The sequence below is a fragment of the Ovis aries genome, chromosome 23 (genome assembly GCF_016772045.2).
Source record: "Ovis aries strain OAR_USU_Benz2616 breed Rambouillet chromosome 23, ARS-UI_Ramb_v3.0, whole genome shotgun sequence".
In the NCBI taxonomy this organism is placed as follows: Eukaryota; Metazoa; Chordata; class Mammalia; order Artiodactyla; family Bovidae; genus Ovis; species Ovis aries.
The window spans coordinates 36821600-36893688 of NC_056076.1; positions in this window are offsets into that span (position 1 = coordinate 36821600).

Genomic DNA, 72089 nt, shown 5'->3' on the forward strand with positions numbered 1-72089 from the left:
AGTTCAATCCCTGAGGTGGGAGGATCCCTTGGAAAAGGAAATGGCAACCCTCTCCAGTATTCTTGCCTGGAGAAGTCCATGGACAGAGGAGCCTGGTGGGCTTTAGTCCATGGGGTCACAAAGAATCGGATGTGAATTAGCAACTAAACCACAACATTTTATACTTACCAGACAAGGAGTTCTTTTCCAAGAAGGAAGAGATATGTAATTCATTTTAATTTTTGTGTTCTTAGAATAGCAGCAGATAAATAAAATAAATGCTGAATAGATGATGTGAAGGTTAAGGCTTAAATCTTTAGTGAACTGAGTCCAGTCACATATACCATCCAGATGGTCTAAATTACATTTCTCTCTCAAGGAAGGCTATGTCCTTCCTTGGATATGGTTCCAGCTGTGGAAATAGTGGGCAGGGTGTACATTTCAAGGACAGAAGAGGTGGTGAGGACCTTTCCATTGTTAGGGTCCAGCTATGGATCAGCAGGTGGCTGTGGCCTCTTGATGACCTCCTCCAACAACAAACTTCCCTCTTAGAAACTTTCACTGCCATCTCATTGATTTTTGTATGCTGTGATTTCATTTTCTTTTGTTTCAAGATAATTTTTATTGTTCTTTTATATTTTCCTTGATCCATTGATTATTTCAGAGTGTGTTGTTTCATTTCCACTGATTTACAAAATTCCCAGCTTACTTCTTGTTATGTATTTCTCATTTCATACGTATCACTGTGGTTTGAAACACAGAGATATCACTTTGCTGACAAAGGTCCGTATAGTCAAAGCTATGGTTTTTCCAGTAGTTGTGTATGGATGTGAGAGTTGGACCATAAAAAAAAGGCTGAGTATCAAAGAATTGATGTTTCAAATTGTGGTGATAGAGAAGACTCTTGAGAGTCCCTTGGACTGCAAGGAGACCCAACCAGTCCATCCTAAAGGAGATCAGTCCTGAATAGTCATTGGAAGGACTGATGCTGAAGCCGAAGCTCCAATACTTTGGCCAGCTGATGTGAAGAGCTGACTCACTGGAAAAGACCCTGACGTTAGGAAATATGGAAATCAAAAGGAGAAGGGAGCAACAGAGGACAGGATGGTTAGATAGCGTCACTGACTCAATGGACCTGAATCTGAGCAAACACCAGGAGACTGTGAAGGAGAGGGAAGCCTGGTGTGCTACAGTCCTTGGAGTTGTAGAGTCGGACACAATTGAGCAAGAACAATGCCACTACCGTTGTGGTTAGAAAAGACACTTGATATAATTTTCCTTAAGATGTTAACCCGAATTAACTCTCTGGCCACCCCAGTACTATAAATAAGAGAGTAAATGATCCCCTCAGAACAATACTTAAGAGCCCCTTGTGCAATCCAGGAATCTATGCCCCTAGGAATATAACCGAGACAACTGGACATTATCCCATGGAAAAGCGCAAGTGTCACTGTCTACCCTGCCTAGGGAGTAGATCTCTATCACCATCTATGAAGAAATAGGCGTCTGAAGTCACTATTATTCTTAGTTGGAGAATATCCACTTTTATTCTTATTTTTGGTTGCTCCATCTTTTTGGCCCTCCAAACTGTTTTCCAAAAATACTTTAAAGAAAGCTAAGGTAGGCTTTTGGACTTTCCAGATTGGTGCTAGTGATAAAGAACCTGCCTGCCAATTCAGGAGACGTAAGAGATGGCAGTTTGATCCCTGGGTCAGGAAGATCCCCTGGAGGAGAGCATGGCAACCCATTCCAGTGTTCTTGCCTGGAGAATCCATGGACAGAAGAGCCTGGCAAGCTACAGTCCACGGGGTCGCAGAAAGTTGAACACAACTGAAGCAACTTAGCACAAAGGACAAGGTAGGCCTTAAAGATATTCTTTTCCTCTGAAAAAATTACAAAAAATGTCAATATTTTCTGTGAAATTATCATGAGCCCTGTAATGATATTTGGTATACTCATCACCAAAAGAATATCTTCAAAGCTTACCTTCAGCTTTTGAATAATTTCCTATAATTATTATCCTGAAGAGAAAACAGAGACCATTTACCAAGTGCCAAAAACACGTCAGCTTCTTTGAGATCAGATGTATTAGCCTTTGAAAGACGGAGAAGCCAAGGCTCAGTTTCATTTAATCACCCAAAATCCTACCCTCATAAGCAATGGAACAGGAATTTAAAACCAGATTGTTATTCCTGTCCTTGTTTAATTGCAAAGCCCATGCTCTTTCCAGTGTTTGAGGCTGCCTCAGTGAAATAAGTCCATTACTAGTTAAGAAATAGCTACAAAGGAAAACGAAGGGGGAGGGCCACCTAGAGTCAAGAGCCTATTGTTTTTAAATAGGTGCTGTCTAAGGGAATCAGCCATAGATCCTACCCCAGCTGTGTGAGCAGATGAACCGCCGGTCCAGCCACAGTAGCTCTAGGACTCCAGATGGTTGGGAGGAAGTCATCGGTCATTGTTTCCTCTTCGATCTCTACCTCCACAAAGTTCTGTCCCTAGAAGGAAATCGATTGGAACTCTTACATGCTATCTTCCAAAGACTTCTGGATGTTGAAAGAATATGATTAAAGTCACTCTGGCAGAGATGATTAATTGTTCACCAGTCATGCTTCACCTTCCAGAAGATGCCAAATGACAAACTGCTAAACAAAAAGCAACATGTCCTGATCCCACTTGTAACCCAAAGATGGCTGTATGGCTCGTTTTGCCTGAAATGGGACTAGGAGGAATAGGTTTCAGCTTAGAGTTTCTAAGAATTCATCAAGAGCATTTTTATTCTCCTGTCTTCCTCTAACAGGTTGGATGCAGATGGTTCTGGGGGCCTCAGCAGCTGACAGATAAACAAGTTGGCAGAAGCCTAAGACCCAAACTGCTTGCTGTTGTTGTTCAGTCACTAAGTTGTGTCCAATTCTTTGTGACCTCATGGGCTGCAGCATGCCAGGCTTCCCTGTTCTTCACTGTTTCCCTGAATTTGCTCAAATTCATGTCTATTGAGTCTGTGATGCTATGTATCCATCTCACTCTCTACCACCCGCTTCTCCTTTTCCAGCTTTAGTCTTTTCCAATGAGTCGGCTGTTTGCATCAGGAGGCCAGAGTACTGGAGCCTCAGCTTCAACATCAGTCCTTTCAATGAATATTCAGGGCTGAGTTACCGAATTGCTGCTGCTGCTGCTGCTAAGTCACTTCAGTCGTGTCCGACTCTGTGCTTCCCCATAGACAGCAGCCCACCAGGCTCTGCCATCCCTGGGATTCTCCAGGCAAGAACACTGGAGTGGGTTGCCATTTCCTTCTCCAATGCATGAAGGAGGAGGAAATCCATCTACAGACTAGGAACCTCCATATTCCCTTGTAAACTTGAACTAAACATAATCTTTTAAAAGTATTAATCACGGCAAGTTATGGCAGTTATGTTACCTTAACAGATACATAAAACTAACAGAAATAATTAAGACATTACCAATTATAAAAAAAAAAAAAGCAGACCTAGAAGAAGAAAATATCTGCTATACATGTGCCACTGAAAACTTGGTTGAGTCCCAGGAACCTGGGAGGGTGATGTAATTCCAGGTTGAATTGAGCTGATTTGCACAACTAAAGGGAAAAAAGCACTTGCTCAGTCTAATCCTAGCTCAATACAAACTGGATGTTAGGCTTTGGCTCAATGTTCGCTGACCTTCTAGATTGTCCAGCAATTGTCCTCTCTGTAGACAGGTCTGTGCTACCTGAGGGCATTCATCATGCGGAAGACCAATTCTCATCACACAGTAGGTTTTTTTACCTACTCTGTTCTAGGTAGCATGCTGGGAATACTATATAAAGAGAAAGCAGTTCAGCTTAAGATCTAATGACCCTGTAACCCATCTATAAAAATAGCAGCCTAATCAGAATGTCACTGTGCAGTATTCCATTCAATCCACTCACATTTTGAATGTTTCTCTCCAGAGTTGGCAGTCTGCAAATGAAGGCAAAGGTTAAGAGCAATTTCCAACCCACCATGACTTGATAGTTCCAGCTGTCAGTTGTCACATATTGATTTAGCTGGCAGAACTGGAATGCACTTTTTAAACTCAATTGTTCCCATGTAAGCTCTGAGCATCCAGTCTTTGCCCTGGAGGCATGTGATGATACACATCTGTCAGCTCCTGGCCAAGAAAGAACTATAATCCCATTTCAGGGACTGAAGCTTGCCATCTGCTAAGGGCTCAACTGTGCCTGTTTAGATGTTTCAGTAAACTAATAAAGAATGTCAAGACATTATCTCAAATTCTGGTGAGTTGCTGTGAAGTCATAAATTAAATTAAGCACAAGGCTGATGTTCTCACTATGAGACAGTAAGTTTCCTGTCTGGGTATTTGTTGGCTGAGCAATTCTTCTGGGAAAAGAGCGAAAATGATTTTATTGATGGGGCTCTCTGTTCATCACTTGTTGTATAAGACCAAGAACTTGGCATGAGTTTACATGTATTCATAAAATTTGATATTTAATATCAAGTGGGTGGTTTTATTATCCTCATTTTATAATTGTACGTTTCTTCCAGGTGCTCAATCCATCCCTGTCTGGTGAGTTTTAAAATTAAAAATTCTAGTGTGAAAGACAGCTATGGTTGTTAGAAAAAATTAAAACAACAAAAAGTAAAATTGAACAAAAATCACCCTTATCTTACTTTTAATAATTTTTTGTTTTTCCAGCGAGGCTTTTTCTATGTGTACGTGATTGTGAGCACACTCTTCACAAACATATGCTCTATTCTTTTCACTAAATTTTTAAAGCTAGTTTTTAATTTTGATTTATTATTATCAATTTTTTTCTGTTTTCTGTCTTCAAATGTATTAGACATGCAGGCAACTCAAGTGCAATGTCTTATGCCTGGAATATTCTTCCCCAGCTACAATTATGCCTTGCTCCTTCACTTCGCTTAGATTTTTGTTCAAATTTCACTTTCACAGTATGACATCCCTTCTTTAATTTTATCTGTTGTTTTTGTCACTATCCAACATATAATTTACTTTGCAAATTTATTTTCTTTATTATCTGTCTCCTCCCCTAGAATGGTGGCTCTATGAGTGAGTGGAATGTTTTCATTAATTTTAGGTACTGCTTTACACCCAATGCCTGGAATGGTGCTTAACTCACATTCAATACATGCAAGAAATATTTTTCAAAAAATGAATGAGTATATAGTGGATAAATAATATGTATCATTTTACCATATTTTTAATCCCTCCTGTATTTTTCCATTATATTGTTTCATACATTATTGTAAATTTTGTTGCAAATGTTTAGCCTAAACTGTGTATAGTGATAGGTTTTTAAAGTATGAAATCAATAGAAGAAGCCATAAAACTTACATATTTGATTAAATAAAAATGTAAAATTTTTATATGTCAAAAATATCAAAATCAGAAAAAATATAAATGAATAACTGTTGCAGAATGTGGCTACATTCATTTTGAATACAGAAAATGAAAATTTGAAAGTGTTATCCATCTTTCTTTCCTGGATTGCCCTATCAATTTTAAGCTCAGAATCTCCCTTCAAGAATTTAAAAATACTGTTTATTTTATTCTTACTTCTTATGATTTGATGTTTCACAATTAGTGTTGAACTGTGTCTATAAATTTAACTATTTGGTGTCTTGTGCCTGTCTTTAAATGACTAACTCTGGCAGACATCTGTGTTTCATATCTGTTCCAAGTCAGGTCTCTCTTCCCCTGTTAATGGCATCCTGATTTTCCTCTGGGGAACCATCCCTCTCTGGCTAGGAACATATAGGACTAGGTGTCTGCAAGTAACCTGAATTTGGGTGATGAGTATTCATGAATTTTTATTACTATTAATAAATGAATAAAATGCCTTGGAGTAGTCCAGTGAAAGGCAACCTGATGCCTTTGTTCAACCCAGGAGGGAATAGGTTGCAATTTCCCCTCTTTCTACTGTTAATGGATTATTCTCATCATATGGGAAAATGGTTATTGTTATAGTGTGGGGACACTTAATGTGAATATAAATATACAATGTCTAATCACTTCATTAAACTCTAGGGCACTTAACTCATTTCGAACTGCAGCAACATGGCAGTGGAAGAAGGCACCTGTCCATTCTGACCTCTTCTGATGTGAACGTTGCCTTTGTGTATTCTTTCTGCTCTTTTTTCATATTTGAGTGACCAAGTTTTCTATTGTTCAATATAAGTATGTGAACTAGAAAAAAAATTAAGCTTGTATGACTTTTTTGTTTTATTATTTTTGTGATTTCTTAAATTTATCACTGTTTCCTCCTTAAGAAGACAAGAATTATAATATTCACATATAGATTCAATATAATAAATGTGTATTTGCACTGAAAAGTATTACAAGAAATTTTTATCAGCTTTTATTTTATAATAACAAAAACTTGGAACAACCCAAATGCCCAATAAGAGTATGATTTTGAAAGATTTTAAATATACATACAACAAAATACTATATAGTATTTCATAAACTATTGCTATATTCAATAAAATAATAAGTACCATAGGCATACATCCAACTCTTTGCTACCTCATGGACTGTAGCCCACCAGGCTCCTCTGTCCATGAGATTTGCCAGGCAAGAATACTGGAGTGGATTGCCATTCCCTTCTCTAGGGGATCTTCCTGACTTAGGGATTGAACCCAGGTCTCCTGCATTGCAGGCTGATTCTTTGTCTGAGCCACCAGGGAAGCCTGTATAAATACAATCTAATAATAAAATATTAAATAGTACAAATTAATATTAATAAAGTACTATATTACATGCAATAAAATGAATCTGTCCACTGTAATTTTGAGCTACACCTGCCAGATACAAAAGAGTATGACTCTGCTTATCTGAAGTTCAAAAATAGCCAAAACCTATCTGTTGCCCTTTCTGGGGAAAGCAGACTGGGTCGGAGCAGGAGAGAGGTCTCCGGATGTCGGCAATGTTCCCTGTCTTGATGTTGATGCTTATAATACTCTCTCTCTGTCTCTTTCACTTCTTTAAGCAGTAGAAGAGGTAAACAGTTTTAATATTTATGTACACTGGAGTTCACAGGAAAGAAGTGAAACTCAAAGAAGTAATTGGACTGGGGAGCTTCTACACCATCTTTCTTAGTATAATTGCTTTACAATGTTGTGTTCGTTTCTGCTGTACAAAAATGTGAATCAGCTGTATGTATACATGGGCCTCTTGAAACTCCCTCCCATGCCCACCACCCCCATCCCACTGTTCTAGGTCAGCACAGAGCACTGGACTAAGCTCCTTGTGCTGTACAGCAGCTTCCCACAAGCTGTCTCTTTTACACACAATAGAGGTCAATGCTAGTCTCTCAGTTCGTCCCACCATTTCCTTCCCTTCCCACACTGTGTCCACATAAGGAAAGGAGGTTCGGGTTTCCAGCAATGATGAATCATGTGGAAGTTACTAAGAAATACAGGAGGAACTAAAGGACAATGTGCTGTGAGATAAGTCGCTTCAGTCTCATTGCAACCACGTGGACTGTAGCCTGCCAGGCTCCTCTCTCCTTGGGATTCTCCAGGCAAGAGTACTGGGGTGGGTTGTCACGCCCTTCTCCAGGGGATCTTCCCAACCCAGGGATTGAACCTGCAGCACCACCTGGGAAGCCTCGACTGTAAAGTCTTATTTTAATCAGATCTGTTTGTGCAAGCTCATTTTGGGGTCAATTCTTGGTCTCCAGAGCGTCCCTGGTGACTTAGTGGTAAAGAATCCACTGCCAATGCCAGAGATATGCGTTTGATCCCTGGTTTGGGAAGATCCCCTGGACAATGAAATGGCAACTCACTACAGTATTCTCACCTGGGAAATCCCATAGACACAGGAGCCTGGCGGGCTATAGTCCATGGGGTTGCAAAAGAGTCTGACATGACTTTGCGACTAAGCAACAAAAACGTCAATCTCTAGTGATGAGTAGTCTTTTTGTCCTGGGGATGGGAGCTGAAAGGAGGGTAGAGGGGGATGGACATCTTCACAAAGGGAAATTTATACCCTGTTTTCAGGTACATAAGGGGAAGGCAGAGAACCCTCCCTGCATGTGTTGATTCTCAATTACCTTCAGCTCAAAATAATCCTCATGTCAACGTGGCATACTTTGGTTTTGATCCTCTTCACCTTAGTAATATTCTCTCTCTTCAACTGGAAGGGGTTATATTCATAATCATTGCTGAGCTATACACTTATCTGTATGCTATAGCTCGGTTGGTAAAGAATCCTGGAATGCAGGAGACCCCAGTTTAATTCCTGGACTGGGAAGATCCACTGGAGAAGGGATAAGTTACCCACTCCAGGATTCTTGAGCTTCCCTTGTGGCTCAGCTGGTAAAGAATATGCCTGCAGTGTGGGAGATCTGGGTTTGATCCCTGGGTTGGGAAGATCCCCTGGAGAAGGGAAATGTTACCCAATCCAATATTCTGGCCTGAAGAATTCCATGAACTGTATATTCCATGGGGTTTCAAACAGTCAAACACAACTGAGCGATTTCCACTATTAATATGTGATAATTCCAAAAAAAGAATGAAACTTAAATCCAGCCTGCCTACTCACCACAGCATCAATCCACCCTTTTCCTTCATAGCCCACAGCCACTCATGTTCCTGTTATAAACAACTCACAATACATTCAGTGCTCTAAATGGGTTGCTTCTGGTTTGTTTTTTTTTTTATGATTTCTAGAATATATATTTACCTTTTTTTCTCTTTGTTTCTTCAGAATTGAATTTCGTGGAGGAAATCAACAGCTGGTGCTTGTTTATCATCACAAAATTAACCAACACTTTCCTAAAATAAGTCTGTTTACATTTTTTAAATGACCTTTGACATGCCAAAAAGCTTTCCAAAATTAACATATAAATGTACTTCTCCTCCTCTGCAATCAACACAGCAGTACTCTAGACTTAATGTACTATCACTAGTTTTTGGCATCATATTCTATTTTAAGGTGTATCTCATATATTATACCTCATTTTTGTTAACTCACATTCATTTAATTCTAGAAAAATCAGTCTGATGTGTGTTTATTATTTGCATTTTCTTGAGCCATTTTACTGTTCATGTTCTTTGTATGTACATTTATTAGCCTTGTGACGTTCTTCTGATTGGGCATAAACATTTCACGTTTTTCGGATATTCCATTTCTTACTTTGATAATCATAGGGGAAAAGATGAAAACATTGTGAAATGTTATGAACTCAAATATAAAATTTAAGAAGCCAGAACTTCTGTCTGTCAGAAAGCAGGGAGTGAGGGATGTGATATTATAATCACTGAAATCACAGATGCTTCTACATCAACAAAGTGCAAACATTATGTATGCTTTTTCAGTTCAGAACCTACTTTCCAAGTTCATGGTGTTTTTGTTCAGGAAAGAAGCTGGAACACTGGGAATTTCGACTTTCCTGTAGTCTCACTTTACTTGGTATGATGTTCGCACTGGAGCATCTGTCAAGTATAACAGATGTTGCAGGGAACGGAAGATTTTCTGTGACCAAGTTTCAATCTGCTATTTGCATATGCCATGGAGTGCATAGATTACAGTTTCATTTTAACAGAAGGGAGACAACTTATTTCACCTGCAAGCGTATTCCCTCTTCAGCTCCTAGAGAAAGGGCAATGATTTTCCTATTGCTATTCTAAGAAATAGAGAGAAAAAATTTCACAAGAAATTCATAGCTCCAAATGTATGCCTCTAAGATATGATATTAAAGTGGATTTTTAAAATAGAGATGACATTGTATACTGACTCTGTATACTGACTCACAAGAGTGGCTTCTTTGTTTGCATGGTGGGATGAGGTAAATGAAGTGCTTATTTTACTGAGCAGCTTCTTTTAGGGTTAAGGAGGCAGAATTGACTCATAACATGACTTCTTATTACATGATTTCTGGTGACTTCAAGTCAAATATTATAAATAAAAGCCTTATATCTTCAAATGAATGTGCTCCTTGGCACTGCCTTTATTGAGGAATTATATGGTGCTTTGAGAAGCCCATAGTACAAGATTTTTACTTCTGCAGAGAAGCCTAGAATTGTGGATGTTAGGAGTAAAAAATAATGAAATATGACATTTTTTAGTAAAATATAATTTATAGTAGAGTTCTTAATATTCTACTTTTTAGTAAATAAAGTCTGATCACCTCAGTGGTGAGAAACAAGATAAGTATTAGTCATCACAGCTGTGGTTGTTTCTTTTTTTGTTTTCATTTTTTACTGTGGTAAAAGGTATAACATAAAATTTGCCATCTTAATCATTTTAAGCGCACAATTTGGAGGCATTAGTTTACATTTCCAGTGTTGTGCAACCATCTCTAGCATCAATTTCCAAACTGCGTCATCACTCCAAAGAGAAAGCTTTCCATTCCCTCTCGCCGCATCCCCTGTTAGTCTCTTAACTACTTCCTGTCTCTATGAACTTGCCTACTGATTTTATATAACTGGAACCATATAACATTTGTATTTTTGTATCTGGTTTATTTCACTCAGCATAAAGTTTTTAAGGCTTGAATGTTGTAGTGCATGTGAGAACTTCACTCTTTTTAAAAGCTGAATAACATCATTGTGTGTATATACAATATTAGTTTATTCATCTGTTGATGGACATTTGGGTTGTATCCACCTTTGACTCTGAATTTAACTGTTGACTATTGTGAATGGCACTGTAACAAACACCTGAGTTCCTGTTTTCCTTCTTTTCAGAATGTACCCTTTGGATCTGTGTTAAACCTCAGTTAATTTGAATATTAGGAATCTAAAATTTATGCCTATTCAGATGAAACCAAGGCTGTATTTTTGTAATTGTCATTGTTCAATCACTAAATCATGTCTGACTCTTTGTGCCCCCATGAACTGCAGCATGCCAGGCTCCCCTGTCCTTCACTATCTCCCAGAATTTGCTCAAATTCATGTTCATTGCGTCAGCAATGCTTTCCAACCATCTCCTTGTCTCTCATCCTCATCTGCTCTTGCCATCAATCTTTCCCAGCATCAGGGTCTTTTCCAGTGAGTCATCTCTTCGTATCAGGTGTCCAAAGTATTAGAGCTTCAGCTTCAGCACCAGTCCTTCCAATGAACATTCAGAGTTGATTTCCTTTAGGATTGACTGGTTTGATCTCCTTACAATCCAAGGAACTCTCAAGAGTCCTCCAGAACCACAGTTCAAAAGCATCAGTTCTTCAGCACTCAGCTTTCTTTATGGTCCAACTCTCACATCCGTACATAACTACTGGTTATCTATATTATATATTTTTCAGTACTTAGTCAAGTCTATAGGTCTTCCTGGTGGCTCAGTGGTAAATAATCCGCCTGCAATGCAGGGGACCAGAGCTCAATTCCTGAGTCAGGAAGATCTCCTGGATGAAGAAATAGTAACCCACTCCAGTATTCTTGTCTGGAGAATCCCATGGACAGAGGAGCCTGCCAGACTGCAATCCTTGGGGTTGCAAAGGCTCAGACATGACTGTGCAACAGAGCATACCCACACATGGCTTGACTGCTTTGTAGAAGCCTATCCAGTTTAAAAAACCACAGCACACCTGTAAATGCCCATAGACACTTTGCTGATGAGTATAGACTGCTGGGCTCTTCCAAACAACTGGGCCATTAACTTGAACATGAACAACATGATATCAATAACCCTGATTCCCAAATAAGTATCCAAACACAAGTGTTCTTAGAAACCTCTGTCTCCTTTTCCAAAATCATCATAACATGGTCCCCAGAGGCAGAAAGTTTCCCACTGACCTTTAAATCTCATGGGTTCTTTGTATTGTTCACCCTGTTTATTACACTCAGTGGGAATGCAGTATTTGCATTGCTAAGCCCTTTTTTTTGACTGTATATTATTACAACATTTTAATTTTGAATGGCCAAATGCCCAGACATTCTATCCATTTTCATTAGAAGAAGCCTATTAGCTCCTCTAATATGTTTTTAGCCTGTGTGTCACTCAGTCATGTCTGATTCTTTGTGAGCCCAGGGACTGTAGGCCCTGGCTACAGTGCGTGGTACTTTATTACAGCAGCCTTAGGAAACTAATACAACTTTCTAGTATTTAACCAAAGTTGAATTATTGGTTTTTGAACACCACCCTTATGGCCGAAAGCAAAGAAGAACTAAATCTCCTCTGTCCATGGGATTTCCCAAGCAAGAATACTGGAGCGGGTTGCCATTTCCTCCTCTAGGGGATCTTCCTGATCCATGGATCAAACCACGGGCAAATTCTTTATCACTGAACCACCAGGGAAGCCCCAAATACACAGTACAGCATTGTTAACGATGGTCACCATTCACTGAGAGATGAGATGGAGATACACAAGGAGAATGCCCTGTGAGTACGGAGCATAGGAGGGATGTATCTAAAAGGCGAAGAATGTCGAGGAGTGCTGGCAAAACCCCAGAAGCCAGAAAGGGACAAGGAGGGGATCCCCTACAGGTTTCAGATGGAGCACGGTCCCAGCCATTCCTTGATCATAGATTTCCAGCCTCCAGAATTGAAGGACAATACATTTCTGTTGCTTTAAGTCCCCTGTGCGTGGTACTTTATTATAGCAGCCTTAGGAAACTAATACAACTTTCTAGTATTTAACCAAAGTTGAAGTATTTGTTTCTGAACACCACCCTATGGCAGAAAGCAAAGAACGAAAGAGCCTCTTAATGAAAGTGAAAGAGGAGAGTGAAAAAGTTGGCTTAAAACCCAACATTCAGAAAACTAAGATCATGGCATCTGGTCCCATTACTTCATGAAAAATAGATGAGGAAACAATGGAAACAGTGACATATTTATTTGGGGGGGCTCCAAAATCACCGCAGATGGTGACTTCAGCCATGAAATTAAAAGATGTTTGCTCCTTGGAAGAAAAGCTGTGACCAACCTAGTCAGCATATTAAAAAGCAGAGACATTACTTTACCAACAAAGGTCCATCTAGTCAAGGCTTTGATTTTTCCAGTAGTCATGTATGGATGTGAGAATTGGACTATAAAGAAAGCTGAGCACCGAAGAACTGATGCTTTTGAGCTGCAGTGTTGGAAAAGACTCTTGAGAGCCTCTTGGACTGCAAGGAGATCCAACCAGTCCATCCTAAAGGAAATCAGTCCTGAATATTCATTGGAAGGACTGATGCTGAAGCTGAAACTCCAATACTTTGGCCACCTGATGCGAAGAGCTGACTCATGGGAAAAGGCCCTGCTGCTGGGAAAGATTGAAAACAGAAGGAGAAGGGGACGAGAGAGGATGAGATGGTTGGATGGCATCACTGATGTGATGGACATGAGTTTGAGTAGGCTCTGGGAGTTGGTGATGGCCAGGGAAGCCTGGTGTGCTGCAGTCCATGGGGTCACCAATAGTCAGACACGACCGAGTGACTGAAATGAACTGAACTGAAGGGCAACTAAGCATTAATCTCATTTTACCTTTTACTTACATGAATAGTATTTTTCTTGAATTGCCCATCCTGCCCACTGATTTTATTTTTTAATTGGAGTATAATTGCTTTACAGGGCTTCCCAGGTGGTGTAAGCAGTAAAAGAACCTGCCTGCCAACACAGGAGACATAAGACAAGAGTTCAATCCCTGGGTCAGGAAGATCCCCTGGAGGAGGAGAATGGCAACCAACTCCAGTATTCTTGCCTGGAGAATTCCATGGACAGAGAAGCTTGACAGGCTACACCCCATCTAGTCATAAAGAGTCGAACATAACGGAAGCGACTTAGTGTGCACACATTTAGCTTGTTGAACTGCCCATCGTCCTCACTAAATTTTTTTTTAATTGGTATATAATTGCTTTAGAGTCTTCCCTTAGGGCTCAGTGGCAAGGAATCAACCTGCAATGCAGGGGACTCGGGTTTCATCCCTGTGTCAGGAAGATCTCCTGGAGAAGAAAATGGCAATCTACTCCAATATTCTTGCCTGGAGAATCCCATGGACAGAGAAGCCTGGTCGGCTATGATCCATTGCAGAAAAGAATCAGACATGACTGAGCGACTGAGCATGTGTAATTGCTTTACAGTGTTGTGTTAGTGTCTGCTGTTCAACAATGTGAATCAGGGATAAGCATACATAGATCCTCTCCCTTTGAGCCTCCCTCCCATCCACCCCACTATCCCACCCCTCTGAATCATCACTGAGCACCAAGCTGAGATGCCTGTGCTATACAGCAGCTTCCCACTAGCTGTTTATTTCTCACATGGTGGTGTATATATTGCCAGTGCTGTCTCTCAGTTCATCCCCCACCATTCTTTCTCTGCTGTTTCTACATGTCCATTCTCTATGCCTGCATCTCTATTCCTGCCCTGCAAATAGGTTCATCAGTACCATTTCTCTAGATTTCATATATATGTGTTAATATATGATATTTGTTTCTCTCTTTCTGATGTACTTCACTCTGTATGACAAACTCTAGGTTCATCCACATCACTACAACTAACTCAATTTCGTTCCTTTTTATGACTGACTAATATTCCATTGTGTATATGTACCACAACATTTTTATCCATCCATCTGTCTATGGATATCTAGGTTGCTTCCACTTCCTGGCTATTGTAAATAGCTATCCACTGATTTTTAATGCTCCCTTTGTCATATTCCAAGAGCTTATTTTGAGAATTTCTCTTTCTAGGTTATCAATTCTGTTCCATTGACACATGCTTCTCTTGCTGTATTAATACCAAAAGGAATGCTTAAATATAGAAAGACATGTCCTCTTTTATTCTTCACATTCTTCCTAATTTTCTTGCACTTTCATGACTGTTTATTTTTACACAACATTTTAACGTTCATCTTCAAGCTCCTCAAACATGGCGGGGAATTTTATTTCAAACACACTGAATTTGCCAATTAATTTTTGAGATTTGCACCTTTGTAAGAACAGGTTTTCCAGTATATGAGCACACTGAATCTACAGATCCTTATTTATATTCCACAGTAAGGTTTTATGCATATTCCTATACAGATCTTAATGCATTTTTAATTAGACTTATTACTAGACATTAACTTGGCTTTGTTCCTTTGTTAATGTTTTCTTTTAAAAATCATTTGTTCTATATAAATTGTCTAGTTATTTGCTGCTATTGGATTTTCATATTTTGGTTTTCTTTCTGGCATTTAACAGTAGTGCTAACTTATCTGTAGTTTCTCTTGGGTTTTCTAAGAAGGCAGTTAGATTGTCAATAAATAATACCCTTTTCTTCCTTTCCAATACTTTTATATGTCCTTGTCTTGTCACTTTGCACTTGAAAAGACTGACAGTATATGTTGATTAAAGTCTTACTAGTGAGTAATTTTTTCTTTTGAGAATTTGAGAGGAGTAATTTGGTTTGTTATGGTTTTATCTTTCTGTATTATAAATGTTTAAGTATGCTAAGTAGGTCTTTACTGGACATCGTTTGTCATATTAAATAAGGTCCCTTCTACTTTTAGCTAAGTTTTGATCATAAAAGGGTTTTATATTTTCCTCTGTATCTATTAATGACATAATAGAGATTCCAATGTTATATTGTTTGCTTTCCTGTGAAACACAAAATGTTTCAATACATTCTATGATTTCATACATTTCTTTAGTTGTTTGATACAGGTTTATGTATCTATATTAATTTTTAAAGTGACTTTGTTTTTACAGACTTCTTGATTTGAGTGCCAAAATTTCACTGGCCTAATAAAATGAATTTAAGGGATATTGCCAACTTTTCAGGTCTCTGAAAATTGTCTGTCCCTTGACTTTTAGTAAAAGGTTTTTAAATTTTTATGGGACTAGAACAGTATAGTGTGTTCTTGAGAGTGGTAGTTTTCTCAGTACAAATTCAATTTATTTAGTGGTCAGAGGCTTATGGTTTTAAAAAATTTATTCTTGAGCCAGTATTAATGTTATATTTTCATTAAAAGTATTGATTTTGAAATTATTGATTAAAATTTTATTTGTTGTTCAGTCACTAACTCATATCCAACTCTTTGCGACCCCATGGACTATAGTATACATGGCTTCCCTATCCTTCCTTTTTTTCTCACATGAATGGAAGGAATAAATGAAATGGCACATTATGTATTGGGATATAGCCAATTAACAAACAATGTTGTGATAGTTTCAGATGAACAGTGAAGAGATTCAGCCATACAGTCACATGTGTCCATTCTCCCCCAAACTCCCCTCCCATCCAGGTTGCCATGTAACACTGCTCAGAGCTCCATGCGCTATACAGTAGGTCCTGGTTGGTTATCCATGACATTATATTTTTTATTTAAACAGAGTTGTGTCTGACTCTGCAATCCCATGGACTGTAGCCTGCCAGGTTTCTCTGCCCATGAAATTCTCCAGGCAAGAATACCAGAGTGGATTGCTAATTCCTTCTCCAGGGCATCTTCCGGACCCAGGGATTGAACCTAGGTCTCCTGCATTGCAGGCAGATTCTTTACCACTTGAGCCACCAGGGAAGCCCCTGAGAATCTTAATCTAAACCAGAATCTTATCATCTATATGTTAAAAAAAATTACCTCCCACATAGGGCAGTTAGATAACATAGTGATAAATGGATAGAATGCATATATGATGCACCTGGGCCACAGCCAACTTGTGGTGGATGGTGTTTCATCTCTATCCCGATGCTTGCTTATTGATGTTCCTCTTGTGATTTCTGGGCAGTTTCTCTTTCCTGGTTCTCACTTTCTTTTCCAACAACTTATCTTTCATCAATATTTGTTGCTGTTGTTGTTGTTACTGTCTTTGTGTTGTGGGAACTTCTTTTCCTTCCCCTAAATTATACGTGTCTCCCAAAGGATGATTTTACATGCTTCATTTTCCCTGTCTCTCCTTTGGAAAGATAATAGTTTCAAAACTACAATTCAAAGCTATGTGGAGGAATGAATGACACCTCGGGCTCCCCCAGCAGTGTTGTGTATCATCTCACCTGCTATCATTTTGCATCTGACATCCCTGAGAGCCCATTTATTATGATGCTCCCAAAGAAACATTGTTTAAACATATAACTATTCAGCAATAAAAAACTAACTGACAAGATAGACTTTTACTGAAGTGGGTATTTTGTTCTTAAAACACAGAAACAGCAAACAGGAGTAAAGGACAATTCCTTTTTTTCTTTTTAGCTAAAGTGTAACTAGGTACAAATGTCCATCACCTTTATGATGAAAATTGCTTCTGGACTGAATTTGAGTAAGTAGGTGTTCTTTTGAAACTCTATGGACTTAGACACTTAAGAGAGGACCAAGGGCTTTATCTCTCTGGTGACTTAAAATGATTAACATGAAGCTAAAATGTATTATTTTCTATTTCTTAATTCTTTACATGGCTGGGAAAGTGAACTAAGTTTTTTGGGGTTTAAATGTATTCACCTTGTGGAGAGATTACCAATCCTCCCCCCCTCCATGATTTATTCATCAGTGCTTTATTACTGGCTCTGAAATTACAATCCATAAAATATTTTTAAAAAACCAATGTCATCAGTCATTACTAAAAATGACAAATAAAAGGTCAATAAATCAATAGTTGTATTATCAGAATGAGATATTAATTGCCAAAATCTAATTAATTCTAAAGCACATCTATTCTTAGGGTGAAATCATCTCGGAAGTATATTATATGCATATTTTGCTGTGTAAAAGACAAGATACTGAGGTGAGGGAGAAAGAACAAAATCATGCATAGAGTACATTGATTTTCCAGGTTCTTCTCTCTGCACATGGTCCTTAACATAATCATGGTGTTGAGTCCAGCAAAAATCTTTCTTCAAGCATGCACAATGATGATTTTAAGTAGAGATAATTTAACTTTACATAATTGGATGTTGATCACATTAATCTGTTGCTCACAGTTGGGATTCCACATTGAAGACACCTGGGGAATATGTTTTTCAACATATTTATAATAAGAATCCGTCCCTGAGTTTTTTACTTGATAGGCCACCTGTGGGTTTTAGTCAAGGGTATTTTGAAAAAGCTTCCCATATGTTTGACTATATACCAGAGATTAAAATCATGGATATAAAATTATTCTTTCAGAACATATATCACTGCTCTTCCCTTTTGGATAAAATGGTTTATTTCGAAAGGAAGCACTGAATATTGCATTGGATAACCTTGAGTGTGTTCAAGTTTCCTTCAAAGGCAGCATTAATACCCATCTATAGAACCTAAGCAAACTCTGGGAGATAGTGGAGGACAGAGAAGGCTGGCATGCTGCAGTCCATAGGGTCCCAATAAGTCAGACATGACTTAGGGCCTGAACAACAACAAAAGATGAACAGAGAAAAGAAAAAGAAAAACAAACTTGAGAGGATATTTACTATTTTATAAGTTTAAAATATCATGACATATTTTAGACATTCAACAGGCATAAAGAATAATATAAATCATTCATGTATATAAATATAAATATACATTATATTACTCAGATTAAGAAACAAAATTTTAAAAGTGACATGCTGCTGCTGCTGCTGCTAAGTCACTTCAGTCGTGTCCAACTCTGTGCAACCCCATAGACGGCTTCCTACCGGGCTCCTCTGTCCCTGGGATTCTCCAGGCAAGAACACTGGAGTAGGTTGCCATTTCCTTCTCCAATGCATGAAAGTGAAAAGTAAAAGTGAAGTCGCTCAGTCATGTCCAACTCTTAGTGACATGAGACCTCTTTAATTCACTTCTTCAACTAGATTTACCTTCCTCTTTCAAAAAGGAAAATACTGCCATAATTTGGAGTTTCTCACTTTTTTGTGTATTTATGAAATATGTATGAATTCATAATCAATATAAAATAATGCTTTACATGTCTTTAAGTTCACAAAATAGGACCCTGAATGCATCTTATTCCAATTTATATTTCTGTTCCAAATTATGTGTGTGAGATTTATCTTTGTTGATAGAAAGAACTCCAGGTCATTTATCATCACTGCTATCTGTTATTCATTAGATGAATAGAGTATAATGTATAATGTAGAAAAGAATGTATATATCTATCTTTCTTTTAATGGATAGTTAGGTGTCTCTTTTTCCAGTTTTTCTTATTATAAACAATGTTGCAGTAAACCTGTCTCTAGGGTATACATGTAGAATTGGATTTGTTGGATCATAAGAAACAGGTGACTACAGTTTATTATTAATAGATACTGGCAATCTGCTCTCTCCCAAGCATGGTGTATTAGTTACACTCTCATCAGTGTATAAGAATCCATATTGCTCTACACCTTCTCCATTACTTGAATTATCTGACTTTAAGTTTAAGTAAGAAATAGCATCTCATTTTGCTTTCAATGTCAAGGTACCTGACTGCTAGTGAGGTATGTTTTATGTTTAATGGTCATTTATATTTTCTAAATCTATTGGCTATTCCTATGGTTTTCTCTTTTTTTTACTTATTTACAGGAATTTTTGATATGTTTATATCTCTATTCATTACAAGGTTTGTTATTTTCTGGAAAGACTGACTTTTTTCAAGATTACTTTTACTTTAGAGAATTCATCGTAGCATTGAACTTTGTAGGTTCAGATTTTGTTATACCAGTGTGGATCCAATGGTCAGGGATGAAACCATATTAACCAAGCTCACAATAGTTATGGGGCTTCCCCAATGGCTCAGCAGGTAAAAAATCTGCCTGCAATACAGGAGGTGAAAGTTCAATTCCTGGGTTTTGAAGGTCCCCTTACATAGGAAATAGCCACCCACTCCAGTATTTTTGCCTGAAAAATCCTGTGGATAGAGGAACCTGGCAAGCTATATAGTTCACAGTGATGCAAAGAGTTGAACACGACTAAGTATGCACAATATTTACAAAGTGATGTATAAACACTGAATGTCAATGCATTTATTATTAATACTTCATGAGGCATGAGCTTTAGAGTTGGCAGAAATAGGTTCAAATCCTCATTTTACATCACATCAACTACAGGACTAGAAGGTCAGTTCCATGAGGACAAGAATTTTTGTCCCTTTTGCTAACTGCTCTATATATATAATGCTGAAAATGCCTGACACATAATAGACACTCAATAGTAGTAATTCTGTGTATGGATCTGCTCTGCAGTTACCTTCTCTGAATTGTTTCACTCATGGAGGCTCTTGTGCATGGATACACAGAAAATCTACATTTTAATAAAAACCATTACTTTCTCTTTCATGTGGATTATATTTTCCAATATCCTTTAAAAAACCTTTCTTAGATCAAGTTCATAAAGATACTGTTTTGCATTTTCTTCTACTAGTTTCACTTTTCTCACAATTAGCTCTTTCATCCATCTGGAATTAATTATTAATTTATGGCATTGTAGGTTTCCAGTTAGCCTTTTCCATATGCTAACCACTTGCTCCAGTATCCTATTTTGTATGGCTTATTCTTTTCCACCCTTATTAACCATATTGCTGGGATTTCTTCTGCTATAGTAAGACAAAGAGAATAAGTCAAAACTGTAAGGAATAGAAGCAAACCAGAAAAACAAAAAATCAAGAATGTCATTGTTTGCAAATAATGCAAACATTGTAGAGAATCTGCACATTCAGTTCAGTTCAGTTCAGTTCATTTCAGTCGCTCAGTCGTGTCCGACTCTTTGCAATCCCATGAATCGCAGCACACCAGGCCTCCCTGTCCATCACCATCTCCCGGAGTTCACTCAGACTCACGTCCATTGAGTCAGTGATGGCTACTTAAGAGAAATAAAATAGAGTTTCCTCAGGTTGATGGCTTAAAAATTCAGTATACTTAAATCACTGTATTTCTATATCTGATAAATATTTAAAGCTAGTTTGTTTAACAATAACATTTATTAAATAAACATGTCACAGAAAGAAAAGTGGCCCTTAACTAGTTGAAAAGATGCTCAACTTTACTCACAAATAAGAGAAATGCAAAAAAGTTTTGCAGATTATGTGTTTGAGAAAATTTTCAGAGTTGTTTAAACAAAGTGGTCAGTATCTATTCTATCTCTATAACAATTTATATGGATATTATAGTTTCTGAGTACTTTCAGTTAAAAATGAAAGAGAAAGCTGTTACACAATAATGAATATCTGTTCATTTATAGAAAACTATTTACCCTCAAGATGTTTTGATGTGATTCACTGACCTACTATGTGAGATTGACTTCACACAAAACCTTGGAAAATTATCTTATCAATCTTAGTTATCTAGGTTTAACCAAGGGAGACCTGGGTTCAATCCCTGGGTTGGGAAGATCCCCTGGAGAAGGAAATGGCAACCCACTCCAGTATTCTTGCCTGCAGAATCCCATGGATGGAGGAGCCTGTTGGGCTACAGTCCACGGGGTTGCAAAGAGTCGGACATGACTGAGCGACTTTAAACATAAACAAAAAAAAGTAGCATAGAAATCAGGATCAGTCTGATAGTCACTGCTTTTACCCAACAACTAAGTTGAACTAAAATCTGAAAAGTTATTTTCGGAAACATTTGATTCTAAACAGAGATGGACCCTCTTGTGACCTCAGATAAAACAAGATGCTGTAATAGATTTTATTATAATGGGGTTTCCCACAAACACTGTAGTACCTGACATTTTCTATGAGCAAGATCAGATTAAAGCAGACCTGTCGTCAGCTTTAGAAAGGGATGTGTATGGGAGTACAGAATGGGAGGGGGGCTTCTCAGGTAGGGCAGTGGGAAAGAATCTGCCTGTCAGTGCAAGAGATGCAGGAGATATGGGTTTGATCCCTGGGTCTGGGAGATCCCCTGGAGGAGGAAATGGCTACCAACTCCAGTTTTCTTGTCTGGAGAATCCCATGGAGAGAGGAGCCTGATGGGCTACAGTCCATGGGGCCACAAAGAGTTAAATATGACTGAGGGATGGAGCATGACAGCAGTCTGAGTGGGAAGAAGAGAAAAGGACTTTCTCTGCAAGTAATGCCTTTGGAAACTGTCAGCTACTTAAGGGCTGATTTTATGACTTTGAGCCTCAGACTTGTTGACTCTCATCTCTTGAGTCACCTCTCAGATATCTGGGTGCTATGGTGGTACAAATTCCTTAGTGCCTGTAACTTTGGCCATTTTCTATGATCTGCCATATCCTAAAAATAGTAATATTTCAGAGACTTTTCAGTTCAGTTCAGTCACTCAGTCATGTCCGATTCTTTGCGACCCCATGAATCGCAGCACACCAGGCCTCCCTGTCCATCACCAACTCCCAGAGTTCACCCAGACTCACATCCACCCCGTCCGTGATGCCATCCAGCCATCTCATCCTCTGTTGTCCCCTTCTCCTCCTGCCCCCAATCCCTCCCAGCATCACAGTCTTTTCCAATGAGTCAACTCTTCGCATGAGGTGGCCAAAGTACTGGAGTTTCAGCTTTAGCATCATTCCTTCCAAAGAAATCCCAGGGTTGATCTCCTTCAGAATGGATTGGTTGGATCTCCTTGCAGTCCAAGGGACTCTCAAGAGTCTTCTCCAACACCACAGTTCAGAGAATTCTAGGCACAGGTTATTTGTACCATTTGGGATTGCACCATGAGGATTCTATACACTGCTCACTTCAGTTGAGTGGCAAGCAAATTAGTTACTCCCCAGTTCTTATGTGACCAACACCCTATAGGCTCCCTCTAATTGGATTAGAAACTAAAGCTCATTTTCACAGCTTGGAACAAGGCAATTTGATTAAATTAAATTGTGCCTGGAAAAAATCAATAAAACTCATCAATTCAAATCAATCAGTTCTAATAAACAGACAATCTGGTTAAAGAAAAAAATAGGAAAGTAATTAAAACCATAGCAATTTTTAACCTCTCCTCTGCTGATTCATTCAAAGTTTCTAAGCCCAAAATACATAGAGGAAAACCCAAGGTAGTTTAATTGTGGTTCTTTCATAAGTAATGATGTCTAGCTTTGGTTCTGTAATTATTAAAAGAAAGTTACAGTCTTCCACCAGGAGCTATAACAAATGTGTGCAGGAATACATTTTGTGCAGGAACAGAATAACATAGAGAAATCTCAAATTGTAACTGTATAAGATATAGACGTTAATACATATTCTATATCATAGGTAAATATTATGTATTATTGATGTATATCTTTACTGGAAGCTCATAATCTGTCACTAAAGTAATTAATGTCGATCCACCTTGTAACACCAACTTTACTACTGAAGTGTAACTTTATTAATTAATTGTTTAAAAAGTACATCACATGGACAGAGATAGTGGGTATACACATTAAATCATGACCTGAACTCCACAGGTTACATATGTGTTCCATTCAAGCAGAGTAGTAACAGAATACCTTCACATGTACATGCTGTTGGAAATAGCTATTATTCTACACTTTTGAGTTTTCAGAAACTGACGAAGGATTTATGTCGAAGGTTTGGGAGTTGGTGGGTCAGCTTGGTGGGTTCTGAGGATGAACTGCATAGACTGAGGCAAGCAAAGTAGTGGCTTATGTTGAAACCAGTATCCATATAAGCCCATATTCCTCTGTTTGGCTACCCGAATAGATTTATCGTGGAGCCATCAATTATTCATTTCTAAAACTGATTGCTTATCCAAACTGATATATGTCAATTTTCAACTATGTCTGTCATTCCAAAAGTGTATGTGTGTATGTGTTAGTTCCTCAGTCATGTCCAACTCTTTGTGACTCCATGGACTGTAGCCTGCCAGGCTCCTCTGTGTCCATGGAATTCTCCAGGCAAGAATACTGGAGTGGGTAGCCATTCCCTTCTCCAGAGGATCTTCCTGATCCACGGGTCGAACCCAGGTCTCCTGCATTGCACGTGATTCTTTACTGTCAGAGCCACCAGGGAAGACCCCAAAGGTCCTACACTGGCACAAAAACTGACAAGAGAAAATGGATGCTGTGTCAAAGACCTGTGAAAGACACTTGGCAGAGATGGTGAGATTTCACTGCTGTCTGGCCACACCCAAGACATCAGGTGGGCAGAAGGCATTTTGCAGAAACCTGTCCTCAGCCTGCCTGCTTATGGCAGATAGCTTCCTAGCAATGCTCCAGGCACCACTCTGTTCAAATCCTCATTCTGACCAGCTCCCACTTGTCCTTTTCTGCTGCTGAGCTTCAAAGGCGGCTCAGTGGTAAAGAATCTGCCTGCCAATCAGGAGATGTGGTTTCAATTCCTGGGTCTGGAAGATTCCCTGGAGGAGGGCATGGCAACCCACTCCAGTATTCTTGCCTGGAAAATCTGATGGACAGAGGAGCCTGGAGGCCTACAGTCTATGGGGTTGCAAAGAGTTGGACATGACTGAGCGACTAAACAACAACAGCAATTCCTCCGGAGACACAGATCATTTCTCTACTAAGTGAAGCTGATTCCCTAAAGCCATATCTTTAAACCGTGTCTCAAAGGAAGCTTGATCTAGCTGCTTTTCCAAACAGCAATGCGGACATGAAACTCTGCGACTGAGAGAGGATTTTGCCCCGGGAGAAGCCTACCTCCACAACAGTTAGTGAGTGTGTCTGTTTTCTTATCATTTTCTTAGCTCCCAACTGTAAGAGACTTAAACCCCTCAAGTTGCTTTGAGATTAAAGAAAACAAACATGTGTCAAAGTCATGTCTTTCAAAGAGAAGGCAGAAAACAAAAATAAAATTTCTTGCACAGAAGAAAAAACAATCTGAAAATCAAAGTCAAAGTATTAAGGGTCAGAAGCAAAATGTGACTTGTCAAGTCATTCATTGTCCTGCTGTGAGTAGAGACTTTCCAGATAAAAGGAGGAGAATCCACATTTGTGGATGACTACTATGTAGTCCATTGTCTCTCTCCATGTGTTCATATTCAATGCTCTCCACCAGGTATTAATACCCCTCATATGATAGAAGATCACTAGTTTAGAGAGGTTAAGAGCTTTGCTCAAAATCATGCAACTGTAAGATATCAGTTCCATTAAAATGCATCTTTCATTTTACACAGTAAGCATAGAGCTTATTTATCTAATGCTGACTTACTGCTGTTAACAATTGCCGTTAACAATTTAATGCATGTAGGGCTTCCCAGGGGTCACTAGTGGTAAAGAATCCGCCTGCCAATGCAGGAGATACAAGAGACATGGGTTTGATCCTTGGGTGGAAAAGATCCCCTGGAGGAGGAAATGCAACCTGCTCCAGTATTCTTGCATGGAAAATTCCATGGACAGAAGAGCCTGGAGGGCTATAGTACATGGGATTGCAAAGAGTCAGACATGATTGAGCACACAATACTACAGAGCTCATATTATTTTCTGAGATGATTAACCATTAATACTACTTCACACTTATTCATCAGCTCTAAATGGAAATTGTCACAAAGTACTACAAATTAAAGGAAATAATATTCATTTCTAGGTATGCCTATAATAAGTTTGTTGTTTTAGTCACAAAGTCATGTCTGAATCTTTTGTGACTCCGTGAACTGTAACTTGTCATGCTCCTCTATCCAAGGGATGAGTGGCAGATAATAAAAATTATTTATAAAATGTGGAAGAACAAGGAATTTACTTTTAGTAGAACTGTAATATCCAATAGTCTATTTGCAGCATAATTTAACAAGACTTAGAGAATTCCTATGCATATATCTAAGATATATGAAAGACTTTATTTTCTTGGGCTCTAAAATCACTGCAGATGGTGACTGCAGCCATGAAATTAAAAGATGCTTGCTTCTTGGAAGAAAAGCTATGACAAACCTAGACAGCATATTTAAAAGAAGAGACATCACTTTGCCAACAAAGGTCTGTCAAGTCAAAGCTGTGGTTTTTCCAGTAGCCATGTATGGATGTGAGAGTTGGACCATGAAGAAAGTGAAAGTGAAGTCGTTCAGTTGTGTCCGACTCTTTGCTACCCCATGGACGGTAACACACCAGGCTCCTCTGTCCATGAGATTTTCCAGGCAAGAATACTGGAGTGGGTTGCCATTTCCTTCTCCAGGGGATCTTCCCAACCCAGGTCTCCCACATTGCAGGCAGATGCTTTAACCTCTGAACAACCAGGGAAGCCCATGAAGAAAGCCTGTGAAGAAAGCTGAGCACCAAAGAATTGATGCTTTTGAACTGTGGTGTTGGAGAAGACTCTTGAGAATCCCTTAGACTGCAAGGAGATCAAACCAGTCAATCCTAAAGGAAATCAGTCCTGAATATTCATTGGAAGGACTTATGCTGAAGCTGAACCTCCAATACTCTGGCACTTGATTCCAAGAACTGACTCTTTGGAAAACACCTTGATGCTGGGAAAGATTGAAGGCAAGAGGAGAAGGGGACAACAGAGGATGAGATGGTTGGATAGCATCACCAACTCGATAGATACGAGTTTAAACAAGCTCCAGGAGTTGGTGATGGACAGGGAGGCATGGCATGCTTCAGTCCATGGGGTAACAAAGAGTCGGACATGACTGAGTGACTGAACTGAACTGAACAGAAGATACGTGATACTAACCTGAAGCTCCAATACTTTGGCCACATGATGCAAAGAACTGACTCATTGGAATAGACCCTGATGCTGGGAAAGATTGAAGGCAAAAGAAGAAGGAGGCAGAGGATGAGATGGTTAGATAGCATCACCAACTCAATGGACATGAGTTTGAGCAAACTCCAGGAGACAGTGGAGGAGAGAGGAGCCTGACATGTTGCAGTTCATGGGGTTGCAAACAGCTGGATACAACTTAGCGACTAAAAAACAACAATCTGATGCCACTTAAAAGTCTTATTAGGCTAATATACTAATTCCTTTAAGATATTTAAACTTTATAGATAGTTGATGGAGATACTTTGAGATCACTGTGGTCTAGAAAAGTAATTTAATTTCTGTTCAGTTGCTCAGTCGTGTCCGACTCTTTATGACCCCATGAACTGCAGAACACCAGGCCTCCCTGTCCATCACCAGCCCCTGGAGCTTGTTCAAACTCATGTCCATCGAGTCGGTGATGCCATCCAACCATCTCATCCTCTGTCGTCCCCTTCTCCTCCTGCCTTCAATCTTGCCCAGCATCAGGGTCTTTTCCAATGAATCAGTTCTTCACATCAGGCGGCCAAAGTATTGGAGTTTCAACTTCAGCATCAGTCCTTCCAATGAATACTCAGGACTGATTTCCTTTAGGACTGATTGGTTTGATCTCCTTGCAGGCCAAGGGATTCTCAAAAGTCTTCTCCAGTTTGGGAAATGCTATTATATTGATAACCCTAGATCAGTAGATGGATGGTAGATATTTTGTCATTCTCTGTTAAACTGTCTTTTGTTCAGAAATACCCTAGCTGAGGTCGCATCTGTGTAAGAGCAGCAGTATTCTTCTTTATTTTCATTCCTTTTTCTGAAATTTATCATGGAACTTTTTAAAAGTATACTCTACAAAAGAAATAAGATGTTCTTTCTGGTCTGATGAATAAATTTCTAGAAACTTCTTCAATGACATATGATCAATAGAAAGGGTTTTAAAGAAGATTTTTTTCCCTGAAGTAGTAAGATCAAATAAGACTCAACTGTAAGATGACACATCTACCAAATTCTGTTGCTTTCAGTTTTAAAATATGCACCCCTGGTATCAAGCCAGGCCAGGATACACCAGGTGGCCATTCACGTAATTTCTGTTGTTTATTTCTATTGATATTCAGTCTACAAGGTACACTGGGAATTTCACATTGGGACTTAAAACCAGTTGTTTTATTTTCAAATCATTAGTTTTTTAGGATCCGTCAGAACTTAACAAATGGCCTCCATAAGTTGGTATGTGTGCTAAGTAGCTTCAATTGTGTCTGACTTTGCAATTGTGTGGACCATAGCCCGCCAGGCTCCTCTGTCCAGGGGATTCTCCAGGCATGAATATTGGAGTGGGTTGCCATTTCCTCCTCCAGAGATCTTCCTGACCCAGGAACCTAACCCATGTCTCTTATGTCTACTGCATTGGCAGGCGTGTTCTTTACCACTAGTGCCACCACAGACACCCATAAATTTATATAGGGATGTAACCAAAAAATACTTCAGTAAAAAGTCAGATAGCATTGACCTCCATAGCCATGAGTTGGGCTAACTTAACAGAAAAGAAATCTAGAAGCAGGAAAACAAATGCATGTTCAGCTACAGTTTGTGAATATTTTTGTGTGTGTTTGTTTATATAACAGTTTAAATGGAGCTGTCATCTGAATAAACAGGGGACAGCGGATGATTTGATAGAGTTGGAGCCATACTGAAACATTTTTGATGACTTAATTTTAGGGAAATGAGAGTGTTCCTTTACAGTGTAATAAAAGGAAATATCATGCTAAATTTAGACACCACATGCCAGTGTATGGAACTCCAGATTAACCCTTAAATGCTACAGGATGAATAGTGACAATTATGCGCAGTTAAAATGTACTCAGAACTCTGCTGAGGACATACATGGAACCTCATTTAATCCTCACCTGATTTTGAGTGTATTTATTTTACTATTGAAGAAACTGAGAACACAGAAGCAAAACATGTGAAGCATGAAGGTTACATGGTTAGTTAACAGAGGTTCTGAGATTTGAAACCAAGTTTGTCTGACCTCAGAGGTCATGCTTTAACCAGTGTTTCATAGTTATTGCTCTTGTAGATTCTTGGCAACCTCATTAAAATACTGATACTTGTTGAGTTTGCTGTCAATTAGATTGTCTACTTCACAGGTGTTATACATTGCTTCTTTTCTATGCAATTACTTAATTTCGTTAAGATTTAACTAGGGCAAAACTGAGAAAATGGACTGACTCTATTTACTGCCTCTTCCCTTGCTCTGAGAACCTAGGTTTACAGAATGTCTCTTACTTTGTCTCTCCACCCAAAAAATGGGTACCACAGTATTGATACTCATGTCTAGGCCTTACAAGAGCCAACATATTTATGTTTTCTTCACTGATCTATTTTATGCACATAGTGTAGAGCCTGGTTTGTTGTAAGTGCTCAATCAATTACTGTTGAGGAGGTTACCATGGTTAAAACAGATGTTTTGTGCATATGCTTAGCACTGCATCTTGGATAAGTATAGTACCTTTTACCTGCAATAAATGGCAAATGCTATTATTAACTTGAACTTTTAAAATGTAAGAACAACACATGTTTGTTATTTTTATATTATTCCCATAATTCAGCATTTTGAAATATTGTGATTTTGGACTCTCTCCCACAGCATAGCTATCAATGTTTCTATATCCATGTTACCTGAACATGCCTCTTATATTTTTCTCTGACTTACTTACAAAAATATAAAACTGGACAGGTCTTGGAAATTTGTAATAGAATAGAAATTCTCTTCCAGGCTAGAGGTAGACTCTGAATTCAGGTTTCTACCTGGAAGGCTGTTTGGTCTTTTGAATTCCTAGAGATTTATAAGTGACAAGTGACTGATAAATCACCAATATTGTAAATCACACAGCCAAACAACTTTTACTGAGGGACTTTTCCTCACTATCTCCCTCAGAACCATTCTCACCAGGCCCCTGAGTGTAAAAGAGCATGTGGTGAAAGGCAGAAGACATGTCTCCTGGGTTGTCTTTTGACCTCATTTGCCATTTGCAGTAAAGATTTATCAGCTCCAAATTGAAAGAAATAGGAACTGATTTGTGAAGGCAAACATCAGGCTTTCATGAAAGAGAAGCAAAACATCCCTAACTTCCCAAGAAAATTTTGCCCAAATGTTATAAAACACAAAGAAAAAGACCCAGATGGTTTTATTCTTAAGCTGCTCCTTTTGAATCACTGATAAAAGTGAAAATTCTTTTTTTTTTTTTTCCTTCTCAACTGATTTTAGTATTCTCCCAGATGGCTCAGTGGGTAAATAACCTTCCTGCAATGCAGGAGACACTGGTTCAACACCTGGGTTGGGAAGATCCTCCAGAGGAGGAAACTCACTCCATTATCCTTGTCTGGAGAGTCCCATGGCCAGAGGAGCCTTCCAGGCTACAGTCCAAAGGGTCACAAAGAGTCAGACACCACTGAGCAACTGAGCACACACAAGTTAGAAATATAATAGTTTTTAAATTTATATTATTTTTTAATCATCCTATTAAAATTTTTTCTTGAAACTTTAGAATTGGCACTAGAGTCTCATTCTGAAAAACCAATAGAGAGACATTATTAAAAAGATAGACTGACAATATGAACTTTTCATCCCTCTTCCACAAACCCATTAAGATAGCATAAATGAATGAAAAAAGAAAATTAACTACCCAAGACAAAGACAGTGAGAAGTGAGGCAAGAGCATAGGAAGATTTCAAATAATTTTAAGAAGACAGATTAACAGGAAGAGGGGTCATAAAAACATCAGAGAGCGAAGAAAGTTGAAGACTAAGTATTTGTCAAGGATTTCTGGTGAAAATCAAGTTCTCAAAGTCCCTGAAAAGAGAGGTGATGAAAGTTGCTAGGGAAAAGTGAAATTGATTGAAAATTCATATACAAAAGGCTGAGACACTCAGATTTCCACCTACATTTTAGGGAGCAGGCAATTGTGACTCTCCCAACTGTGGGTCTCCCATCCCTACAAATTCTTTGTAGATATTGAATCAGCAAATTTCTTGATACTGAGGAATCAACTTTCATGGAATATAGATGTGAGGGGCTGAATTACACACTAGAAAATTTAGGAGTGAGGTTACCCTACACCAGGTTGCAAGATAACATTATGGCTCATTTTAAATATATATATATATATATATATATATATATATATATATATATATAATATATAAATATATATAACTGTGCCAGGTCTTAATTGTGGTGTGCAAGAGCTGTTCATTGTAGTATGTGGAATCTAGTTCCCTGACCAGGGATTGACCCCAAACCCCTTGCATTAGGAGCACAGACTCTTAACTACTGAACCACCAGGGAAGCACCAATGGCTCATTGTTAAATGACCAGTCTAAGTTTTAGAAGCCACCAAAAGCTTTTTCTCAAAAAGAGTAGCTACCCACGGGAAATGGCAGGAATTTGCTCCAAAATCCTGAGTCTTCACTGAGATTTCCCTCTGGGGGCCTGCCAAAGTCTCCAACATGGTCTCTCCATGCCATGGACACTTCAAGCACCATTGACTCTACTTGGTCATGTGACAGAGCCTTTTCTTGTTCTGGGCTCCATTCTAAACTAACAGCTTCTTGGGTTACTTGGCAATGGACTGGAGTGGGACGAGGAATGTCACTTCCCACACCCAAACAAGTGTCACCACTAGATGCTATGATACTTTTGCTTTTTTGTCTGTAGGAGGGCCAGATGCTACAAATTTATCATCATTTTAGAAGAATTGTTTTTACATGCTCTGTACCACGGGGCCCCTGGACATTTTATTGAGATGAAAGTCCGTATTTTTGGTATATTTATTTTCCAGACTCTGACACAAAAATATTTTGCCAATAATGTAGGGTAGTAGCTAGTTCTTTCTCATTTTAGGTCCAATCCATAGAATACAATTAATATAATTCATTTTGCAGAAGAAAAAAATAATGAAGTTCCCATAGGACTAAATTATAGACATAGGGTAGAAGGGTCAGTATATTTATGATAATGGTTACATTGCTAGCCTTGCCAATGAAAAGCAAACTGTTCTGGTACTAATAAGTATCAAGAGAAACTATATTGCCAGATCAATAGCTGTGTGACAGGTATGTGCGGGCATGCATGCTATGCTGCTTCTGTCATGTCTGACTCTGCAACCCTATGGACTGTAGCCCGCCAGGTTCCTCTATCCATGGTATTCTCCAGGCAAAAATACTGGAGCGATCGCCATGCCCTCCTCTAGGGGATCTTCCTGACCCAGGGACCGAACCACGTCTCTTGCATCTCCTGCATTGCAGGTGGGTTCTTTACCAATAGCGCCACGTGGGAAGTGTGACACATACAGGGCATTTATTTGTTTAAGAAGTGAAACCACAATTGGAATAGAAGTTACAACTAGAGTCATGGTCTGGTTAAGTTTATGATAATCCATTGTCATTCTCAAGAGCCATCTGGCAGACCAAATAGATGAGTGGAATGGGGGTTGGTGATAATTACCACCCTATGATAGCCCTATCCCCACAGGTCAGAAAACTAATGCAAAGATCCTGTGAGTTCCTGAGTATGTGATCTGATTAGGCATTCTAGAACTCATTCTCTCATCTCTATTAGGTTTTTACTTTAATATCACAGTATTAGTGAGGCCCTCCTTAACAACTCTACTTTAAAAACACAGTTTATTTAAGTGTGTTTATTTATTTACTTTATCCCTGATTTTTACCAAGCCCAGGCACTTAACTCATGGAGAAGATCTTGATACAAGTACCTGGCACATACTAATATTCTGGCAGCTCAGCTGGTAAAGAATCCACCTGCAATGTGGGAGACCTGGGTTCGATCCCTGGGTTGGGAAGATCCCCTGGAGGAGGGCATGGCAACCCACTCCAGTATTCTTGCCTGGAGAATCCCCATGGACGGAGGAGCCTGGCAGGCTACAGTCCATGGGGTCGCAAAGAGTCAGACATGATTGAGTGACTAAGCCCAGCACAGCACAGTTTTTCTTATAAATATTTTCATTAGTATTGAATATATTACCCTTTGAATTTTGATTGTGCCAGGTAATTATTTCAACTACTTAAAATTTGTAAATACTTCTCAGCTATAGTAGTGAATAAAACAGGAAAAATTCTTATCTTTATAAAGCTTCACTTGCACTTGTAGAAATAAACACCTTGTGATAAAGCTGAGGGGTTTGGCCAACGCACTAAGCATACACTGCAGTCTCTGTTGCTCTTCTTAATCAAAATGTGTCACCAGGATTTATGATCCTAACCTACAGTTGATTCTCTAATCCCTTGGTGCCATGAGTACTTAAATACTGAGCAACCAGAAACGCAATTACACAGGAAAAGAAATCAACACTGAAAGGTCTATCTTTGTTGAATAATAAACAATGGAATCATTTGGGAACACTTTTATCATGCAGTGCTCCCAATAACTCAAAGCATGCAAAATTTTATTGAGAATTATTAATAGTTAGAGCTGAAAAGTAATACTAAAAACTCAAAAGTGATATGCAAATAGTAATTTATTCATTGCTTAAGGTAGCGGGTGAATTATTATAATCCATTGTATTAAAGTAATTTGTCATTAGAAAGTGATTAGTAGGGAAATTGCTATTAAACCATCTCTTCAGTTACACAAGCTAAATTATTGCAGAGTATGATAAATTTATGTAGGCAAGAATCTTAAGCAAAACTCTGTGGGAATTGGACCATTGAGTTATATATCAAAATGACTGAATTCGTACAGTGAAAAAGTATGTGAAGCTGATTTCTTATTACTATCACTACTACTAATTCACGCAACACTAAATTATACTTGTAAACTATTGGATTTAGTGCCGTTAAGCAAGTGACAATTTTCTCCTCTTTGCTTCAGTTTCTCCATCTACATCACTCAAACAACTATAATACCAACCTCTCCTCTATCGGACAATCAGAATGAGAATATAAATGTAAAGATTTTGAAAAAGGAATAGCTGAGATTTTGCTGACAGTCCAGTGGTTAAGACTTTATCTTCCGTTGCAAGGGTGCAGTTTCGATCCCTGGTCGGGAAGCTAAGATTCCACATGACTCATGGCCCAAACTCCAAAACATAAAGCAGGAGCAATATTGTGACAAAAAATCCAATGAAGACTTTAAAAATGGTCCCTATAAAGCAAACGTTAAACAAAGAAAAAAAAATGAAATAGCAAATAAAGAAATCTAAAGTGATAGTAGGAATAATATTTTTATAATATTGACAACTGGAAAACTCTCTCAGTGTGATGTAAAGCCAGAAACTAATCTTTAAAGATGTCATTCTTTTTTAGAGTAGTTTTAGTTTCACAGTAAAATTAAGAGGAAAGAACAGACAGTTCTCCAATCAAAGCGATACATTTGTTACAATTGACCAACCTACACTGACACAATCCCGACAAAACTAATTTTCCTTTAAAAAAAATTGAGTCATAGATAAATCTGGATGAAGTATTTAATCTTTTCTAACTTTGTTTTTTTCACATGTAAATGGGGATGAATATCTCACAGAACTATGATGAAGAGATAATACCGGTATGAACACTTACTGTGAAAATATTACTCAGTTCCCTTGTGGCTCAGTCGGTAAAGCGTCTGCCTACGATGCGGGAGACCCGGCTTCAAACCCTGGGTCAGGAAGATCCTCTGGAGAAAGAAATGGCAACCCACTCCAGTACTCTTGCTTGGAAAATCCCATGGATGGAGGAGCGTGGTAGGCTACAGTCCATGGGGTCGCAAAGAGTCAGACACGACTGAGCGACTTTACTTGGTCTTGGTCTTATATTGAGATCTTTACCATTACTATTTCCACCCACATCATCACACAATTGCCATCTTCATCATCACCATTCCTGTCACCATCAACAATATGATGTCAGTTCAGTTCAGTCGCTTAGTCATGTCCGATTCTTGGCGACCCCATGAATCGCAGCATGCCAGGCCTCCCTGTCCATCACCAACTCCTGGAGTTCACTCAGACTCAATGTCCATCGAGTCAGTGATGCCATCCAGCCATCTCATCCTCTGTCGCCCCCTTCTCCTCCTGCCCCAAATCCCTCCCAGCATCAGAGTCTTTTCCAATGAGTCAACTCTTCACATGGTGTCGGACCACCCTAACTATGGCCCCATCAAATGTGTAAGAAACAGGGAGAGTGCCAGATTTAATTTATACAACTTGAGACAAGGAATACACTGCCAGATGGTTACAAGTTAAGGAAAAAATAGCTATAACATAAGTGTTCTGAGTGACACAAATTAGGTAAATACAGGAGTTTGTGAATAAGACAAGATGAATCTGACCTGAATTTTTAAAATTTAAGAAAAAAAACTGATAAACAGTAATTCTACTCTTATTTTAAGACAATCAACAGTTATATAGAGGAATTAAAAATTTCATAACAAATCCACACAAATCTTTATAAATTGAGATTTATAAGATTAAATCTTACTTTTTAAAAATTATGAAGTCAAATTTTGATAGCATACTAAAATAGCATATTAAATATTTTAACATGGTAAAATACACTTGCCTAAGTCCAGATTTGTTTTTAAATATCTAGACCAACAGTACAACTATTCAGCTTTGTACAAAATTTCCATATATTTCTGTATAACAGAAAATACATTTGAGAACAAAACTACAAAACTATTTAAATAGAATCTCTAAGCTGAATTTTATTTCTGCAAAGCAGACATATAGTACTGATTAAACATCTAAAGTGCTTTTCCTTTACAAAAATATGTATATTCTTAAAAACTAAGTTATTAACAATGACATAGTACCCTTTCACTTCCATTTGAATGATTTATAAGCTAAATTTTACAACCACCAAAAAACTTCTATTTGTATTAAGATGTTAAAATAAGGCAAAATTTGACAAAAAGAAGGCTTAAAATATATTTCAAAGGAAAATTACAAAAAACTGTACAGTAAAGCCTATGATTGTCTTATTTAACAAGAGGGCTACTCTATTAAAAGACGTATTGTTGTTTACTCGCTAAGTGGCTAAGTTGACTCTTTGCAACCCCACGGACTCTAGCCTACCAAGCTCCTCTGTGCAGAGGGTTTCCTAGCTAAGAATACCAGAGTGGGTTGTCATTTCCTTCTCCAGAGAATTTTCCTGACCCAGGGATTGAACCCACATCTCCTGAATTGGCAGGTAGATTCTTTACCTCTGAGCCACCAAGCCCCCTCCTCCAAAAGAAAAAGGAGAAAAGGACGGCAGAGGATGAGATGGTTAGATAGCTTCACTAGATATGAATCTGAGCAAACTCTGGGAGATAGTGGACAGAGGAGCCTGGTGGACTACAGTCCATGGAGTCTCAAAGAGTCAGGGACAATTTATCTACTAAACAGCACTCTATTAAAAACTGATTCTTGCTGTTGTGTTGACAGAAGCAGCAAACACAACAGAACAATGGTGTTCACCTGACAAGCCCCTGTTGTCTCTTATAAGGATACTTGGGCCCCTATCTCCATTCAAAAAAATACAGCAAAAGAAAGCCAACCCCAAACAATTTTAGCACAAGCTGGAATCAAGATTGTCGGAAGAAATATCAATAACCTCAGATACGCAGATGACACCACCCTTATGGCAGAAAGTGAAGAGGAACTAAAAAGCCTCTTGATGAAAGTGAAAGAGGAGAGTGAATAAGTTGACTTAAAGCTCAACATTCAGAAAACGAAGATCATGGCTTCTGGTCCCATCACTTCATGGGAAATAGATGGGGAAACAATGGAAACAGTGTCAGACTTTATTTTTGGGGCTCCAAAATCACTGCAGATGGTGATTGCAGCCATGAAATTAAAAGATGCTTACTTCTTAGAAGGAAAGTTATGACCAACCTAGATAGCATATTCAAAAGCAGAGACATTACTTTGCCAGCAAAGGTCCATCTAGTCAAGGCTGTGGTTTTTCCAGTGGTCATGTATGGATGTGAGAGTTGGACTATAAAGAAAGCTGAGCACCAAAGAATTGATGCTTTTGAACTATGGTGTTGGAGAAGACTCTTGAGAGTCCCTTGGACTGCAAGTAGGTCCAACCAGTCCATCTTAAAGGAGATCAGCCCTGGGTGTTCATTGGAAGGACTGATGCTGAAGCCGAAACTCCAGTACTTTGGCCATCTGATGGGAAGAACTGACTCACTGGAAAAGACCCTGATGCTGGGAGGGATTGAGGGCAGGAGGAGAAGGGGACACCAGAGAATGAGATGGCTGGATGGCATCACTGACTCGATGCACATGAGTTTGGATGAACTCCGGGAGTTGGTGATGGACAGGGAGGCCTGGCATGCTGTGATTCATGGGGTCGCAAAGAGTCAGACACGACCGAGCGACTGAACTGAACTAAAACAATGTTAGGCCAATTCCATTTCCTTTCTAAGGTGCAGAACTCCTGCTCTGCCAGATAGATGTGAGTCCATCTTATACCTAGGAATGGTCCCCTGCCTCTCCTTCTCCCTGCAGCCCTATCCAATTAGCAAATGACAGATTAATATTTTTAAACTTCATTCTAATTGATTTCTTTCTATCCTGACCCTTCTCTATTATCTTGCAAGAATTCTGACTCTTTGGTGGTTTAGTCACTAAGCTGTGTCCAACTCTTGTGAACTCATGGACTGTAGCCTGCCAGGCTCCTCTGTCCATGGGATTCTCCAGGCTAGAATACAGGAGTGGGTTGCCATTTCCTTCTCTAGGGGATCTTCTTGACCCAGGAATTGAACCCTGGTCTCCTGCATTGCAGACAGATTCTTTACGGACTGAGCTGCAAGGGAATCTCTAACTCTTTGGCACATTGTGAAGGGTTCTTTCCTCCTATAACTCTGCCCATTCCATTAGAATCTCTCCATTCCCTTCACTTCAGTTCAGTTTAGTTCAGTTGCTCAGTTGTGTCTGACTCTTTGAGACCCTGTGGACTGCAGCACGCCAGGCTTCCCTGGCCATCACCACAACCCCTAAGCCTTGCTCAAACTCATGTTCGAGTCTGTGACATCATCCAACCATCTCATCCTTTGTCATCCCCTTCTCCTCCTGCCTTCAACCTTGTCCAGCATCAGAGTCTTTTCCAGTGAGTCAGTTCTTTGCATCCAGTGGCCAAAGTATTGGAGCTTCAGCTTCAGCATCAGTCCTTCCAAAGAATATTCAGGACTGATTTACTTTAGGATGGACTGGTTTGATCTCATTACAGTCCAAGGGACTCTCAAGAGTCTTCTCCAACACCACAGTTCAAAAGCATCACTTCCTTGGCACTCAGCTTTCTTTATGGTCCAACTCTCACATCCATACACGACTACAGGAAAAACCATAGCTTTGACTGTACAAACCTTTGTCAGCGAAGTAATATCTCTTCTTTTTAATACACTGTCTAGGTTGGTCATAGCTTTTCTCCCAAGGAGCAAGCATCTTTTAATTTCATGGCTGCAGTCACCATCTGCAGTGATTTTGGAGCCCCCCAAAATAAAATCTCTCACTATTTCCATTGTTTCCCCATCTATTTTCTATGAAGTGATGGGACTGGATGCCATGATCTTGTTTTTGGAATGATGAGTTTTAAGCCAGCTTTTTCACTCTCCTTTTTTACTTTCATCAAGAGGCTCTTTAGTTTCTCTTCCCTTTCTGCCATAAGGTTGATGTCATCTGCATATCTGAGGTCATTGATATTTCTCCCGGCAATCTTGATTCCAGCTTGAGCTTCCTCCAGTTTGGCATTTCGCATAATGTACTTTGCATAGAAGTTAAATAAGCAGGGTGACAATATATAGCCTTGACGTATTCCTTTCCCACTTTGGAACCAGTTTGTTGTTCCATGTCCAGTTCTAACTGTTGCTTCTTGACCTGCATACAGACTTCTCAGGAGGCAGATAAGATGGTCTGGTATTCCTATCTCTTTAAGAATTTTCCACAGTTTATTGTGATCCACACAGTCAAAGGCTCTAGCATAGTCAATGAATCAGAAACAGATGTTTTTCTGGAACTCTCTTGCTTTTTCGATGATCCAATGAATGTTGGCAATTTGATCTCTGGTTCCTCTGCCTTTTCTAAATCCAGCTTGAACATCTGGAATTTCTCAGTTCATGTTCTGTTGAAGCCTAACTTGGTGAATTTTGATCATTCCTTTGCTAGCATGTGAGACAAAAGCAATGTGTGGTAGTTTGAACATTCTTTGGGGTTTCCTTTTGGGATTGCCTTTCTTTGGCATTGGAATGAAAACTGACCTTTTCCAGTCCTGTGGCCACTGCTGAGTTTTCCAAATTTGCTGGCATGTTGAGTTCAGCACTTCCACAGCATTGTGATTAAGCAAAAGCAACTCAATAATTGACTCATGTTAATCATTATTACTGAATACCAGAGTAACATTTCCTAATGGATAGAATTGAATGTTGCTTCCTTTGCATATTCTGAGGTCTGACACATTTGTATATTAAAGATTTAATCAATTGACTTTAATTGATTCACTTTAACACAGAGAGTACCAAAAAAGCCAGGACAGTGTATACTTGTAAGCTTCCAAATTTCCACCCTGTCTTAGCAACAATACTAAGAGGTCACAATTAGAAGAAATTTTTTGTATTCTGAAAACAAACAGGAAACTTAGTTATATGGATGTTTGTGTAATTTTCAGGTGAAATTATGTTTGTGGTCTGAATTGATGACATAAAGTAAACCATTTTTCTGTTTCAAGCATTTAATACTTAAAATCAGGAACTATTGAGTGATAAAAGTATGCAAACACCAATATTTCTTGTTGTTGTTCAGTCACCAAGTCATGCCCAACTCTCTGAGACCCCATAAACTGCAGCAGGCCAGGTTTCCCTGTCCTTCACTATCTCCCTGAGTTTGCTCAAACTCATGTCCATTGAGTCAGCGATGCCATCCATCTATCTTATCCTCTGTCACCCCCCTCTCCTCTTGCCCTCAATCTTTCCCAGCATCAGGGTCTTATAAACAAGCATAATTTGAAATAAAAAAGATGGAATAGTTATTGGTGACTGTGTTGAAGCAGAGAGAGGCTATGTAAGAAAACAGTGGGACTTATACGCTCCCAGGAAGTCATGATTTCTGAAAACTATTAGGTAGCTAATGTGGCTCAGATGATAAAGAATCCGCCTGCAGTGTAGAAGGTGAGGGTTTGATCTCCAGGTCAGGAAGAGCGCCTGGAGGAGGCAATGGCAACCCACTCCAGTATTCTTGCCTAGAAAATCCCATGGACAGAGAAGCCTGGTGGACTACAGGCCATGGGGTCTCAAAAGAGTTGGACACAGCTGAGTGACTATACAACAACAATCTCATACTAGTTCATATGACGGATCCTATATTGTCACGGTGCACTCAAGGACCAAGAAGGAAAAAAGAGGATAATTGTTTCCATTATATGGTGAATAATGAATTATTCTATATGTTTATTACTCATGAATCATTAGTAGAAAGAGAGCTAGATAGGAATAGTTTAAAATGATTCATTTTCTCTAATTCCAAAGACCATTATTTATGTTCAGTTTTTAACCAAGAACTTTCCTGCACTGTTATTTAACATTAACTTTTCTGCAACTCCCTTTTTGTCAAGTTTGACCATTTCATTCTCTTCTGACTTCAAAAGCATACCAAAAAAACTTACCCACACTATTCTCACACTTTTTGATGAGAAAAAAAGATTTAAAAAGTTTGAGTGCCATGAATGTTTAAAAGATTCTAATAAGACTATCTGTTTTTAGATAGCTATTTGTCTGATACTGACACTGTTTTCCTTATTCTGTGTATTCTGTGCTGTCCCTCAGTTTTTGCTATATGAACCTTTTCTTCCTTTCTTCTGTTCCCAAGTTCCCAGTACAATGAAACTTGAGCTGATTAACTCCTTAGAAAAATTGTCATAAGATAGGGTGCAGAAAGGTCAGCCTTGAATTTCATTGAGATATTTTATCAAATTAGTAGCAGCAAAGGTCAGCTGGGCTCTGAGTGGAATTTTTGTATTTTCTTCCAGCTTCGAGATAGTTTATGTTTGTAGAATTCTATATTTGAAATTATCTGATTTCAGTTTTAAGTATTGTATGTGTTCAACACATAGACACAAAAGATAAGCAATTACTGAGTAATCATTAGTTGATACTAGTGTTGTTTTGTATATGATGGTAAAGTTCGGTGAAGAAATAGTTGTTATAGCTTCTAACAGTTTAATATAAATATTTGTGAAATTATATGATACTGAGGCTCACAGTAAAAGAACACAGTTTATTGATACAAACATTGAAATGTACTCAGTGGTCATTTAGCCTAATTCATTAACTTTGTTCATAAAATAATCCATCCATTCACGTTAGGTAACTATTTATACCACTTTTTCGTAGTCTTCAAAAGCAGCTGCATTCTGCCTAGTACATTAGCAATAAACCTCCTGACACTTTAAGGGCCATTGCCTGATCACATTTAACAATGCTGCATAACATTTATTTTGCTTTGAAGTGTGTAACCTTTCTTCTTTCCTCATATTATTTACAAGTCCTGCTTGCTTTGAAAGAAACTTCTACTGTGGCCAATATGGAATAACAGAGTCAGAATGTTTCTTCCTATAAAAACAAACCACAAAGAGAGGTAGGGAGAGATTGAGAAAGACAGATAAAGAGATGGAGAGAGAGAAACATACAAAACAATGGTTTGTCTGACTCTTTGCAGCTGCCTGGACTATGGCCTGCCAGGCTCCTCTATCCATGGGATTATCCAAGCAATACTGGAGTGGGTTGCTACTTCCTTCTCCAGGGGATCTTCCCAACCCAGGGATCGAATCTGTGTCTCCTGCATTAACAGGCAGATTCTTTACCACTGAGCCACCTGGGAAGCCCTGTAGAATTTAAGACAAATATCTTACTTAAATTTTAGAACAGCAGTTTCAGAGGAATAACACTACGGTTTAAAAAAAAAAAAAAAAAACAACTCATCTCCAGCTAGTTCATTGTTCCTTTTGATGTGCTCCACATTTGGGAACAAATGGTAACTTCCTCTCCTTCTGAGGAAAACTAAGGAGACAAAACCATGGAAATGCCACCAAGTAGGTAGCTGCATGTGTCAAACACACAGAAAATACCATTTGCAACCATTTTAAAACATTCTTGTAAAAGAATGATAAAAATCTCTTATAAATGTTACTATCTCCCACAGCAAGTAGCTCTTAGCGATCAAAAAAAAAGTTTGATTGGTAAACATATTGGTGAATGAATGAAGTGAAGGGGACCACAAGTTTCAAAAGTGCATATTCCAGGCACTTCCCTGGCGGTCTAGTGGTTAAGAATCCACCTTCCAATGCAAGGGATGTGGGTTCCATCTCTGGTCTGGGAACTAAGATCCCACATGCCAAGGACGAAGCCCGCACACTGCAACTCCTGAGCCCACTGACCACAACTAGAAACTGTGCACTGCAATGAAAAATCTCATGAGCCCCAACTAAGACCTGATGCAGCCAATAAATATTTTTTAAGTGCATTTTTCAGTGCAAGAAGCTCATACCCATGTCTTTTGTCCATTGAGAAACAGTCAAATAATTCTTTATCTATAGGAAGCTCAGCTAGTTCCAGCTTATTCCTTATGTTGTTTGCTAGAGATCTGTCTTCAGCCTTCAAATTAAATATAAATGCAGAGTACGGAATTTATTCTCACAAGTTCTCAGATACATTTTGCTAGAGCTGTGGTTCTTATAGCAGCGTTCAGAGCCAAGAAAATAAAACCCAAAACTGTGGGCTGTCAATATTATTTGTTTCCAGGAGGATGACTATTTATATTTGAAAGGTTCTGTACTAGAGATAAATCAACATGTTCCTAATAATTTTCAAAAAGGTTATCTGGGGTCAAAGCTTTGAAGTTTTGTGAATCACTCTGAGGAAATTCATCTGGAACTTGAAAATAGGGAAAGTCCTGGGTGTCTCTCAGTGAGAGGCTTGTACCTTTGATTAACTTTATAATGAATAGACTATTGTAGAACTTCATTGGAACAGAGGTTAATTTAAAGATTTTTGTCTGGTAGAGAGGCAAATGTTTTCATGTTGTTATGACAGATAACCCCCTAAATTATAGTTTAGTGTAAACTGTGTTCTATCAAACTCAGCTATCTTATTTCAACATTCTTTACTAATCTGCCTATAAATACTTAGCTTCTCAAATACTCTTTAGACTGGTTAAACCATCTTCATGTTTAGTCACTCAGTCGCATCTGACTCTTGTGACCACATGGACTTAGCCCACCAGGCTCCTCTGTCCATAGGATTTCCCAGAGAAGAATTCTGGAGTGTGTTGCCATTTCCTACTTCAGGGGGTCTTCCAGACTCAGGGATCAAACCCACATCTCCTGCATTGGCAGGCGGATTCTTTACCCCTGAGCCATCTGGGAAGCCCCTTAAATCATCTTACCGGTTTATTAATGCAGTGAATTCAGTACAGTCTTGGATATATGCTCATGTTATATCTGTATGAAAATTGTCTTTTTCAATCTTTTGAAAAATTTTAAAGTAACAATAGTTGTTTTTCACTTATTACCATTTCTTTTTATTCCACTGGGTCTTGTAATCCTTTTTTAAGAGACTCTAAATGGATAGGATGGCATAACGTCTAAAACACAAGGCTAGTACCATCTCTGACTACTTCTGTAATCCCAAGTAACTCGTAACCCCCATCCTCAAATGGTAAGCTTGTACTAGTTGGTGTATAAGTGTGAATTCTAAAGAGTGAGTGATGAGTGGGTACAATTCCTTACTTAAATTTTAGAATGGCCACTGCAGAGGACAAGCACCACCATTCATTGGATATTAAGGCTTCACTTCCTCTGCACATGTAACTGAAACTGGAGCAACTCAAAATATATTGGCATGAGCCCCACACTAGTAATTTTAGGAATCAGTCTCTCATATTTTTATGCTACATTCCCCACAAAGCTTACCCTCATTCCTTCAGCCTCAAGCAGTGTCTCCCTGCTTCAAAACTACAAGTGTAGAGGTCTTCCCTGGTGGTCCAGTAGAATCTATCTTGCAATGCAGGGGACACTGGCTCAACCCCTGGTCTAGGAAGACTTCACATGCTGTGGGGCAACTAGGCTCATGCACCACAACTACTGAAGCCTGCATGCCTAGAGCCTGTGCTCTGCAAGACGAGAAGTCACTCAATGAGAGGCCTGGGCATTGCACCTAGAGAGTAGCTCCCACTCGCCGCAACTAGAGAGAGCCTGCACACAGCAAAAAAGACCCAGCACAGCCAAAAAGTGAATGCATAAATAGTGTTTTTATAACTACAAATGCACTTTATATACATATATATCCCTTTCATGTTACATGAGTTTGTGTGTTTATCCCCATCTACTCAATTAAAACAGAAAGTGGTAGGACCTCGTGGTTCTACCAAGGCTACACTTCTCAACGAGGTGAATGTGGGGTCTACCATTACCTATCTTTTGATATAAATTAATAGAAACACTGGGAGGGTATAAGCTGTATCAGCAGTGGCTATTTTTCTGGGATATGATGCTTGTAAGTTTCTCTCATTATCTTTAGAAAAAACAGCTTTGATTTGGGTAAAAATAAAATAAAAATGAAACAAGCAAGTAAAACTTCAAAGGCCTCCTTCATTACACAAGGTCCCATCTGAACTTCTTAGATGTCCTGTAATGTCCTTTACCATTTGGCTCCAAACTGTATGTCCAGACTGAGCTCTCATCATTTTTTCCAGTAAATTCTATTTCACAGCCATGCTGGAATTTTGTGGTTTCCTGAGCATGTCATATTCTTTCATACCTTTGTGACTTTCATCTTATTCTCTTGGCTTAAAAAACATTTCTCACTGTCCTCACTTGAAAAAGAAATAAATCAACATGAAAGTCAAAGGCAATCTAAAATGTCTTCTTTGTGACACTGTCTTCTATTTCCAACTTCTGAAAACCAGCACAGACTAAAGGTTAATTGTATATTTCTTCTCAACCATATAGCTTCTGCAGAGTAACGGATGTCTTTTCTCTTTCATACCCTCTGGAATTAAATAATAAACAATAACAATAATAATGATAAGTGAATGAATGTAAAACATGGCATATACCTTTCGACTAAGGACTGGCTATCTACTTATGGTTTATATAATGATCTTCCGTCCATTTCTCATCTCAAATTTCCTATTAAATTAGGTGTACATTCTACAATGGACACAGTCACATACCTTATTCTCCTTTCTTCTTGGTTTTAACCTTGTTTAATAATTCACAAATTTTCTACCAAATCATTTGGTTCTCTAAGTTAGCTTGATCTCTGATTCCTTTATGAGAATTCAGATTCTCTGAGGTTTCGCAGCATCTCCTACTTCTCCTGTCCTGGGAGTACTTCCTCTTCCAGACACCATTTGCCTTCTCGTGGAATGCACAGCATCCTGGTCATAAGAGAGTTTCAAGTCTTGGTTCCATACAGCTGTAGAAACCCATTCAGGAGGTACTTTCCTCCTGATGTTGTTGCTGTTTGTACTGCCATGTCTGACTCTTTGTGACCCTATGGACTGTAGCCCACCAGGCTCCTCTTTCCATGGAATTTCCCATTTCCTCCTCCAGGGGATCTTCCTGACCCAAGGATTGAACCCTCACCTCTTGCATCAACTGCATTGGCAGGTGGATTCTTTAGCACTGCACCTTGGGGGAAGCCTACCCCCAAGGATCTTCCCAACAGCACAGATCTATCTATGAAGCTTCCTTCTGTGTAGGGCAGTGGTTCTTGATGGTTGACAGAGACAGAGTGAGTACGGGAGATGGTGTTTTACTTTTTTCTTTTTTAAAAATCTTTCTTTCTTTCTTTCTGGCTGTGTCAGGTCTTAGTTGCAGCATGTGGCATCTCTCATTATGGCTAGCAGGCTCCAGAGTGCATGGGCTCAGTAGTTGGGCTCAGTAGTTGCCACATCCAGGCTTAGTTACTCTGTGGCATATGGGATCTGAGTTCCACAGCCAAGGATCGAAACCATGTCCCCTGCAATAAACGGCAGACTCTTTTATTTAATACAAATTTATTTGTTTTTAATTTGAGGATAATTGCTTTACAATATTGTGTTGGCTTCTGCCATATATCAACATCAATCAGCCATGGGTACACATATGTCCCCTCCCTCTTGAACCTCCCTCCTGCCTTCCACCCCAGAAGGTGGATTCTTAACCACTGGACTGCCAGGGAAGTTCCTGAGAAGGTGTCTTTCAAAGGTAGACATATCAATAATTGCTAACCCACTGTCTGCCAAATTCAATCCTTATCCTGACATGTCTTTGTTCTTCTCTTCTCCTTGAGATGATGTAGTCTCTAGTAACTGTTAGAAGAGTATTGTGAGAGGAGGTGCAGATATATATGATACTTGGGATAGAAAGGAATGACTCTTCAGGGGAAACAAAATGAGAAATGAATCAGAGCTGATATGGCCACTTGCAGTCACAGAAAGGCTGAGATCGAGACTCCAGATCTTCGTGTGTAATTGGCTCAGAGTTGGAGAGTATTCAAGCTGAATTAGAAATATTAGGGTAAAGGGTGAGCATTACATAGAAAAGAATAAGGACTACAGTAAGCTCAGCTTTCTGAAATGTTAAAAGTAATAAAGTTAATAATGTATGTGCTCCTTACTAGGAGCTTTATTTTCACAACTAAAAGGAAGGTATGATTTGCCTCATGTGGATAAGTGAACTGACCTTGAGGAAAGCCAACTCTCCAGGCCAAGGCCACAGAGAAAGGGAGAAGCAGAGCCATGACGTAGACCAGGCCCATTTCCGCTCTTCCCCTTTCACTCTGTTTGCTCTACAGAGCTAACGAAATTCATGCTAAGACTGAAGGGGCCCCTAACCTTCAGATATCATGACTTTAGTCTGAGTCACAAATGCAGCAGGAAAAGAAAGTAGAGCCTGTGTATTTAGATTGTGTTGCTTCTAAAATTGCCTCAAACATTTTGTTGAGAATGAATGGCTAATTAGCCCAAATTAAACTGATTAGTGACAGGATAAATATTGACATCAGATAACTAATACTTAAGACCATACATATAGATGTCTTAATTTCCAAGGCTGACAATATTTCATATGCACAGTCACTGATGAATTTCCTTGGCTTGCCTGAATGTGTTGCAAAGCTGATTATCAACGATTCTTTTCATACTAATAGCTGCCAGTTATTGAGTTTTGCCCTGGGCCAGGGACTGTGGTCAGCGGTCACATGGATCATCTCATTTAATGCTCACAACACCTTTATGAGTTGGGAAGATCATTATTCCACCCTCTTTATTGTAAAATGTAGGCTCAGAGACTAAGTTAACTTGTCTAAGACTCTACGGGTAAAATTGCATTGATTCACAGCAATCGTTGGGCTAAAACACACACTTGGCATTTCAAACATTAAGATGATGTAATATCTCTTGAAAAGAAATGTCATTTATAAGTCAAATACATTGAAATCACCATTCTATGATCAAAATTCAAACACAATGAAGAGTAGTTCAGCAAATATTATATGCTTGAAGGCTGCCTTTGGTGGAATTTTTTTTTATTCTACACTAGAAAAGCCAGAAATCTGTATGCAGGTCAAGAAGGAACAGTTAGAACTGGACATGGAACTACAGACTTGTCCCAAATTGGGAAAGGAGTACGTCAAGGCTGTATATTGTCACCCTGCTTATTTAACTTATATGCAGAGTACATCATGAACAATGCTGGACTGGATGAACCACAAGTTGGAATCAGGATTGCAGGGAGAAATATTAGTAACCTCAGATATGCAGATGACACCACCTTTATGAAAGAAAGTGAAGAAGAACTAAAGGAGCCTCTTGATGAAAGTAAAAGAGGAGACTGAAAATGTTGGCTTAAAACTCAGCGTTCAGAAAACTAAGGTCATGGCATCTGGTCCCATCACTTCATGGCAAATAGATGAGGAAACAGTGGAAACAGTGATAGACTTTATTTTGGGGGCTCCAAAATCACTGCAGATGGTGATTACAGCCATGAAATCAAAAGATGCTTGCTCCTTGGAAGAAAAGTTATGACCAACATAGACAGCATATTAAGCAGAAACATTACTTTGCCAACAAAGGTCCATCTAGTCAAAGCTATGCTTTTTCCAGTAGTCATGTATGGATGTGAGAGTTGGACTATAAAGAAAGCTGAGTGCCAAAGAATTGATGCTTTTGAACTGTGTTGGAGAAGACTCTTGAGAGTCCTTTGGACTGCTAAGAGATCCAACCAGTCCTTCCTAAAGAAAATCAGTCCTTAATATTCATTGGAAGGACTGATGCTGAAGCTCCAATACTTTGACCATCTGATGGGAAGTACTGACTCATTGGAAAATACCCTGATACTGGGCAAGATTGAAAGCAGGAGGAGAAGGGGATGACGGAGGATGAGATGGTTGGATGGCATCACTGACTCAATGGACATGTGTTTGAGTAAACTCTGGGAGTTGGTGATGTTCAGGGAGGCCTGATGTGCTTGCAGTCCATGGAGTCACAAAGAGTCAGACACAACTGAGCGAATGAACTGAACTGAACTGAACTGAGAAAAGCTAGAGTGATAGAAACCTCTAGCTATTAAAGAATTTTTACATAAAACCAAATCATGTCTATGGAAACAGTATCACTTACAAACACTATATAGGTACCAGTCAGCAACAGTGAAGCCTCTCAGCATGATTGGGTCATATTTACAGTTCCCATAAGGACTGTGACTGTATCCATAGCAACAGGTACTAGAAATGCATTGCATTGTTATAAACTCTTCAGGTTTAAAGATTTCATTTATCTGATTTTTTAAAAATCATCCTCTTATTTAAACAAATAAATATGTATATTTATCTACATCAGTGTGAAAGTGGTTTAATAACTTTAGGTTTGTTTGGGGTTGATTTTACAGAAAGATAGACAGTATTTTTAAGATTTTTAAGTAAAAATGTTTTTTCCTTTGTACGAAAATTCACTTCATCTTACCTTGAATTTTGTTTAATTTCAGATATGTCTGATTGTGTTTGACTTTTAAAACATAAATGTGGGTTCAGTTTCTGACATCAAGTATTTTGCCTGGTTCTTATGTAGATTAAAAGCACACCACAAAAATGTAGCTTAAGTGCTATTGCCAATTAGCCTTTAGTACTCACAAACCCCAAATTAGACTCTTTGCTTCAATTTTAATAGTCTTGTTTTGAAAAATCACTTTTCTCAAATGATATTACTTAGTTACTGAAAATGTTATCCATCCTGATGCCAGTAACCCACGCTGATTTCTCCTGTTTTCAGATGCGGTCCACTGATGAGCACACAGGAGCATGTAAGGACATCAGAGCCCTGAGACAGCCTGGGTTCCTCCCCCACACCTTCCCAGAGGAGAATCTCATCAGCAGTGTTTTTCTTGAGAATCGATGATATCAGAGACCCACATGCAACACCTCCAGGAATTCTTTAATTCCAGTACTGACTGCCTACCTTAGCTCCCTCTCGCCATTGTTTTTCTTTCTAAAGTTCTGAATGAGGAGGAGGGCTGCAGAAGAAAGACTGGGAAGAGAAAGGGAAAATCATGTCTTTTCATCTGTGTGGCTACATTTTCTCTGCAGGGGCAAAACAGTTTCTGTAAAGCCACGACTCCTACAACTTTCTAATTGGCTTCCTTTTCATTGTGTGTATGTTTTAGTTTCTTGTGATAGGAAATTACTTAATATTACTTTATGGGTTTTAATGAGAATTTCAGAGAAAGGAATGAAGAAAGTGAGGGAGGGAGGCAGGGAGAGATCGTTTTTTAACCCTTAGATAACCAAATAGGACGTGAGCTTGTGGAGCAGTTCTAACCCTTTCCTGCACTCCCCCAGGTCAGCTCATCCCAACCAGGCCACCAGGTAACCAGATCAGCGTTCCTGGTTACCGAGTGCCCATTGTGGTCCTGAGGCCATCGAAGTGGAGGAATCCAGGGGCTGTCCTACAGCAATCTACTTCAGCAACGACTCAAGGAGGCTGACAAAGAAGAGAAATTCTCAGCCTCCTTTTTTTCTACCAACTTGATTTCTCTCTCTTGACTCCTCTTTTGTTTGATGAGAGCTATGGTTATCTTGTTTTAAAGTATGGGTTGATGGGTGTGAAAATGATGAGTTAGAAAATAGCTCTATTATGAGAATTCCCTGGTGGTTAAGACTCCACACTTTCACCATCCAGGATGAGGGTTCAATCCCTGGTGGGAGAACTGAAATACTGCAAATCACAATGCATAGCCAAAAAAAAGAGAAAAGAAAATAGTTATATTAGTAAATAAGTTACAGGTTTATCAAAAAACTGGAGCAAAACTGGGAACTGAAATTAAGCTCAGGAGTAAATGATCCAAACACAGAGGTGCAGAGAGAAGGGACTGCCCAGAAGCACCATCTGTGGGCGGGGTGAGGGGGGTGGGGGTGGAGCGTTGACCTCTGGGACAGAGAGTCCAAGTTTTAGTTCGCAGTGCACATGGCAAACTCTCCCCTGGTTCCCAGTGCCCTGGGACGGTACAGCCCCCACACGGTTATGAGCACACTGCATGAGTTTTAGGTGATCCTGACTGTTCAGCACTTTCAACCCGCTAAGAAAGCCTTCCCAGACACTCATTCAGCTCACCATCTTAACTGTACCAAAACCTTGCAAGTCATACCCACTGTCCACATTTAATGACAGAAGAAACAGAGGCTACAAGAAGTTCAGCACAAGCCAGGATTGATACTAATACGAGCCCAAGGTGGATGCTTCCCCGCCCTGTGCGGCCTCCCAGTGATGGCTGCTATTGCGTGTGAAGCGAGAGGAGGGGATTCTCAGGTGTTTCTTACCTGCACAAGGAATTAATCGTCAAGGAAAAAGACATTCCATGAACATTTTCATTCACCTTCGTCTATTCTTTAAACCACGTACATATGACTGATTTTTTTTTTTTAAGTATAGTTGCTTCACAATGTGTTAATATCTCTTCTTGAGAGACTTCTCTATTGCCTATACAAGCTCCGTAGGGGGCAACTGCACAAGCTCCATAGGAGGCACTGCTTCCAGACTCCCCGTGAGAGGAAGGCCTTGGGGGTCCTAGACGAGCTCCAGGTTCCAGTGGGAAGTGGGCAGGGTCAAGTCTGCGCCCACATTGTCATCTGGCTCCAGGGGACCACTAACTTGCCTTGAAGCAGTTCCTTTAGCTGGGCCTCACCAACTCTCCTCATTGGAAGGGGCAAAACCAACTTAAAAAACCAGATAGAGTATAGATAAATCTTCTCCATCCACATATGTCTTCACTTAATGCCTTGCACCAAGAACACATAAACAAAGTCCTCTGCACCTCTAATTTCACCTTTTAAGAAAACCTTAAAGCCCTTGTGTTCATCAGCTTTGCAAGAAGACATGAGACACTTCCGCAACCCCTTGACCCTTCCAGATGAATTACAGCCTATCATTCCTCCCAGAATATTCTTGCATCTGTTAACACTGGTCCTGGGTTGCGAGAGTTTGTTCTTTATCATGTTCTTGTTTTCTGACTTATCTAGAAGGAACATTCAAATTTAATTCTATGATAATACTTCAAGGGAAAAAGGGAGTGAACTAAGAGAAAACAGAGAAAATCCAAGTTGATTTAATTTTTACTGCCATAATTTTATTTATTGTTGGAAAGCTATATACACAATCAATATGTTTGTTTTAAAAAATGAACCAAGGGCATTTCAATCCCAAAATTTGGACATGTAACAAATACAAATGAAGATGCATACCTGAATTTCTATTTATACCCCTGAGACAGCTATGTTTTGTTTTTAATACTGTAAGGCAGAGTAATTCCTCATTCCTCATGGATTCATTTGTTTTATAAAATGATTCACCTGAGAAAATTCCAATTCCATGGGAACGTGTCCAAACAAAATCATTCTTCATTCCAGCTTAGAGATGGGGTTCTGAATTAAATCTACTCTAAAGCTCATTTCATTTCAAAAGTCACCAAAAAATATACATTTCCCTTTGCTATTAATATTTTAAATGATGCAATTGACTCTAAAATACATACTTTCTTTTGGGACTTCATTCTTATTAATAGTAAGTTTTAAGAGCCTCGGAGTTAGAATCTATAAAGTACAGGCTCATACAAAGGAAGAAATTTTAAAAACAGGATGAAAAGGAAGTTTGTAAAAGTCTGCACAACCTCTAACATTTAAGAGACAATCAGTCATCACACACACACACACACACACACACACACACACACACACACACAAACACAAACACACGCATATTACATCTGCATTCACACATCTCTGTTCTTTACCCAAAAGAGTATATTTCGATCCATGCAATGGCCCTCTCTTGCTTAAACACTTGCTGGGGGAATATCACAAAGAAGTCAAAAAAACAGGAATGCATTGTAGCCCCAGAAACCATCTGTGTTTTTAAAAGCTGGTAATTTGGGGAGATAATATTTTTTTCCAAAACCCTGCCTCCTATTTTCATCTGTTCTGTCTCTGTGGCCACAATGGTGTGTCTTTAAGGTTTGGCTGATCAATTATGTTCTTCAATTTAAAAAAAAACACACAGTAAAATTGAAGGGTACCTACCAATGTGGGCAAAGTTTAAAATGCCTTAACTAATTTTTTCAAGGGAATATGAAGGCCAACTCCTTTATTAGTGTTGAATATGAATTTGGGGAGAGTATCACTAGCACAAGAGGAACAGTTCAGTAGACTAAGTGCATTAGCTGGATAATCAAATTAGCGAAGCTTTATTCCACTTCTGCTTCTCCAATTTTGTGTGCATCCTTTGGCAGTTTTTTTTTCTGCTTTTTCTTCCTTTACAGATCATCATATTTAAGCTATTCTTGCCTTTTTCAAGTGCTTTTGCAGCTCATTTAGAGTTTTACATTTTAGATTAAATAATATATTAATGTCAAATGATTAAAAATAGAAATTTTACACAACACTGTAAATTATCCACAATTTAATTTTTAATATACATTTATTTATTTTAATTGGAGGCTAATTACTTTACAATATTGTATTGGTTTTGCCATACATCAACATGAATCCGCCACAGGTGTACATGTGTTCCCCATCCTGAACCTCCCCTCCTGCCTCCCACCCCATACCATCCCTCTGGGTCATCCCAGTGCACCAGCCCCAAGCATCCTGTATCATGCATCAAACCTGGACTGGTGATTTGTTTCACTTATGATAATATAAATGTTTCAATGCCATTCTCCCAAATCATCTCACCCTTGCCCTGTCCCACAGAGTCCAAAAGACTGTTCTAGACATCTATGTCTCTTTTGCTGTCCCGCATACAGGGTTAAAGTTACTATCTTTCTAAATTCCATATATATGTGTTAGTATACTGTATTGGTATTTTTCTTTCTGGCTTACTTCATTGTGTATAATCGGCTCCAGTTTCATCCACCTCATTAGAACTGATTCAAATGCATTCTTTTTAATGGCGGGGTAATACTTCATTGTGTGTATGTACCACAGCTTTCTTATCCATTCATCTGCCGTTGGACATCTAGGTTGCTTCCATGTCCTGGCTATTATAAACAGTGCTGTGATGAACATTGGTGTCTCTTTCACTTCTGGTTTCCTCGGTGTGTATCCCCAGCAGTGGGATTGCTGGGTTGTATGGCAGTTCTTTTTCCAGTTTTTTAAGGAATCTCCACACTGTTCTCCATAGTGGCTGTACTAGTTTGCATTCCCACCAACAGTGTAAGAGGGTTCCCTTTTCTCCACACCCTCTCCAGCATTTATTGCTTGTAGACTTTTGGATTGCAGCCATTATGACTGGCGTGAAATGGTACCTCATTGTGGTTTTGATTTGCATTTCTCTGATAATGAGTGATGCTGAGCATCTTATCATACGTTTGTTAGCCATCTATATGTCTTCTTTGGAGAAATGTCTGTTTAGTTCTTTGGCCCATTTTTTGATTGGGTCATTTATTTTTCTGGAATTGAGCTGCACAGGAGTTGCATGTATATTTTTGAGATTAATTCTTTGTCAGTTGCTTCATTTGCTATTATTTTCTCCCATTCAGAAGGCTGTCTTTTTACCTTGCTTATAGTTTCTTTTGTTGTGCAGAAGCTTTTAATTTTAATTAGGTCCCATTTGTTTATTTTTGCTTTTATTTCCAATATTTTTGGAGGTGGGTCATAGAGGGTCCTACTGTGATTTATGTCAGAGAGTGTTTTGCCTATGTTCTCCTCTAGGAGTTTCATAGTTTCATAGTTTCATAGTTTTCTTATGTTTATATCTCTACTCGATTTTGAGTTTATTTTTGTGTGTGGTGTTACAAAGTGTTCTAGTTTCATTCTTTTACAAGTGGTTGACCAGTTTTCCCAACACCACTTGTTAAAGAGATTGTCTTTTCTCCGTTGCATATTCTTGCTTAATTTGTCAAAGATAAGGTGTCCATAGGTGCATGGGTTTCTCTCTGAGCTTTCTATTTTGTTCCATTGATCTATATTTCTGTCTTTGTGCCAGTACCATACTGTCTTGATGACTGTGGCTTTGTAGTAGAGCCTGAAGTCAGGCAGGTTGATTCCTCCAGTTCCATTCTTCTTTTTCAAGATTGCTTTGGCTATCTGAGGTTTTTTGTCAGTTCAGTTCAGTCACTCAGGCCTGTCCGACTCTTTGCGACCCCATGAATTGCAGCACGCCAGGCCTCCCTGTCCATCACCAACTCCCGGAGTTCACTCAGACTCACGTCCATCAAGTCAGTGATGCCATCCAGCCATCTTATCCTCTGTCATTCCCTTCTCCTCTGACCCCAAATCCCTCCCAGAATCAGAGTATTTTCCAATGAGTCAACTCTTGGTATGACGTGGCCAAAGTACTGGAGTTTCAGCTTTAGCATCAGTCCTTCCAAAGAAATCCTAGGGTTGATCTCCTTCAGAATGGATGGGTTGGATCCCCTTTCAGTACAAGGGACTCTCAAGAGTCTTCTCCAACACCATAGTTCAAAAGCATCAATTCTTCAGTGCTCAGCCTTCTTCACAGTCCAACTCTCACATCCATACATCACCACAGGAAAAACCATAGCCTTCAGACTTTTGTTGGCAAAGTAATGTCTTTGCTTTTGAATATACTATCTAGGTTGGTTATAACTTTTCTTCCAAGGAGTAAGCGTCTTTTAATTTCATGGCTGCAATCACCATCTGCAGTGATTTTGGAGCCCAAAAAATAAAGTCTGACACTGTTTCCACTGTTTCCCCATCTATTTCCCATGAAGTGATGGGACCGGATGCTGTGATCTTCGTTTTCTGAATGTTGAGCTTTAAGCCAACTTTTTCACTCTCCTCTTTCACTTTCATCAAGAGGCTTTTTAGTTCCTCTTCACTTTCTGCCATAAGGGTGGTGTCATCTGCCTATCTGAGGTTATTCATATTTCTCCGGGCAATCTTGATTCTAGCTTGTGTTTCTTCCAGCCCAGCGTTTCTCATGATGTACTCTGCATATAAGTTAAACAAGCAGGATGACAATATACAGCCTTGAAATACTCCTTTTCCTATTTGGAACCAGTCTGTTGTTCCATGTCCAGTTCTAACTGTTGCTACCTGACCTGCATACAGATTTCTCAAGAGGCAGGTCAGGTGGTCTGGTATTCCCATCTCTTTCAGAATTTTCCACAGTTTATTGTGATCCACACAGTCAAAGGCTTTGGCATAGTCAATAAAGCAGAAATACAAGAGAGTTTTTCTGGAACTCTCTTGCTTTTTCCATGATCCAGCAGATCTTGGCAATTTGATCTCTGGTTCCTCTGCCTTTTCTAAAACCAGCTTGAACATCAGGAAGTTCACGGTTCATGTATTGCTGAAGCCTGGCTTGGAGAATTTTGAGCATTACTTTACTAGCATGTGAGATGAGTGCAATTGTGCGGTAGTTTGAGAATTCTTTGGCATTGCCTTTCTTTGGGATTGGAATGAAAACTGCCCTTTTCCAGTCCTGTGGCCACTGCTGAGTTTTCCAAATTTGCTGGCATATTGAGTGCAGCACTTTCACAGCATCATCTTTTAGGATTTGAAATAGCTCAACTGAAATTCCATCACCTCCACTAGCTTTGTTTGTAGTGATGCTTTCTAAGGCCCACTTGAATTCACATTCCAGGATGTCTGGCTCTAGGTGAGTGATCACACCATCGTGATTATCCAGATAGTGAAGATCTTTTTTGTATAGTTCTTCTGTGTATTCTTGCCACCTCTTCTTAATATCTTCTGCTTCTGTTAGGTCCATACCATTTCTGTCCTTTATCAAGCCCATCTTTGCATGAAATGTTCCCTTGGTATCTCTAATTTTCTTGAAGAGATCTCTAGTCTTTCCCATTCTGTTGTTTTCCTCTATTTCTTTACATTGATCACTGAGGAAGGCTTTCTTATCTCTCCTTGCTATTCTCTGGAACTCTGCATTTAGATGCTTATATCTTTCCTTTTCTCCTTTGCTTTTCACTTCTCTTCTTTTCACAGCTATTTGTATGGCCTCCCCAGACAGCCATTTTGCTTTTTTGCATTTCTTTTCCATGGGGATGGTCTTGATTTCCATACAAATTGTGAAACTACTTGTTCTAGCTCTGTGAAAAATACCGTTGGTAGCTTAATAGGGATTGAATCTATGGATTGCTTTGGGTAGTATACTCATTTTCACTATATTGATTCTTCTGACCCATGAACACAGTATATATTTCCATGTATTAGTATCCTCTTTGATTTCTTTCACCAGTGTTTTATAGTTTTCTATATATAGGTCTTTTGCTTCTTCAGGTAGATATATTCCTAAGTATTTTATTCTTTTTGTTGCAATGGTGAATGGAATTGTTTCCTTAATTTCTCTTTCTATTTTCTCATTATTAGTGTATAGGAATGCAAGGGATTTCTGTGTGTTGATTTTATATCCTGCAACATTACTATATTCATTGATTAGCTCTAGTAATTTTCTGATGGAGTCTTTAGGGTTTTCTATGTAGAGGATCATGTCATCTGCAAACAGTGAGAGTTTTACTTCTTCTTTTCCAATTTGGATTCCTTTTATTTCTTTTTCTGCTCTGGTTGCTGTGGCCAAAACTTCCAAAGCTATGTTGAATAGTAGTGGTGAAAGTGGGTACCCTTGTCTTGTTCCTGACTTTAGGGGAAATGCTTTCAATGTTTCACCATTGAGGATAATGTTTGCTGTGGGTTTGTCATATATAGCTTTTATTATGTTGAGGTATGTTCCTTCTATTCCTGCTTTCTGGAGAGTTTTTATCATAAATGGATGTTGAATTTTGTCAAAGGTCTTCTCTGCATCTATTGAGATAATCATATGGCTTTTATTTTTCAATTTGTTAATGTGGTGAATTACATTGATTGATTTGCAGATATTGAAGAATCCTTGCATCCCTGGAATAAAGCCCACCTGGTCGTGGTGTATGACCTTTTTAATGTGTTGTTGGATTCTGATTGCTAGAATTTTGTTAAGGATTTTTGCATCTATGTTCATCAGTGATATTGGCCTGTAGTTTTCTTTTTTTGTGGCATCTTTGTCAGGTTTTGGTATTAGGGTGATGGTGGCCTCATAGAATGAGTTTGGAAGTTTACCTTCCTCTGCAATTTCTGGAAGAGTTTGAGGAGGATAGGTGTTAGCTCTTCTCTAAATTTTTGGTGGAATTCAGCTGTGAAGCCGTCTGGACCTGGCTTTTGTTTGCTGGAAGATTTCTGATTACAGTTTCAATTTCCGTGCTTGTGATGGGTCTGTTAAGATTTTCTATTTCTTCCTGGTTCAGTTTTGGAAAGTTGTACTTTTCTAAGAATTTGTCCATTTCTTCCACATTGTCCATTTTATTGGCATATAATTGCTGATAGTAGTCTCTTATGATCCTTTGTATTTCTGTGTTGTCTGTTGTGATCTCTCCATTTTCATTTCTAATTTTATTGATTTGATTTTTCTCCCTTTGTTTCTTGATGAGTCTGGCTAATGGTTTGTCAATTTTATTTATCCTCTCAAAGTACCAGCTTTTGGCTTTGTTGATTTTTGCTGTGGTCTCTTTTGTTTCTTTTGCATTTATTTCTGCCCTAATTTTTAAGATTTCTTTCCTTCTACTAATCATAGGGTTCTTCATTTCTTCCTTTTCTAGTTGCTTTAGGTGTAGAGTTAGGTTATTTATTTGACTTTTTTCTTGTTTCTTGAGGTATGCCTGTATTGCTATGAACCTTCCCCTTAGCACTGCTTTTACAGTGTCCCACAGGTTTTGGGTTGTTGTGTTTTCATTTTCATTCATTTCTATGCATATTTTGATTTCTTTTTGATTTCTTCTGTGATTTGTTGGTTATTCAGCAGCATGTTGTTCAACCTCCATATGCCGCCATTTTTAATAGTTTTTCTCCTGTAATTGAGATCTAATCTTACTGCATTGTGATCAGAAAAGATACTTGGAATGATTTCAACTTTTTTGAATTTACCAAGGCTAGATTTATGGCCCAGGATGTGATTTATCCTGGAGAATGTTCTGTGTGCACGTGAGGAAAAGGTGAACTTCATTGCTTTGGGGTGAAATGTTGGTCTATTGTATCATTTAAAGTTTGTATTTCCTTGTTAATTTTCTGTTTAGTTGATATTAATAGGTGTGAGTGGGGTATTAAAGTCTCCCACTATTATTGTGTTATTGTTAATTTCCCCTTTCATACTTGTTAGCATTTGTCTTACATATTCAGTGCTCCTATGTTGGGTACATATATATTTATAATTGTTATATCTTCTTCTTGGATTGATCCTTTGGTCATTATGTAGTGTCCTTCTTTGTCTCTTTTCACAGCCTTTGTTTTAAAGTCTATTTTATTAAAAATAAATAAATAAATAAAGTCTATTTTATCTGCTGAGTATTGCTACTCCTGCTTTATTTTGGTCTCTATTTGTGTGGAAAATCTTTTTCCAGCCTTACACTTTCAGTCTGTATGTGTCCCTTGTTTTGAGGTGGGTCTCTTGTAGGCAGCATATATAGGGGTCCTGTTTTTGTATCCATTCAGCCAGTGTTTGTCTTTTGGCTGGGGCATTCAACACATTTACGTTTAAGGTAATTATTGATAAGTATGATCCCATTGCCATTTACTTTATTTTTGGGGGTTTGAGTTTATACACCCTTTTGTGTTTCCTGTCTAGAGAAGATCCTTTAGCATTTGTTGGAGAGCTGGTTAGGTGGTACTGAATTCTCTCAGCTTTTGCTTGTCTGCAAAGCTTTTGATTTCTCCTTCATATTTGAATGAGATCCTTGCTGAGTACAGTAATCTGGGCTGTAGGTTATTTTCTTTCATCACTTTAAGTATGTCCTGGCCATTCCCTCCTGTCCTGAAGAGTTTCTATTGAAAGATCTGCTGTTATCCTTATGGGAATCCCCTTGTGTGTTATTTATTGTTTTTCTCTTGCTGCTTTTAATATTTGTTCTTTGTGTTTGATCTTTGTTAATTTGATTAATATGTGTCTTGGAGTGTTTTGCCTTGGGTTTATCCTGATTGGGACTTTCTGAGTTTCTTGGACTTGGGTGATTATTTCCTTCCCCATTTTAGGGAAGTTTTCGCTATTATCTCCTCAATTATTTTCTCATGGTCTTTCTTTTTGTCTTCTTCTTCTGGGACTCCTATGATTCAAATGTTGGACATTTAATATTGTTCTGGAGGTCTCTGAGATTGTCCTCATTTCTTTTAATTCATTTTTCTTTTTTCCTCTCTGATTCATTTATTTCTACCATTCTATCTTCTACCTCACTAATCTTATCTTCTGCCTCCATTATTCTACCATTTGTTCCCTCCAGATTGTTTTTTATATCATTTATTGCATTATTCATTATATACTGACTCTTTTTTATTTCTTCTAGGTCTTTGTTAAACCTTTCTTGCATCTCTCCATCCTTGTTTCCAGGCTATTTATCTGTGATTCCATTTTGTTTTCAAGATTTCGGATCATTTTCACTATCATTATTTGAAATTATTTATCAGGCAGATTCCTTATCTCTTCCTCTTTTGTTTGGTTTGGTGGGCATTTATCCTGTTCCTTTACCTGCTGGGTATACTTCTGTCTCTTCATCTTGTTTATATTGCTGTGTTTGGGGTGGCCTTTCTGTATTCTGGCAGTTTGTGGAGTTCTCTTTATTATGGAGTTTCCTCACTGTGGGTGGGGTTGGACGGGTAGCTTGTCAAGGTTTCCTGGTTAGGGAAGCTTGTGTCAGTGTTCTGGTGGGTGGAGCTGGATTTCTTCTCTCTGGAGTGCAATGAAGTGTCCAGTAATGAGTTATGAGATGTCAATGGGTTTGGAGTGACTTTGGGCAGCCTGTATAGTGAAGCTCAGGGCTATGTTCCTGTTTTGCTGGAGAATTTGTGTGGTGTGTCTTACTCTGGAACTTGTTGGCCCTTGGGTTGTGCTTGGTTTCAGTGTAGGTGTGGAGACGATTGATGAGCTCCTGTTGATTAATTTTCCCTGGAGTCAGGAGTTCTCTGGCATTCTCAGGATTTGGACTTAAGCCTCCTGCTTCTGGTTTTCAGTCTTACTTTTACAGTGGCCTCAAGACTTCTCCATGTATACAGCACCATTGATAAAACATCTAGGTTAAAGATGAAAAGTTTCTCCACAGTGAGGGACACTCAGAGAGGTTCACAGAGTTACATGGAGATGAAAAGAGGGAGGAGGGAGATAGAGGTGACCAGGATGAGATAAGGTGGAATCAAACGATGAGAGAGCAAGCTAGCCAGTAATCACTTCCTTATGTGCGCTCCACAGTCTGGACCCCTTAGACATGTTCACGGAGTTATACAGAGAAGAGAAGAGGAAGGAAGGAGACAGAGGTGGCCAGGAGGATAAAAGGGAGAATCAAAAGGAGAGAGACAAATCCAGCCAGTAATCAGTTCCCTAAGTGTTCTCCACCATCCGGAACACACAAAGAGATTGATAGAGTTTGGTAGAGAAGAGAAGGGGTAGGGAAGAGATAGAGGTGACCTGGTGGAGAAAAAGGAAAGTCCAAAGGCAGGGAGAGTGGTCAAGCCAGTAATCTCGCTCCCAAGTATAAATGGGTACTGAAAATTGGGTTCTCAGGGGTACAAAATTGATTTAAAAAATACCAAAAATCAAAGATTAAAAATCTAGACATTGGATTTTGAAAAATTCAATATTAAAGAAAAAAAGTCACAAAAATTATAAAATATATATATATGAAGTTTGCTTTAAAAAATAGGGTCTCTCTTTTTTTGCAAAAAAATAGTAGGTTATGAAAATGAAAATTAAAGGAGTAATAGAGGACTTAAAAATAAAAAAGATTTTAATTAAAGAATGATAGTAAAAATATATCTAGGAGTTTCTCTGGTGGTATTGTGGGCAGTGTAGGGCCAGTTCATTTTCAGATAGTTCCTTGATCCAGCTTATATTTCTCAAGATCTATAGGCCCCTTCTTATGTAGTCGGTACTAACGACAGGGTTTTAACCTATTGCACCTGTCACTTCAAGGAGGTTACCTCTGTTTTAGCTTCTTCTGTTTGCTGCACTCTTCAGTGTCTAATTTCCACCCTGACACAAGGGGACGGTGGTGGACACTGTTTTAGGCTCACTTGTTCAGTCCTGCTGTGGGGAAGGAGGGAGCCTGCAAACAAATAACACTGGCATGTGCTCGCTGTGTCTCGGCCACACCGGGTTTGCCCCCGCTCACGGCATGTGTGCTTTCCCTGTCTACACTGCTTAGGCTCTAGGTTGCTCTGCCGGGAACTGTCTGAGGCCAGCCCTGGGTTGTATGCACTTCCCAGGTTTAAGCTGCTCAGGTTCAGGTACTTGGGTAGTCCTCAAAGTCGCAGACTCGGTTGGGCCTGCGTTTTGTGCCTTTCCCAGGTACGAGCAGCTCAGGTGACCAGGTGTTGGCGAGCGCGGTCAATATGACTTATCACCTCCCCCGTCCATGCCACTAGGTTTTCTGGGTGTACAACCGGCACACCTTCTCAGGCGGATATTGACCATCCAGAATCCCAAGAAGTCTTGGTTAGCCATGAAGCCTGCTTGCAGTTTGGTAGATAATGCCTCTCTGGGGCCGCGATTGCCCCGTTCCAGCTCTGGCTGCCCTGCCTGCCTGTCACCGGAGGGGGACGGGCTGGCCTGCAGCTGGCTAGCTCTGCTCAGTCCTTTGTTCTGTCGGTGGGCCTGGCAGTGTCTTAGTTTAGGGCTTTTCGAGTGGTAGCTATCCCATAGTCTGGTTTGCTATCCCACATTAGTTCCCTCAGATAAGGCCCGGTCCTTATTCTAAGCAATGCAGCCTGTGCCTCCCTGTCCAGCCCCCGCTTGCTAGTGGTGGGGGAGTTACCGTTGGGCACGTAATCTGTGGGTTTTATTATTTATTTATTTTTCCTCCTGGTTATGTTGCTCTTGGTGAAAATGAAAGTGGAGAGTGAAAAAGTTGGCTTAAAGCTCAACATTCAGAAGACGAAGATCATGGCATCCGGTCCCATCACTTCATGGGAAATAGATGGGGAAACAGTGGAAACAGTGCCAGACTTTGTTTTGGGGGGCTCCAAAATCACTGCAGATGGTGATTGCAGCCATGAAATTAAAAGACGCTTACTCCTTGGAAGAAAAGTTATGACCAACCTAGATAGCATATTGAAAAGCAGAGACATTACTTTGCCAACTAAGGTCCGTCTAGTCAAGGCTATGGTTTTTCCTGTGGTCATGTATGGATGTGAGAGTTGGACTGTGAAGAAGGCTGAGTGCCGAAGAATTGATGCTTTTGAACTGTGGTGTTGGAGAAGACTCTTGAGAGTCCCTTGGACTGCAAGGAGATCCAACCAGTCCATTCTGAAGGAGATCAGCCCTGGGATTTCTTTGGAGGGAATGATGCTCAAGCTGAAACTCCAGTACTTTGGCCACCTCATGTGAAGAGTTGACTCATTGGAAAAGACTGACGCTGGGAGGGGTTGGGGGCAGGAGGAGAAGGGGATGACAGAGGATGAGATGGCTGGATGGCATCACTGACTTGATGGACGTGAGTCTGAGTGAACTCCAGGAGTTGGTGATGGACAGGGAGGCCTGGTGTGCTGCAGTTCATGGGGTCTCAAAGAGTTGGATACGACTGAATGACTGAACTGAACTGAACTGATGTTGCCCTCTGTGGTTCCAAGGCTTGCCACAGACTCAGCAGTGAGAGTTTTTCCTGGTGTTTGGAAACCTTTTTTAAGGCTCCCTTCCTGGGATGGAGCTCCGTCCCTATCTCTTTTGTCTCTCTTTTTGTCTTTCATATTTTTTCCTACCTCCTTTTGAAGACAATGGGCTGCTTTTCTGGATGCCTGATGTCCTCTGCTGGCATTCACAAATTGTTTTGTGGAATTTACTCAGCGTTCAAAAGTTCTTTTGATGAATTTGTGGGGGAGAAAGTGGTCCCCCTGTTCTATTCCTCCAACCATCTTCACAATATTCACACTTCAATTTGTAAAAAAAGAAAAAATAGAATTTTTTTGTAAATGCAGAATTTGGCCAGTTTTGAATAGCTGAAGTCTATTTATCTTATCCCTTTAAATCACAATTTTCCAACATTTTTGAATTGACAGTCTATCAAATATGGGGAGGTGCCCTCACCTGGGGTTTTCTGGGGTGTCATTCTCTGTTCATCTGAGGTTGGAGATGGAGTGAGGTGGGGAGTGGAGGTAAAAACATATTCTATTTTGTGGGGTCTCCAGCTTTGGCCACTTTCAGAAACTAAAGATGGTGCTGTCTGCATGTAACATTAATGAGCCTTTGGCAGTTTTCTTAATGTCAATTACCTAATCTATAAAGTAGAGACAATGCAAGTACCTGCCCCACAGGAGCATAGTAAAGGCTAAACAAAAGAAGGAATGAAAATATCTAACACGTAGTAATAAGCTAGAAGTGTTTACTGTTATTACATAAAGTACACTATAATTATGGCTTAATATTTAGACCACAAAGAATTTGCATGGCTTTTATGCTAATAAAAGGTAAACATTCATTTTATAAGTGAAGACTGGTAATATCTGAATGTTTTTAATATATCAGAGTTTAATAAGGAAGGACAATAAGAAAAATGTTTATTTTCATCAAAATTATCTTCAGGTATGTCTGCAAGTGAAGCATTTCCTTGCTTAAATTGTAAGCAAAACAGTGATTTTTTTTTCTCTAAACAATATCAAAAAGCCTTTCATACATGTTATCATTATTTTCAATTTAATCTGTAATTAATTATGGATTTAAATGATTCCTTCCCATTCATTTAAAATATTTTCAGTTACAGCATATGCAGAACTTCCCACATGGCTCTGGTGGTAAAGAACCCACCTGCCAATGAATAAGACATAAGAGAAGCAGGTTTGATCCCTGGGTGGGGAAGGTCCCCTGGAGGAGGGCATGGCAACCCACTCCAGTATTCTTGCCTGGAAAATCCTCATGGACAGAGGAGCCTGGTGGGCTACAGTCCATAGGGTTGCAAAGAGTCATACATGACTTAGCACAGCACAGCACAGCATATGCAATATGTCAAAACTGTTCTTCGGAGGCGACTCAACACCAAATCTTCACTCAACTTTTTTAAAATTAACACTGCTTATTTCACAGTTCTATACAGAAAGACACTGTTTTCTGGCGTATGTGCATAAATGGTCCATATAACTTCACTATGCATTTTAGAAAATGTATTCTCCACTCAACATCCTGGCAAGATAATTCAGAGTATATTATGAGTCTTCAAGTAACTTTTAGGATTGAAATAAAATGACAGCCACTTAAAGCCTCATTTGAGTCTTCATCACTTACATAGGATTTAAAATGTTGATTAAATGAGACCCTGTTGTTCCCCACTTGGTTGAGTTGCAGTGGAGTATGGTTCATTTAAAGAGTTTTGACCAAATGTCTGAAGCTATTTTGTATATCAATTAAGATATGAGTAGCTTATTTGAAGACAACGTCAAGACTCTCCAGAATGGATTATTAGCAATTCTTCATTACCACAGAGTATGCCATTTGAACAATAACATTAAGAATCATTTGTTTGTCTACCTGCCTCATTGTACTGGCTAGAGAGATGTTTTGGGGAGGGAGGTGGGAGGGGTTCATGTTTGGGAATGCATGTAAGAATTAAAGATTTTAAAATTTTTAAAAAAATAAATAAATAAATACCAAAAAAAAATAAAAAATGAAAAAAAAATAATATAATGTACAGTCTAAGGTCAGAAGCACAATGGTAATCTCAGCAGAGCTTCCCCATACCTACTTATTGTGTTTAGAAGCAAGTGGTAAAGAAAGCCAATGTATAAAGAAAACAGGAAAGAGCTGGAGACGTTAATTAACAAGCTTCTTGTCCCATGATATTAGTCCTATTATTCCATTTTTAAAATCCTGTTATGAGGAAATAATGGTTCATTGCAGTTTTTCTATTTCCCTCTAGCTGACTGAATCAGCTCCCTTGTATGTGCTCAGTGGACCAGCCTCAAAACTCATTCTTTACCAAATTAGTCATCATATCCACTTTACTTTCTTCCCAATGTCTCTTTCTTCCTAATGTCTCTCAAAACCATCTGTTATTTCTATTAGTATCACTCCAGCTCCCCTGGATTACCCCCCATCCAGGTTTTTATCTATAATAATTTGTCTTATAGGCCTAAAGTCACCTTCATTCATTATCCATCTTCTGTTTTCAACAACAGTCTACAGTTCTCTTTTATCTGTAGGTTAATGTTCAGTAGCACCTATAAATTGATGTCTACAAACTACTTGCCAAGCCATCCTCCCGCCATGTGTGCCAGTCCATTCTTATGGTGCATTCTTTCTCCTCTATTTCTACCCTAACTTGACTGTCCTCCAAAATCCACCAGTTTAATTCTTATCCAGCCCTTAAAGGTCAGATTACATTTAAAGTCTTCAGCTATCACCTGATCATAGTAACCCAATGGAACTGGCACTAATTATATTTCCCACTGTCACAGAATACCTGGAGTCTTTATAACATCTTTATGGATGTTATAGCATCCGTATCTCAGTTCTCTAAGAAGGTTAAGAATGTCTTGAGGACATGTGTTTCTCCTAGCATCCTGCTGAATAATCAAACATCATGATCAAACATCATGAGACTAATGGATAACTGTGTGGTATTATTATCATTTTTAAAAATTTATTAGCTTATTTGCCTAAAAATCCCTTAGAAACTTCAACAGCAGCAGGAATAATGTTTACAAACACAGACTCAAAAAAAAAAAAAAAAGTTCAAGAAAGGAAAGTAATGAGTATTTCATCACAGGAGATACTTAAAAGCTGAACATAAATGGACTTTGTCAGGTATCCCACACTGGTGTTGCACTTGACCTCAAAGTTACCACTTAGATAAAGAATCATATCCTAAAGAATTAGAAGGAGGGAGGGTCTTTTTTCTTAGGAACCTCTTAACGTTACTCCTGATTATCAGAAATTTAAGGCACAGGCCAATGAAAACACACTCATCATTAGCATACCTTGATATTAAGGTCAAAGTAAATATGACTACAGCCATGAAATTAAAAGATGCTTGCTCCTTGGAAGAAAAGTTATGACCAACCTAGACAGTACATTAAAAAGCAGAAAAATAAAATAAAATAAATAAAAAATAAAAAGCAGAGACATTTACTTTGCCAACAAAGGTCAGTCTAGTCAAAGTTATGCTTTTTCCAGTAGTCATATATGGATGTGAGAGTTGGACTATAAAGAAAGCTGAGCACCAAAGAATTGATGCTTCTGAACTGTGGTGTGGGATAAGACTCTTGAGAGTCCCTTGGACTGCAAGGAGATCCAACCAGTCCATCCTGAAGGAAGTCAGTCCTGAATATTCATTGGAAGGACTGATGCTGAAGCTGAAACTCCAATACTTTGGCCATCTGATGGGAAGAACTGACTCATTGGAAAAGACCCTGATGCTGGGCAAGATTGAAGGCAGGAAGAGAAGGGGATAACAGAGGATGAGATTGTTGGATGGCATCACCGACTCAGTGGACATGAGTTTGAGTAAACTCTGGGAGTTAGTGATGGACAGGGAGGCCTGGTGCGCTGCAATCCCTGGGGTCACAAAGAGTCAGGCACGACTGTGTGACTGAACTAAACTGAACTGAAGTATGACTGGCTTTTTCTTATTCCTTTTTTTTTCCTGAAGACTTTTTCCTAATTTCTTGGATCCAAAAGAAACACTCTTCCAAACAATGCAAAGGAAAACTCCTCTTGATGTGGAGGGGGATTACAAGCGTGAAATAAAATTCATATTTTATGGTAAAATAAGAAAAATTTAAACAAAAAAAATTTTGTACCCTTTGGCCTTCCTCTCTCTACCCACTGTGTATTGTGTACCTGCATTAGGCATCAATCAAACCTCCCCGTCAGCAGAAATGCCTGCCCAAAGGTAAAGAACAACATTCTCCTAACATCCGTAAGGCAGTTCCTTAAAGGTGACAGTCATTCTTGATCTTGTAAGGGGTCACATGGTGCTTAGATCTGGGTTATGTAAACTATTTGATGTACAGCCCCCATCTCAAAAAACTTCTAAAACTGTGCCTTGACTTCTTTTTCTTTTAACTCTTTGTTTTATATTGGAGTATATTATATTGATTAACAATGTTGTGATAGCTTCAGGTGGACAGCAAAGGGACTCAGGCATACATATACAAGTATTCATTCTCTCCCAAACTCCTCTCCCATTCAGGCTGTCACATAACACTAGGCAGAGTTCCATGTGCTATACAGTTGGTCCTTGTTGGTTATCCATTTTAAATTTAGCAGTGTGCAGATGGGTATAACGGACTTTTGGACTCAGAGGGAGAGGGAGAGGGTGGGATGATTTGGTAGAATGGCATTGTAACAGGTATACTATCATGTAAGAATCAAATTGCCAGTCTATGTCCGATGCAGGATACAGCATGCTTGGGGCTGGTGCACGGTGATGACCCAGAGAGATGTTATGGGGAGGGAGGTGGGAAGGGGGTTCCTGTTTGGGAACGCATGTACACCCTTGGTGGATTCATGTCAATGTATGGCAAAACCAATACAGTATTGTAAAGTAAAATAAAGTTAAAATAAAATTTTTTAAAAAAATAATAAATAAATACATAAATTTAGCAGTGTGTACATGTCCATCCCAAACTCCCTAACTGTCCCTTCTCCTGATCCTTATCCCCTGGCAACCATGAGTTCATTCTCTAAATTTGTGAGTCTGTTTTTCTGTTTTGTAAATAACTGTACCTTGACTTCTAATGAGAGGAACAGTTCACAGAACTTTCTGAGGTGCTCTTCTTGGGTTATAATCCTCAAATTTGACTCAAGTAAGATTTTCAATTTATTTCTTAGATCAACTGACTAATTTTTCAGTAACACAAGAGATCATTGTAAAATCATACATAGGTAAATTAGATGCAAGTCAATGTTCTCTTTAAATCTTTATCTCAGGTATCTTTAAACATACAACTCTGGAAATCTAAGTACTGACAACCACATGGAAATCAACATAAAATCTCAAACATAGCTATACTCTAAGCTCTGTAAGGTCAGGGACTTTGTTCATCTAACTCAGCACTTTATACTCAGTACCTTAGACAATTTCTTGACACATAGCAGGCATTCTTGCATGAGTGTGTGATAAGTTGCTTCAGTTGTGTCTGACTCTGTGTGACCCTATGGACTTGTAGCCCAACAGGCTCCTCTGCCCATGGGATTCTCCAGGCAAGAATACTGGAATCGGTTGCCATGACCTCCTCCAGGGGATCTTCCCCACCCAGGGATCAAACCTGCATCTCTTCTGTCTCCTGCTCTGGCAGGCGGGTTCTTTACCATTAGCACCACCTGGGAAGCCCAGCAGGCATTTTTAGGCATTTGTTAATTAAATGAATGAAGGATTATAAATACATTTCACTTAGCTTGCAATTATCTTTATAATACTAATTTTACATATTATTTATTGTGATTTTAGTAACATATATAGTATTTTCTTAATTTTTCTAATTTTTTTCTTGTTTTTATAGTTGAAAACTAGCTATGGGAGAACTTCCATTTTATATGATAATGTTTCCTCTCCTCTGTTGATCATGCCAATTGCTTGCCGGTCACAGCTAAATGTTGTTGAACCTTGGGTAATCTCTATGTGCAACTCTCATATGTTTTTCCCCCTTTGGTCTATGTGATTAATGATTTTTTTTTTTTTTACTAATTCTCATTTATTCCTGAGACATAGCTATTCTTGCTTGGGAGTCATTTGAGAAAGCAAGGAGGTAGGAGGGGAAGACAGGAGAAAAGAAAACAGTCTTTTGTTCACAGCATAAAACTCTTAGTATCCTGTTGGGTCAACAGGAAAATGGCATATGCTAAAGAATTATATAATTGAAAGAAAATGACAAAGGCATTAAAAGAAAGGGTTCCATAATGAATCTTCTGGCAGGTTTCAGAGAAAGAGCAGCTAGGTCTTCATGGTAATAAAACACAGTGGAACTTATTGATAAAATATGGTGACAAGTGCTTTCAATATGTTCAAGAATATGGCCATTCAATAAGCATATGTTTAGAAATGCTTGAAGATGTTTAACTGGAAAATGTAATGATGTGAAAGATGACATTTATGAGTCAACAATACAATAATAACTAGATTTTAAGTACTATCTTTCATTTAGGATTTAAGAAATGTAACATGAGGAATATTATTTCTGTACTTGTATATTTTGCTGAAACTTTTTTTTGCGCTAGTGGTAAAGAACCCTCCTGCCAGTGCAGGAGACATAAGAGATGCAGGTTCGATCCCTGGGTTGGGAAGATCTCCTGGAGGAGAGCATAGCAACCCACTTCAGTGTTGTTGTCCGGAGAATCCCATGGACAGAGGAGCCTGATGTGCTATAGTTCATGGGGTTGCAAATAGCTGGACATGACTGAAGTGACTTAGCACACACAGGATTTTCTTAAGTAAAGAGTAAAATTTTTAGGAGCTTGATGCCATTTCACTTAATGCTATGATTTGAACATTTTAGCATTATTATTAAAAACGACCAAAACAAATGTAGGGTCACAGATGTAAATGCCAGAGCTAATGACTGTGACATGAATATACTATGGAAACAGCACGGCTCAGTAACTAAGCCACAGATTAGAAACTGACATTTAACATTTAATTCTGATTATTTTCTGGGTGCTTGGCAACCCACTCTAGTATTCTTGCCTGGAGAATCCCAGGGACAGAAGAGCCTCGTGGGCTGCCGTCTATGGGGTTGCACAGAGTCGGACACGACTGAAGCGACAGCAGCAGCAGCAGCAGCAGCTGTATTTCTTAACAGCAAACTATATAACACTGCATTAACTTAACCAAGTGAATAGCAAAAGTGGTGCAAATAAGGCAAAATAACAAATAACTTTCCATTATATATAATTTTTAAATTGAAAATTTCTTACATTTTACATTACGATATGTTAATATGGTTGTTGTGTTAGAGAAAAGCCATGCCTCACAAATATATGATGAAATTATACATAAGACATTTGAAAAGCTGGTTTGTTTGTTTGTTTTCTTCCTGCTAACCAGTTCAATCATCATTATAACAGCACTCATCTCAGTGACAACCTCCATGGAGGAAGCTGCCTTTTTCTGTGTTGCCTGGCTCTGGTTCAAACACTCCCACATTGAAAGAAAATATGATTTTAAGCTGAGAAAATATTTCAAACTTTCTGTCTTTCATGTTAGCTATAATCCATAGGGTCGCCAACAGTCAGACATGACTGAAGAGACTTAGAAGACATGCACAGCTCTTTACACGTCAACCACACTTCATTTAAGTGTTAACCTTTATTTCTTTAATTATTATTATTATTGGCCTTGCCACTCGGCTTGTGGGATCTTAGTTCCCTGACAAAGTATCAAGCCCCATTCTTTCATGGGTTCTTGGCAATGAAGGTGAGGTTGTAACCACTGGACTGCTAGGGAAGCCTTTAATGCATTTTTTAAAAATTTTAAAGTGTTTTCCTTAAAGACTGAAATGGCGATACCAACAAAATACTTACGATAGAGACTATGATAATGCCATTAAACGTTAATAACAGTTACTCCAGATGAACACATGTACACGCTGTATTTTTCAGTATCCTCATTTGAAAAGTGAAAAAGATAAGGAGGTTAAAACGCCTAACTATGAGCTGACTGTGGAGAGTAACCAAGGGTATTGTCATTTGGATACTAGCAGAATGCCCCCCAAACATTAACTGTTCTACTCCACTCCCACCTCCAAAACTTCCATTTTTCCATAAAACCTGGAAGCAGGGTAGTATTTGTCATCAGCTTTCTAGATGCAACCATGGTATTTCACTGCTTCTGCAAATCTCACTATTGGCTGCCGATAACTTGTGTCGTTGAACTTCTTGGTGGACCCAGGCATTATCTAGTGAGTGTGTAACAATTCTAACTTAACATTATATAACCTGACTTAATATAAACTGACGTTGGTTCCACATGTATCTTATGTTGATGCACAGAGTCAACACGAGGGACATTGTTAACTCCAGTAGATTGTCCTCTAGTAGGTTACAGATGTAAAGCATTACATTGCTCTGAAGGAACAAAACACTAAGGTTATAAAGAGTGGGCTTCGTTTCTTGGTTAAATCTTATGCTTTCCTGTCCATTCATTTTAATAAACTCGTCTGTAATTGTATTGTGTTGATGCTGGGGCTTCCTCAGTTGCTCAGATGGTAAAGAATCTGCCTGCAATGGAGGAGACCCAGGTTTGATCTCTGGGTCAGGAAGACCCCCTGGAGAAGGGAATGGCTATCCACTCCAGTGTTCTTGCCTGGAGAATTCCATGGATAGAAGAGCCTGGTGGACTACAGTTCATGGGATCGCAAAGAGTCAGACACAGCTGAACAACTAATATTTCACTGTATTGATACCAGCTGCTGAGCTTAAGGTAGAAGAAGGAAGAAAAAGTCAGTCGTGTCTGACTCTTTGCAACCCCATGAACTGTAGCCCACCAGGCTCTTCTGTCCATGCGATTCTCCAGGCAAGAACACTGGAGTGGGTAGCCATTCCCATCTACAGGGGATCTTCCCAGGATAAATAAGGTGAGCCACTTCAATCAAGGAACTCTCAGAAAAATACAGAGACACACATTGAAACGAGTAGGTACAGTGTAAGGAGTTAAATGATGTAACTGAATCAATATTTTAAGCGTAGTAGAAATGGAGGGGTTCATAACTAGACACTGGGACGTGAAGTAAACTTCACTGAAAACGAGGCATTTTAACTCACAGAATCAGAACAGTTAGGATCAAGAAGATAGTAAAGTGAAGAAAATTCTAGACACGAGGAGAAAGCCCTGGGTGGCAAGAGTCCAACATTGAGTTTTGATGCTGCTTTTCTTCGCTCATAGGAGGAGAAACAGAAAAAGCAATAGAGCCCAGAGATGTGAATGATAAGAGCTAAAATATAAGCTCAGAAAGGGAGTAACTCCAGGGAAGACTAGAGGGCACGTCTCAGGCTGCCAAGGGAGACAGTTCCAGCAAACTGGCCACATACAGAAATAGAGGGTGAGGATGTAGAAAAATGACTGACAAAATTATTAGGATGTGAATCCCAACAGGATAAGTTGATCCAGAATCTACATCCTGACTTACATATGCTTTAGGCTGAGTGGTTTTGCAAAATCCTAGGTAAATAGCAAAGACTCCAGAAATACAAAAGGATACTCATACAATCA